General features: G+C 46.4%; 1 protein-coding gene across 1 annotated transcript; it reads right to left on the bottom strand.

The window, feature by feature from the left end:
• Window positions 1–28,926: 28,926 nt before the first annotated feature.
• Window positions 28,927–48,536, bottom strand: LOC136541791 (uncharacterized). Its single transcript, XM_066533891.1, has 6 exons — window positions 48,120–48,536; window positions 47,014–47,100; window positions 33,016–33,192; window positions 32,782–32,868; window positions 32,638–32,709; window positions 28,927–31,076 (listed from the first exon to the last, which is right to left on the bottom strand). Exons 1-6 carry the CDS (start codon window positions 48,303–48,305, stop codon window positions 29,208–29,210), a joined length of 2,478 nt encoding a protein of 825 aa, XP_066389988.1. The 5' UTR covers window positions 48,306–48,536; the 3' UTR covers window positions 28,927–29,207.
• Between the last annotated feature and the right edge of the window lie 23,553 nt (window positions 48,537–72,089).

Below are 72,089 nucleotides of genomic sequence, written 5' to 3'. Positions count from 1 at the left end.
ACCATAAATGAATCTATAAACAATCTGAATCTAATCTAATGTCATCAACAGTGAGGTTCGACCAGATCGATGCAGCTATGATAATGATAACAAACTAAAGTCAAAGAATCTATAAAACCATCTATATGTCAATAGATTCATGAAAACATGCTATATGTGTGAGCATATGCAATCGGCTAAAATAGCCGATGCGGGCATAGCAAACAAATAGAGTCCATATCTCGTTCATGAATAAAACCACTAATCAATAATTTCTAATCTAAAGTCTTACCAGTGAGGTTCGACCGGATCGATACAGCTATGATAGTGTAATTAGATTAGATCTCATTAACTAGTGAGTTTATTCAAGATTGAAACATGTCTTTGGATGCATACTGTGTTTGATTGGAATAGAGATAAAACAACCGATCAAATGAAATTAAGTCATCAATTATGAGATTTAAAGCGTGACCAGATCAAAGGATGATCAATTAAGATGATATGATGCCAATCTATCTCTATCTCAATCAGGTGATTTATTATAATTAATAAAACATTAATTATTACAAGATCGATAACCGGTGAATCAACCAAAAACAGCAAGGAAAATCTTACTAATCTTAGCAGATTCGATAACTGGTGATATTGTATTAAACAACAAGTTATTTAACACAAGATCGATAACTTTGATCTATATTATGATTCGTAAGAGATCAATCGGCTGATGTAGCCTTACAAACTATGATACAGATCGATAACTAACTTATATTATGGCTCATAAAAGATCAATCAGCTGATGCAGCTTTACCAGCACAATACAAGTCATGACGGTACTCACAAGTAAGCTGGAGGTCGATCAATCGATGCAGCCCTATTTGCTGAAGAACTCGCCGAAAAGCTATATTACTCCTACTCCTAAGGGTTGGCATGAAGCCGAAAAAGTAAAGACTGATTTTGATTGATGTGTATATATATTACAATTGGCCGCAACCCTTTATATTTATAGGGGTGCCTGGTCTATGGCAAGGTCGGCAACTATATAAGAGTCCTATACATGTACGTGCTAAATTAATTCTCTCGTACATGAAGCCTAATAAAATATTAATAGATTCGGCCAACAACTCTGTAACCTTCCGTGATTTTCTCCTTGGTTGCCTTCTCCCAAAATATATTAAATAATATCTCCTAGCCGGTGAAGAGCTTCCTGGACGTCAAGCATTTGTCCCAAAATATATAGAATATTTCCTTTCCTCGCTTGCACGTAGATGATACACCTTGTGTAGCCTGGCCAATTAAAATATATTTTCTTTCTCGTCTCCTTCTTTGACCATTGATCAACATCGTGCTTTGCTTGGACTCTCGCTGGATTCATACTCCTTAGCTTGATGCTATACAACTTTCTATTTTGGCCTCCGCAGAATATATAAAGGACACCGCCTGGTGGTTCTCCTGTTTGTTTCGGCAGCTGTCCAAAATACCATGTATGCATGCTATCGGCCAATTCCTTCCTTTCTAGGGTAAGCTTGCCAATTTTTGGTGTAAACAGACGTGGGTCGCACCACCTCCGCGACCAGGATGACAAGAGGGCGGTGTCGACGACGTAGCGAAGCTAGGAATAGGAAGAGGTACCCAAATTCCTTTTAGGCCTTGTTTGGATGCATGTGTATCCACTTCAATCCACATGTGTTGGAGTGGATTGGATTGAAACTTAGTTTAATTCCACTCCAATTCACTTCAACACATGTAGATCAAGATGAATACATGCGCATCCAAACAAGGACTTATGATGCATGCTATATTCTAGTGGTTGGACTTGGGACATGTAGATATATAGTGATGGGGTTACATGTTTCTTAGTTGGTTGTAGTTCACATGTGCTTTATTTGAGTAATAGCTTTCGTATAAGCTGTAGTTCACATGTGCTTTATTCAAGTAATGGCTTCCGTATAAGTTGTAGTTTAGGCACCTAATTTGCACGCTCCTGCTCTATTTTGTTGACATTCGGTACAAGGTTAACTCAATAGATGCCTTTGTAAACTACATGTTGACATCCGGAATATCTCCCAGAAGCAGGGGAGCGTGTTCAGGAATATGGTGATACAGATACAGATTTAGAAGAGCCAGTACCCCTTGCAATTGAGGTGCTTGTTCTATCTTGTCATGTTGGGATGGGAGGGGGTTGGTTTAGGTAGCAGTTCAATTCAATTCTTTGTTGTGTGGATAGCAATGCAATTTTTACATGCTTGCCGCTTAAGTTTGTTTCTTTGATTTCAGGCTGTGGGTTGAACAAGCCGTAGAGAAGTCCCTGCCAGCAAGGCAAAAGGCAGCACTGATATGGGTCCTAGGGGATGGCAATCCAAGAGAGTGAAGCCAACTAATCCAGCAAAGTTGCAGCACCTTGTACTTCCAACTAGGTCTAAAAGTCAGCACGCACAAGGCGAACAAAGCCCTATGAGGGACTGGTCATGTGAAGATGACCTTAGCCATGCCAAAGAGGAGACTCCACCTCCCCACTAGCAGAATGACCAAACTTGCGAAGGTTGGTACTACCTTAGACATGTCTATAAATCAAGTCACGCTATTTGATATCCATGTTACTTTTCTAACAATCTGAATGTATGAAAACTGTGTAGTACCATTGCAGAGAAGAGCGAGGAAGTCGAGGCAAGCAACTAAGGGTGTTGGGCTTCACAAAACCACCCAATCAATGGGAACAAGGATGCCCATCTTGGTTGTCAAGGGGAACAGAAGGCCACATGATCCATTGCAAGTTGCCAAGTTTGCCTCAGAGGCAGGTGTAGTAGTCAGGTCTCAAGTACCAATTTTCTCGCACTGGAAACATTACAAGCAACGGATCGAACATCTCAATGGATTGTGACCAAGCTATCTGTAAGTATGTATATCCTCTGTTGACATTCAACTCTGCCTTGAGGAACTTAGTAATAGATTTAATTTGCATTCACACTTCTATAGTTGAGGCTGGCCATTGATGACAATGATGAAGCAACAAAAGAAGCATGCACGAGTATATTCCAGTCTGTTGTACGACAGACACGGTATAGGTTCAAGCGATCTTACTTCAACGGTGTCCCTACTGATGAAATCAGAAAGACCTCTCCTGTGTCTTGCATGAATGACGCACAGTGGTGTGCACTTGTCCACATGTGGTTAAGTTCCAAGAACATGGTGTGTGTGTGTGTGTGAACTCATTTATTTCTTGTCTAGTCTTTATGTGGTCAACTTGTGCTGCAGCCTAACATAATTGTGGTTATATGCAGCCTCAGAGCAGAACAAGCAAAACTGTGCAAAAGTCAAGTACGACCAGGTTATAGGATCTTGCTCCTATATTGCCCACCTGCAAGCATATGTAAGTGATGGTTGTGTTACTCTTTTTATATCAAATACGCAATGCCTTTTGTATCAACAAAAAGGCATGTGCAATTTTAACAGAAGGACAAAAATAGGAAGGACATAGGACATGATCAAGAAGTGCTCGTTGAAGAACATGATCGACCTCATGAAGATGTTGATGCGCTGGGAATATTCAACAACTTCCATACTAGTAGCAACACGGGACTGAGCGATGCTGCAAGAGAAGTAGTGGTAAGTACCTTCATTTACTTTCCTTGAAATCTACTGAAGCCATTGGCATAAAAGAAGGAAAAGTAGGAGCCTAAAGTGACACCATCAATTTGAAGTTGTAATATTACAACAGTTAATATGTTACCTATGCATTGTGCTTATGAATCTCTATCGGCAGTAGGCTGAGGAAGAGCTATGCATTACTTGTAATGAAATAATCTCTTAGTTCTGCAATTTAAGTCCTCTTCCTAATGTTTACTCCTTGGTTTTTGCAGGAAGGTATGGAAACTATATGAGCAGAACCTGTTGCTGATGTTGTTTCCAAGGTCCTCTCCCAGGCCAGTTGCAACACCTTTTCTTTGAAGAATGCGAGTATCAGGACAATCTGCTCTAGACTTCGGGAATGGCTTACTGCTCATCAGGAAAGTTCAGTTGTCCTCACAAACAAGTGGATCAACTGAAGAGGAAGGCAGAAAACACTAAAAGAGAGTTTGAGGAGTTCAAGAAACAGCAACAGGAGTACAATAAGCTCTGTGAGCATATCATGCTCTTAAGCGCTGGTAACTCTCAGTCTTGTTGATGCAGTGAACATGTGGTTTGTTTACTGGTTTGATATGAAATTTTGGTGGCTAGATATGTGAACTCTATCAGTGGTTTGCTGCTGAGCTGAACTGCTGTTATTTGATTCAGGTTCAATATAATTATGCATGTAGTTATTTTGTGCAGCAGTGTAGATCTAAAATCATTTTCTCTGATGTAATGATTGGTGTGCATGTGGTAGATCCAGCACAGGCACATTATTAAATAAGAATCTGACACATGGACAAACCAGTGAATGACATGTGTAAGAGCCACGACAGGGCACGTGGGCCAATAAAAACAAAATATGTGGTACAAATCCATCCTACCACGTGGTCGAATCAGAAAAAGACACGTGGATAGCTCAGGGCATGACACGTGGCCCAATAAAATACTGACATGCGGACATACAGTGTCACAGAACTGACCAATTTATAAGAACACAAGTACAAAAACGATCACCAAAACGATCAAATTCTCGCACTTGAGCACATATAAACCCGGTAGTCAACTGAAATCATGAGGGATTTCAAACCAACTTGCATACAACCAAGATCACAGTAATTCAACATAACACATCATACGTTACAACATTTCACAGACGGTTTGCAAATAGATTACAACACCTCATAGTCATCATTATTACAAAACAAGTCTTGTAAAGTAGCGGAAGCAAATAATTTAACTTACACACCCGAGTTCAAATACAAGTACCAGTTTGCTGATCACAACCCACAAAAGCATTTGGATAAGATAAACAGAGATCATACCCGTGATCTAGTCTTCGTCACCCACCGAGTGGAGACAATACTTACAGAAGCCCTGATAAAGAAGGTCATCTACAATAAGAGAGAATAAACCCTGAGTACGAGAATGTACTTAGCTAGACTTACCCATCGAAAACCAAAACAAAAGACACCAAGGATCATGCATAGCTTAATTTAGTGGATCTGGCTGACTCTTTCTTTTTGTGGAAAAGCATAAGTAATAATGATCAACTCTTAACCTGAACTAGCAGTGACTTTTAGCCATTAACCTATCATCTATATTAGCACCTGTACTAAGCAATCATTTGATTAAGATGCAAACATTAATAACCATAGCAGGTATAAATTGTGGCAACATTATCATCATTCTCCATTTAACCATATTGTTAAATTAATTGAATCTATGTTGCCGCTACTCAGTCAAGTTCTCACTATCCAGGAGAGACGGCGATTCGAATCGATTCCTATCTAGCTAGAGGGGTATTCCTAAACACAAACCATGCTTCCCCCGTTAGGGTCGCAATCAAGTCACCTTTGGCACAATTTAGGAGTCGCGAGTCCAAACAAATCGGCATTCTCAGAGAACCACTCTACCAAGGTTGCTCGAGACTCTAACCCGCCTTGGACTTATGCCAATGGCTCTCCGCACATCCTTACTACCTACAGAATGCGCGCCACTACTCGCGTTCCCGGCATGAGTCGAGCTACTAGGCTTCGTGGTCGAAACGAGTTATCCAGCCAGCTAAGTGTTAGGCTGCGTTCAACATGACATGAGGACGTATAGCGTATCGGTCCTTAAATGACATAGACGGAGTCACTATGTCCAAACCTACACAAGACTCCGCCCGGTCTTAATTCATTATTAACATGGTTCTTTTCCATGATAGCAAATATAGCCAACCATGATCCACCTCATCCTAAAGCTCATAGGTGATAGGAAATCACCTGACTTCTACCGCACTAAGCATGGCTAAGCATTTAACTCGTTCCTGAACTTAAATAGGATTCAAGTGTGATATCTGGACAAGGATAGATATATAATGCAACAATTGGTTCCAACCAATTCCTATACTTAATGCATCATCAACAATAAGAGATACTCAAGATATTTGTAAAAATATAGGAGACTTAATATGCTCTAGGGCTTGCCTTTTAGGAAAGAGGAAGGACGGTGGTCAGGGCACTTGGGTAATTCCTCCTCGGTGGCTGCTTCGTCGATTGCCTGCACCTCGGGCTCCTCCTGGCTCTCTCCCTCAAACTCCAGAAGCGTCACTCCCTCCGGCACACCTATTGCATGTATGTTCAAGATAAATATCATGGATGCACATGATCGAAGTTAGAAATACTCGGGGAATGCACATGCTTACTGCAGTCCGCAATTTCCGACTTAAGCTCTATTCAAATCACTTTAACTTACCAAGTTTATACAATCTAATGTACAATTGCTCATCTTCAGTTAAGGACCTAGCACCTACACCTAAGCATGTTCTCAAGTTAGGGTAGCACCTAAACAATCAACAAGAACATCGCAACTGAGCACACACAATCATTCGAAATTTAGCGAAATAGAAACTTATATAGAGGTATAGTAAACTAATCATAACCGTAGATCTACAAATCGAAATGATAGGCAACAAGACAATTTGGAAAGCTTATGAAATTACCTACAATTCATTTTCAAACCTCAAGGCATGATTCCAACCTTTACCAGGTTGAATTTATAGAACCACATAATCAGGTCCAACAAGACAAAGAGCAAGCAAAACAGTGATCTAACTTTGAATGACTGTAGCTCCTAAGCTACTAGGCCAAATGCCACCAAATTTTGACAGGAGCTAGATACGTAAGTTATCTACAACTTTTGTATTCACCACATTCCCAGCAAACCAAAATATCATGGGGAACTTTGTAAAGTCCCGAGAACTGTCCAGAAAGACATAATGCAAAGAAATATTTATTAACTCATGTTGTAAACATATAATTGGACAAAACCAACTTTACTCACTTATCACACATATCACAAGAACACCAGAAAGTAAAGTGTTCACTCCCAATTCATTTCTTTTAATGCCTTTCTTAATTTATTTAATTAATTAAGAGGAATGATAAACATATATGTAAACTGCACCATTTAATCTACAACAATTACAGTAGGTACTACATGCTCCAAGTAGACTACTGTAAAAATTTCACATCATTTGAGCAAGTATAACATCATACACAAAAATGACAAGGCATAAAGGCTTAAAATGACATAATTAGGAAACCCTAGTGAAAAGTGTCAAGCAACAGATTTTATATTTTTTCTAGCATCCTTAGGGTACTAGGACATCCTCCAATAAATTTCATGGTCATTGGATTCATAGATAAATTACTAAAACTCACATAAGGATCATTCAATGATAAAAGGAAAATCTATAACTCAAAAACCATACATGCAATGACTCTCAAATTTTTACCAGAGCTTCTACTCAGCAAGAAGAGCTCACCAACAAAATTTCATAATTTTGGAGCACAGGAACTCAAGATATAATTTAAACAAATTTGCATGCATTTAAAAACACATTTCAAGTTTCAATTTAATTCATCCAAAACTTCCAATACAAGTGTTCATGTTATATTTTTCCTAAATACTACACTTCACTATGATCCTAACAAAATTGGAACCACCCAATTTGGATTTATAAAACTAGAGATACAATTTTTACAAAATAGAAATCAAATCTGGAATAAATGAGCTAGCTTTCTCTAACATAGTGACTGACAGGCGGGGTCCACTTGTCAGCTGGGCCCGCATGGCAGTGAGACGAAAGCAGAGCACGACGGCTTTGCTCGACGGGGACCGGCAGAGCTCATCGACGGCTGCGTCTCCGGTGATGATGACGGCACCAGCGTGACCGCCTCGACCTCCCAAACCTATCAAGCTACATGGATGGACCTATTGCCGGCGATCAAGACGATGGCGGCGGCCATGGCGGTGCAGTGGTTTGGCTCAACAGCGTGATCCCAGAGCTGGCCACGATAGCTCAATCTACCGACACGTAGAGCTCCTACATGCTACTACGAAGCTAACGCACAAGCTTTCACGGTGAAAGGCGGACGGAGGTGACCTGGCCATGGAGCTCGGCGGCTCGGCCATGGTGCCCGGTGGCGTGCGGCCACGTTCTGGCCTGACTGGACCGACGGGGATGGTGACATCTTCACCCAAGCATCAGTGTGTGACAGAGAAGACAAGAAGAAAGCTAGGGAAGGAATAGAGGAGCGGTGCAGTGCTGGCCACGAAGAGCGCAACTCCGGTGAGGTCTAGACGGCGGCGGGAATCAAAATGTGGCCACTACCTCGGTTCACCGGCTCAATGGCGTGATGGACTAGCTAGAGGAGGCTACGGTGGAGCTATGGGTTAGCTAGAGGCAGTGATTTCGTGGTGGCGAGTGAGATAGGCGACGGTGCTTGCTCAGCGTCGATGGCGGAGGAGGTGCTATCGTGGCGGACGCTGTGCTAAGGCGAAGGAGGAGGCAGGGCATGTGCGGGTGAGTGGAGAGGCAGCAGGACATCCTCCACTTCACGCCGGCCAGCGTGCAGCGCGCTCAGGGAAAGCCGAGCACATGGCGGCCATGCGGCGGCCAGCCTCTGGCCTCGGTCGGCCATGACCGGCCTGATCAGCACTGCCATCAGGCCTGATGGAGCCGACTGATAGGCGATCTTTGACGATGCTTATCTCCTAATCGGTTTTGCCAAATGCTAATCTAGTTGAACTACATGATAGAGCTAGGTGAGTACTCCAATTAACTCAACATGAGCTTGAGCTAATTCACCATGGATTTCAATCTACAAGGCTCCAAAGTCCCCTTCATGAAACTGCAAAATAGCTCCAACACTTAGAAAATTTCTAAGTGTTGGAACAGCACTGATTTCTGGCTTGTGGGCCCTATTTGAGCATGTCCTGCACATTTTTCATGACTTGGCTCCTAAACAAAGTTTGTTACTTATAAAATTTGCTACAACTTTGCTTTAGGTTGCTCAGACATGCAAACAATCTAAGCTATACTTTTTAAATAGTCAAACCAAGGAGCTCTAGGGGTCCACAATAGTCAAACCATGACTTGGAAACTTATTTAGGCAAAATGATCAACATGAACATTGTTCCTAATGACATTCTAAGTATAACTAAGTTGCTTAAGAGGATAATTAGCCACACCACACATTGGTCACACCAAAATCAAGCATCACATGTATTGAAACAAGGAAAAACAAGTGACTTTGTTACTTCTGTTTCAAAACCATGTTTCATGTGTTTCATGAGTTTGTGGCATTGTACTAGCTCACCATGTTTCACTAAAGTGTGTTGCACATGTTGCACTTGAGTGTTACACACTATTTATTTTCCTAGAACACTCACACATAGCATATAACAATATGTTGTAATGTTTCAAAAGCATGTTTCATACAATTCTAAACTCATGAATGGATGAATGATGCTCATGTTTATGAAATACAAGTGCAAATATGGAAGCCAAACACCTAGGGTGTTATAGCCCTCCCCCCTTATAAAAATCCCGTCCCAAGATTTGACAAGCGTACCATTGTTGATAGAATTCCTTATAATCGTCCCTCAAATAATCTTCTCTTTCTCACGTTGCATCGCGTTCACAACCCTGATTACTCCACATGACCTTGTAAAACTTGACCACCTAACTCTGAGTCACTCGCTCCCGAGTGTCAATTACTCGGACCGGCTTTTCTTCAAAAGTCAAATCAGATTTTAACTCGATATCCCCTAGTGGAACTCTCTCCTTAGGGACGTGAAGACATTTCTTCAACTGGGATACATGAAAGACGTTGAAGATGGCACTCATCTTAGGAGGTAATTGGATCTTGTATGCTACCTTACCACTTTGTCCAATAATTTGAAATGGACCGACATATCTTGGCGTAAGCTTTCGCTTCACACCAAAGCGTTGGACACTCTTCATGGGTGAGACCTTCATATAAATGAAGTCTCCAACTTTGAACTCAATAGGTTTTCTACGACGATCAGCATAACTTTTCTACCTAGCTTGAGCTGTGGCCATATGGGTTTGGATAGTACGGACTTGTTCTTCAGCTTCTTGAACAAAATCAATTCCATAATATCTCCTTTCACTGGCTTCAACCCAATTCATCGAGGTTCTACACTTCCGACCGTACAAAGCTTCAAACGATGCCATCTTGATACTCTCTTGATAACTATTATTGTAAGAGAATTTAGCTAGAGGCAACCACTTTTCCCATGAACCCTTAGCCGAGATGACACATGCTCTCAACATATCTTCTAAGATTTGATTCACTCACTCAGTTTGCCCATTGGTTTGCGGATAATAGGTAGAGCTTCTTACTAACTTAGTTCCCAACAATCCGTGTAAGTGCTCCCAAAAGCGAGCAGTGAACTGTGGTCCTCTATCAGAGACAATAGTGCGAGGTATCCCATGAAGTCGGACTATCTGATTAAAGTACAACTCCGCATAGTCAGTTGGATGGAAATCTATGCGGACAGGAATGAAGTGTGCAGACTTGGTTAGACGGTCTATAATCACCCAAATGGAGTTAAAATTCCTCTGAGTAGTAGGGAGTCCAATAATAAAATCCATACTTATCTCCTCCCATTTCCAACCTAGAATAGAGAGTGGCTAAAGCAATCCAGCCTTCATGTGTACAGCTTTAACTCGACAACAAGTGTCAAACCTAGCCACATAAGCGGCTATCTCTTTCTTCATCTTGGTCGAGTCTTCAAATCATGATACATTTTGCTACTACCCGGATGAATAGATAATTTCGAGGAATGTGCTTCGGATATGATTTGATTTCTAAGCTCTCTATCCTTTAGGACCACTAACCTATCCTTGAACCATAACACGTCATTTTCATCTACCTGAAAATGCTTGGTTTCTTGCTCTTTCATCTTGCGCTTGATGTGGAACACACCTGGATCTGTCTTCTATAGCTCAATAATTCGACTCTATAGAGTACAACTGATAGTGAAGTTGTGATGGACTGCAGGATGTAGGAGTTTTGACAAATAGAGGTCACTTTCAATCAAAGAGTGGCAATGAGATTTCCTGCTTAAAGCATCTGCAACGACGTTTGCCTTGCCAGGATGATAGTGCACTTGGAGTTTATAATCCTTGATCAACTCGAGCCATCTTCTCTGACGCATATTTAACTCAGGTTGAGTGAAGATGTACTTAAGACTTTTATGATCAGTGTAGATATTGCACACATTGCCAAGCAAATAATGTCTCCAGGCCTTCAAAGCACGAACAACTGCAGCGAGTTCTAAGTCATGCGTAGGATAGTTCACCTCATGCTTCTGAAGTTGGCAAGAGGTATAAGCAATGACTCTACCCTCCTGCATAAGAACACCTCCTAAACCTATGCCTGATGCATCGCAAAACACATCAAAAGGTTTCTCGATATCTGGTTATGCCAAAATCGGAGGCGAGGTTAGAAGGGTTCGTAGGGTGTGAAAAGCCACATCACACTCGGAAGTCTAGACAAACCTCATGTCCTTTTGCAGCAACCGAGTCATAGGCTTGGCTATTTTAGAGAAATCCAGGATGAAGCAACAATAATAGCCAGCCAATCCCAGAAAACTCCAAACCTCGTGCAATGAGATTGGAGCCTTCTAGTCCAACACTTCTTGCACCTTGGTGGGATCCACCATAATTCCACCATCGGACAACATGTGTTCGAGAAAAGGCACCTCACGAAGCCAAAAATCACACTTGCTGAACTTTGCATAAAGCTTGTGTTCCCGCAATCTAGTGAGAACCACTCACAAATGTTGAACATGATCTTCTTCATTCTCAGAATAGACCAAGATATCATCTATAAATACCACCACAAATTTGTCTAACTCGGGCATAAACACCGAATTCATTAGATACATAAAATGTGCGAGGGCATTGGTCAATCCAAAAGACATAACAAGATACTCATACATACTGTATCTTGTAGAGAATGCAGTTTTTAGAACATTCTCAGGCTGAATTTTGATTTGATAATAACCAGATCTCAAATCAATCTTGGAAAAGACTTTTGCTTTAGACAACTGATCAAATAAGATATCTATGCGTGGCAGAGGATACTTATTCTTGATCGTGACTGCATTCAAAGGCCTATAATCTACGCACATGCGTAGGGATTGATCCTTCTTCTTCACAAAGATAGCTAGGCACCCCCATAGAGACGAACTAGGACGGATAAGGCCTTTCTTTAGAAGTTCATTCAACTAGATCTTAAGTTCAGCTAGTTCATTGGGAGGCATTCTATAAGGCCTTCTAGAGATGGGTGCTGTACCAGGTAGCAACTCTATCTTGAACTCCACATCCCGATCTGGGGGCAATCCAGGCAAATCATCGGGAAAAACATCCAGAAAATCACACATGACGGGGATGTCTGCCATAACCTTTGCTTGCACTACATTAGCCGCACAAGAAAGATTGATGTCCTTGGGTAGCTATACTAGAAAACCTTCCTGATTACAAGGCTCTCTGAGCATGACTACTCTAGTCGATGTATCAATAAGCACTCCATGATTGCTCATCTAGTTCATTCCCAATATCACATCGATACCCAGCCCCAGTAAAACTACCAGATCAACCTAATAACTTTGCCCCTCTATCTCAAGTTGCACGTCCCCGACTACAAGCTTGGTTGGGATAGTACCACTGGCAGCCCTAATACAATAACCCTCACCCTCAACATTGTATGTTTTCTGCATAAACTTGGATACAAATGCGGGACTAATAAAAGAATGCGAAGCACCCAAATCAAATAGTATAACTGCAGGGTGTTGATCAACCAGAAACTTACCAGTAGTTACCACCTCTCTAACCGGAATATCAGCAATATTAGTGTGGTTCACCTGCCCCTGACGGCCACCTTGGTAGTTATTCTTCTTAGGGTAAGGGCACTCCCTTGCCCAGTGACCTTCCTGGATTCTTCTTCTGCGGTGGATGGAACTTAGCAGCTGATGTCGGAGGATGGAATGGAGCCCTTTGTGTGACTGGAGCCTTGGATTGTGAGGCACCCGCCACATAGGCCCTCTTACGATTCTTCGAAGCAGCATATACAGCATTGTTGTTCTCTTGAGATAAAGCATCACTCACAAACTCATTAAAATGAGCATACTTGCAATTTCCCATGGTCTTCATCAATTTGGGACTAAGTCCCCGCTTGAAACTAGCAATCTTCTTGGCATCAGTGTCAACAAACTTAGTAGCATACCTTGCAAGGTTATTGAAAGCCTGCAAGTATTCATTCAAGCTCTTGTTCCCCTAGGTCAGCTTCATGAACTATGTATGCTTGATTGCCATGAGACTAGGAGGAATATAATTTCCCCTGAAAGTAGACTTGAACTGATCCCAAGTGATTTGGGCATTAGCGAGCATAGTGGACCGATGATGACTCCACCAAATACCAGCTGGCCCATGCAGTTGGTGAGATGCATACTTAGTCTTCAGCACCTCAGTCAAGCGAAGCAGATGGAATTTCTGCTTGAGAGTGTTCAACCACTCTCAGCTTGGAGGGGCTCTTCAGCCTCCTTGAAGATCAGTGGTTTAGTGTTAAGGAAATCTTTGAAGTCGCTATACTAATTTGGTTCTGGTCCTTGGCATGCACCACGACCATCACGATTTGCAATCGTGCGGAGAACCTTAGCCATAGTGCGCTGTCCTTCTACAAGAATTGCCATCAATTCTGTTGGTGTGGGCGGTGGTGGCGGTGGAAGATCATCATCATCACCAGCCGCACCAGTGGAACGAGTGTGAGGCATCTGCAACAATGCGCAACCAGCAATTATTGGTGATGTTAACACATTGGGGAGGAACAATGTAATTATGCCAAACTAGATTTACTAGAGAGAATGTAAAATTCATACAATAAACAGAGCCAATAATCCATTCTCCAATCACCACATCATCAATTAGATTACTCGCGCCATACGCAGTGCATTCCAACATGACAAGTTTTAAACTTAACCAACAAGATACGCATCCTAAAGGGAGCGGATTAAGGTACATTACATGCCAAGTTTAAATTAAAAGGTAGATCCAACATCAGTCATAGTACTAAGTCCATTACACCAATGACTGCAAAAGCTTAAACTAGTGAGACTTGCTTACTAACTACTCATCGAAGTGATCGTTGTCCACATCGGAGATGCCTTGGACTTCTTTAGGATCTTCCTCTTCTTCATTTGCAGGTTCAGCTGCATTGACATCCATCTGCACGTCCTCTTCTTCTTCATCGACCTCAATCACTTGAGGTCCACCCATATTAGGATACCTTGAAATGGGGTGAGGAATAGGAAATAGACGGTTGTTCAGTTGATGGTGCTCAACCTAAAGCTCTTCAAGCTGCTCTTGGAGCTCATGCTCCTTTGAAAAGCATTGTGGTTAGCCATGATCTAGTCCTGACGCCTTTCTTCTACCAACTCTAAGGCTGCATCTCTATGACGGGTCACACGGTCCAACTCGTGTACTACCTCATCTCTCTCTATGGTGAGGTTCATAAGCTGGTTATGAAGCTCATCTCTCTCACGTGCTATTTGCCCCCACTGCTACAGGCGATAATTTCCAATGCCTCGAATCTCATCTACTTCTAGCTAAGCTCGCCCACATGCCTCTGCCCTACGGCGATACTTGTGGGCACGCAACCTGAATTTGTGCTGGGCTGCCATTGCCTTGCTAGCTTCTTCCAACACACTAGAGAGGGTGTCCTGCCTAACTCGACAAAGCTTCAAGACGGTCATCATAGCACTCATTCCCACATTGTCGCTCTGAACACGTTCACCCTGGCCTCGAACCAAGGCCTGGCCAACTTCTTGAGTCCACTCAGCCTCTGTAGGAGCCACTCGGGGAATGGATGCAGCGGGTCCACCCACTAATTCATCTCTGAAACTCTATGCTATGTCCATAAGCACATCAAGGGCAGCAACTTGAGCGGCCTCCCATGGGCTTTGCCCATCAGTCTCGATGCTCCACCCATGCCACAACAGTCTCGTGGGGTTCTGCGGCACTATCAAGGTCACAATGTACCATGGTACATCTCCCAATGGCACCGTCTGCCTCCACATGTAGCGGGGTGCCTCTAGGTACCCAACTGAGCTTAGCACCCTCCAGAGCAAGGTAGGCATACCGAACTGGTCCAAAAAGGATCTGTATCAAAAAGGGATGCAACTCTCGTGAGAGGATTATTTTGTTGAGAGATGGAACTTAATAATTGGGATAAGAAATTATAAGGGAGGGAGTAATGCAATATGAATGACATGAGTGAATATGATGCATGCTCGTTCCGTACGTCCTCACAAACCTAAGAAAATTTAAGTTCTAGCGGAATATACGGTGGAATACATACGTTCTCTCAATTAGCGGTAACTAGTTGATCTACACGGTGCGTTGTTAGCGTACCTACAGAAAATTTCATTGCAGCCCAACCCAACAAGATATAATGCTAACAATGAAAGCAGTAAACTAAGATACTCTCCATATATACATCCCCAGATATATATACTTTGGTATCCAAACTACCCGACAGATATACCCACAATTAAGTACCTTCATATGTACATGTATGCAACATGTAATTATTCTAGTAACCACAACTAACTCTCCCCTAGACCGACGGTTGGATGGTCATGCTCTCACAACTCACACTTACCTTGGCGTAGAGGTAATTGATCCATACATTACCATTCAAGCGAATGGCACCCATGCAATAGCACGCCGCATGGACGATAAAATAGAAACAATCACTTTCCCCCAATTAGTACTTATATAAGCCACCTAAAAGTCCTTAAGTGGGCTACAAGGGATGTGATCACCAGCACACTATAAAATTTCAGATTTTTAAACACTTATATATAACTATAAGTTGGAAAACTGTTTTCACAACAAAAGCTTTTGTTTTTAAATATCCGTATAACATGTTTAGTGTTGAATCTAGCTCTGATGCCAGCTGTCATAGAACCGACCAATTTATAAGAACACAAGTACAAAAACGATCGCTGAGACGATCAAATTCTCGCACTTGAGCCCATATAAACCTGGTAGTTAACTGAAATCACGAGGGATTTCAAACCAACTTGCATACAACCAAGATCACAGTAATCCAACATAACACATCATACGTTATAACATTTCACAGTCGGTTTGCAAATAGATTACAACACCTCATAGTCATCATTATTACAAAACAAGTCTTGTAAAGTAGTGGAAGCAAATAGTTTAACTTACACACCTGAGTTCAAATACAAGTACCAGTTTGCTGATCACAACCCGCAAAAGCATTCGGATAAGATAAACAGAGATCATGCCCATGATCTAGTCTTCATCACTCGCTGGGTGGAGACAATACTTACAGAAGCCCTGATAAAGAAGGTCATCTGCAACAAGAGGGAATAAACCCTGAGTACGAGAATGTACTCAGCTAGACTTACCCATCGAAAACCAAAACAAAAGACACCAAGGATTATGCATAGCTTAATTTAGTGGATCTGGCTGACTCTTTCTTTTTGTGGAAAAGCATAAGTAATAATGATCAACTCTTAACCTGAACTAGCAGTGACTTTTAGCCATTAACCTGTCATCTATATTAGCATATGTACTAAGCAATCATTTGATTAAGATGCAAACATTAATAACCATAGCAGGTATAAATTGTGGCAACATTATCATCATTCTCCATTTAACCATATCATTAAATTAATTGAATCTATGTTGTCGCTACTTAGTAAAGTTCTCACTATCCGGGAGAGACGACGATTCGAATCGATTCCTATCCAGCTGGAGGGGTATTCCTAAACACAAACCCTGCTTCCCCTGTCAGGGTCGCAATCAAGTCACCTTTGGCACAATTTAGGAGTCACGAGTCCGAATAGATCGGCATTCTTAGAGAACCACTCTGCCAAGGTTGCTCGGGACTCTAACCCACCTTGGACTTATGCCAATGGCTCTCCGCACATCCTTACTACCTCTAGAATGCGCGCCACTACTCGCGTTCCTGGCCTGAGTCGAGCTACTAGGCTTCGTGGTCGGAATGAGTTATCCGGCTAGCTAAGTGTTAGGCTGCGTTCAACATGACATGAGGACGTACAGCGTATCGGTCCTTAAACGACATAGACGGGGTCACTATGCCTAAACCTACACAAGACTCTGCCAGGTCTTAATTCATTATTAACATGGTTCTTTTCCACAATAGCAAATATAGCCAACCGTGATCCACCTCATCCTAAAGCTCACAGGTGACAGGAAATCACCTGACTTCTACCGCACTAAGTATGGCTAAGCATTTAACTCGTTCCTAAACTTAAATAGGATTCAAGTGCGATATCTGGACAAGGATAGATATATAATGCAACAATTGGTTCCAACCAATTCCTATACTTAATGCATCATCAATAATAAGAGATACTCAAGATATTTGTAAAAACATGGGAGACTTAATATGCTTCGGGGCTTGCCTTTCAGGAAAGAGGAAGGATGGTGGTCAGGGCACTCAGGCAATTCCTCCTCGGTGACTGCTTCATCGATTGCCTGCACCTCGGGCTCCTCATCCTGGCTCGCTCCCTCGAACTCTAGAAGCATCACTCCCTCCAACACACCTATTGCATGTATGTGCAAGATAAATATCATGGATGCACATGAACGAAGTTAGAAATGCTCGGGGAATGCACATGCTTACTGCAGTCCGCAATTTCTGACTTAAGCTCTATTCAAATCACTTTAACTTACCAAGTTTATACAATCTAATGTACAATTGCTCATCTTCAATTAAGGACCTAGCACCTGCACCTAAGCATATTCTCAAGTTAGGCTAGAACCTAAACAATCAACAAGAACATCGCAACTGAGCACACACACAATCATTCGAAATTCAGTGAAATAGGAACTTATATAGCGGTATAGTAAACTAATCATAACCGGAGATCTACAAATTGAAATGATAGGCAACAAGACAATTTGGAAAGCTTATGAAATTGCCTACAATTCATTTGCAAACCTCAAGGCATGATTCCAACCTTTACCGGGTCGAATTTACAGAACCACATAATTAGGTCCAACAAGACAGAGACCAAGCAAAACTGTGATCTAACTTTGAACGACTGTAGCTCCTAAGCTATTAGGCCAAATGCCACCAAATTTTGACAGGATCTAGATACGTAAGTTATCTACAACTTTTGTATTCACCACATTCCCAGCAAACCAAAATATCATGAGGAACTTTGTAAAGTCCCGAGAACTGTCCAGAAAGACATATTGCAAGAAAATATTTATTAACTCATGTTGTAAACATATAATTGGACAAAACCAACTTTACTCACTTATCACACATATCACAACAACACCAGAAAGTAAAGTGTTCACTCTCAAATCATTTCTTTTAATGCCTTTCTTAATTTAATTAATTAATTAATTAAGAGGAATGATAAACATATATGAAAACTACACTATTTAATCTACAAAACTTACAGTTGGTACTACATGCTCCAAGTAGACTACTGTAAAAATTTCACATCATTTGAGCAAGTATAACATCATACACAAAAATGACAAGGCATAAAGGGTTAAAATGACATAATTAGGAAACCCTATTTAAAAGTGTCAACCAATGGATTTTATATTTTTTCTCTAGCATCCTTAGGGTACTAGGACATCCTCCAATAAATTTCATGGTCATTGGATTCATAGATAAATTACTAAAATTCACACAAGGATCATTCAATGATAAAAGGAAAATCTATAACTCAAAAAACATACATGCAATGACTCTCAATTTTTACCAGAGCTTCTACTCAGCAAGAAGAGCTCAACAACAAAATTTCATAATTTTTGGAGCAAAGGAACTCAAGATATAATTTAAACAAGTTTGCATGTATTTAAAATCACATTTCAAGTTTCAATTTAATTCATCCAAAACTTTCAATACAAGTGTTCATGTTATATTTTTCCTTAAATACTACACTTCACTATGATCCTAACAAAATTGGAACCACCCAATTTGGATTTATAAAACTAGAGATACAATTTTTACAAAACAGCAATCAAATCTAGAATAAATGAGCTAGCTTTCTCTAACATAGTGACTGGCAGGCGGGGTCCACTTGTCAGCTGGGCCCGCATGGAAGTGAGACGAAAGCAGAGCATGGTGGCTTTGCTCGACGGGGACCGGCGGAGCTCGCCGACGGCGACGTCTCCAGCGACGATGACGGCACCAGCGTGACCGCCTCGACCTCCCGAACCTATCAAGCTACATGCATGGACCTATTGCCGGCGATCAAGACGACGGCGGCGGCCATGGCGATGCGGTGGTTTAGCTCGACAGCGTGATGCCGGAGCTGGCCATGATAGCTCAATCTACCGATGCGTAGAGCTCCTACATGCTACTGCGAAGCTAACGCACAAGCTTTCACGGTGAAAGGCGGACGGAGGTGACCTGGCCACGGAGCTCGGCAGCTCGGCCATGGTGCCCGGTGGCGCGCGGCCACGTTCCAGCCTGACTGGACCGACGGGGATGGTGACATCTTCACCCAAGCATCAGTGTGTGACGGAGAAGACAAGAAGAAAGCTAGGGAAGGAAGAGAGGAGTGGTGCAGTGCTGGCCACGGACAGCGCAGCTCCGGCGAGGTCTAGACGGCGGCGGGAATCAAAATGTGGCCACTACCTCGGTTCACCGGCTCAACGACGTGATAGACGAGCTAGAGGAGGCTACGGCAGAGCTGTGGGTTAGCTGGAGGCGGCAATTTTGCGGTGGCGAGTGAGATAGGCGACAGCGCTTGCTCGGCGTCGATGGCGGAGGCAGTGCTGTCGCGGCGGATGCAGTGCTGTCGCGGCGGACGCTGTGCTGAGGCGAAGGAAGAGGCAGGGTGTGTGCAGGTGAGTGGAGAGGCAGCAGGACATCGTCCACTTCACGCCGGCCAGTGTGCAGCGTGGTTAGGGCAAGCCGGGCACGTGGCGGCCACCCTCTGGCCTCGGTCGGCCATGACTAGCCTGATCAGCACTGCCATCAGGCCTGATGGAGCCGACTGACAAGCGATCTTCGATGTTGCTTATCTCCTAATCGGCTTGGCCAAATGCTAATCCAGTTGAACTAAGTGATAGAGCTCGGTGAGTACTCAAATTAACTCAACATGAGCTTAAGCTAATTCGCCATGGATTTCAATCTACAAGGCTCCAAAGTCCCCTTCATGAAACTGCAAAACAGCTCCAACACTTAGTAAATTTCTAAGTGTTGGAACAGCACTGATTTCTGGCTTGTGGGCCCTATTTGAGCATGTCCTGCACATTTTCATGACTTGGCTCCTAAACAAAGTTTGTTACTTATAAAATTTGCTACAACTTTGCTTTAGGTTGCTCAGACATGCAAACACTCTAAGCTATACTTTTTAAACAGTCAAACCAAAGAGCTCTAGGGGTCCACAATAGTCAAACCATGACTTGGAAACTTAATTAGGCAAAATGATCAACATGAACATTGTTCCTAATGACATTCTAAGTATAACTAAGTTGCTTAAGAGGATAATTAGCCACACCACACATTGGTCACACCAAAATCAAGCATCACATGTATTGAAACAAGGAAAAACAAGTGACTTTGTTACTTCTGTTTCAAAACCATGTTTCATGTGTTTCATGAGTTTGTGGCATTGTACTAGCTCACCATGTTTCACTAAAGTGTGTTGCACATGTTGCACTTGAGTATTACACACTATTTATTTCCCTAGAACACTCACACATAGCATATAACAATATGTTGCAATATTTCAAAAGCATGTTTCATACAATTCTAAACTCATGAATGGATGAATGATGATCATGTTTATGAAATGCAAGTGCAAATGTGAAAGCGAAACACCTGAGGTGTTACATATAGCATCAAGACATGTGGTTGAGTAAAAGAAAGACACGCTGGGGTATTGTGGTCACACCACGTGGACCAATAAAAATATGACACATGGTCCAATAAAGAAGTGACACGTGACCCAACCATAACACGACACGTGTGCCAATAGAAAACTGACATGTGGAACAACAGGGTCCTGACACTGTGGTCCAGTAAGAACCTAAAATGTGTAAGAACCAGAGATGGCCACGTTGTGTAATAAGAAGGTGACACATACCCGAAACCATCTCCACTACAACCGGCTATAGCATGTACACATGGAAAGCATCTCCAACGGAAGCACCCGCCAGCGTGGCTGCCCCCTGCCATGTATGCCAAAGTAGTTCTATGACTGGTCAGTTTTCGTCATAGATCTATCCACTTCTATGACAATTTTCTAGAATCATCATAGAATTTTAATAATGACGCGACTTCTATGACTGAACTGTTTTTCGTCATAAATTCATCACAAAAGTAAAATTATGACGAATTTGGCTCCTTCAATGATGAAAGTTGTTTGTCATAGAAGTGGATATTTCTAGTAGTGATAATGGGTACTTAGATGTCCGCCTAAAAAGAAAAAAAGAGATGAATAAGATAGCCCCTGTTCTCTCAGAAAAATATTTCCAAGTTTCAAGAGAGATATGTTTTCAAGGAGCAAAAGTATAATTAGGTTAGCCACCATATATATATCCACCACATATATCCACACACATGCACATCTTGATTTGATCGTATCACTCATTTCTCTTTGGATCCAAGGTTTGACTTTACAATATATGCATTGCAAGTATGCTCTAGCTTTCTCCCTACCTATGAACTCCACATAAGCTTTAGTTGAAGGAAAGAAAAAGCCATAACATCATTATTGTCTTGGTGAGGATCCATAAATACCAGCATATATTGAGAGACTTGAGAGTGCCATACAATGGAATCTCTGAGTTTTATTTTGAAAACTTATAAAAACTCTAGAACAATGGTGGAACAAAGAACTTGAGAAATAGTGCTTGACTCGATCGTTCTATCTTTCAATTGCTCAAGACCCAAGTGAAGGCTAAGAAGCCCCATGGTTGAAGGTAATATGGGTAAGTTTAAAAGTCAGATCAATTTATTTTAATCCGGAGGAGATTTTTTAATTGAACGCATGCGTACTTTTGAGGAGTGAAAACATTGTAGCAACTCCTGATCCATTGCTGAGTTTAGCATTGCTCAAGGACGAGCAAATGTCTAAGTGTGGGGGAGCTTATTGATGATCGTTAACATCAATCATAAATCGTCAACATATCATACATTATACCTAATTCCATCACCAAACATAGGTATAGGGGTTTAAACTAATAAATTTTACAAGTTTTGGTGAATCTATGTTTGTAGGGGAATCTATCTAGAAAACAAGCAAGGTGGACCTAATCGTCAGATTAAATCATGTTTATCCATGACAAAACCGACTTAGGAAGACTCCATAACACTCCAGAAGGCAAACCACCGCGACATAGCCCGAGGGGCTACCAAGTGGGGCCAGCCAGACCCACCTATAGGCCGGCTGGCCTATGGGTCCCACATGTCGGTCTCTCCTTCGTACGTTGGTTCCCCACCGCCTTTGAGAGTCCATCTCCGCTGTTGCTCAACGTCGGTTCAAATAGAGGGACGAGATGGAGCCATGCCATATGAGATATAGTGCAAAGTTTAGTACCACATCGACTACTAAGAGGGGAAGGGTGCCAGGCACCCCTCATATAAGGCCCCTCATACCCCCCCCCTCCTGAGGCATCTCTCCAATCTCTAGAGAAATCCATCAAAGATCAAGATATACCAAGAGGAATAGATCTAGAGCTCTCCAATGTAGTAGATTAGTAGCTCAGGAGTGAGAGTTGAGTTGGGCTAATGCTCAGGTTCTAGATCCAGTCTCGGAGGCTCGGTAAAGACATTGTATCTTCACTTATTTATCTTATGAGACATTGTTATCATTATATCATTCTTATCTACATGGTTATACTTACTTTGAATACATATCTTGCTTAGTTAAGGTTATCTTTACTTTTGTGTGCGGGTTACATAGAGCGCTTAGCCTACTAGTTTATTGATTGGGCTAAGTAGCCGAGATTCATGTAAGCATGGTGCTTATACGATGCTCTGCCTGTGAGTGCACCCTGTTCCCTAGGTCGCGTGGTAGCAGTGGGAGGTGACAGCCCCATCTATCCTCTATAGTCCACCCCATGTTGAGCAGGTTCTTAAATTGTAGGACTATAGTCAGGTCAGTAGAGTTATCTTTTGCAGTGCTCTACCGTCCAGCGGTGTCCCGAAGTGCACAAGAGTAAAGCGAGTCTTAGCTATAGTCGGGTATATATATATATATAATTTGATCCTATAATAAGAATATCATAGGAATCTACCTCACTCATTGTTGTCCTGAGTTAACTAGTTTATATTATCTTAGTGATCTATCCTCTGAGTGTCATTATGCTTTATTCTTATCATTACATTCACCCCTGTTCTAGTCGTGCTGGTATGTTGACTAAAATTATTCCTTTATGATTCAATAAGTCTTTACTCCATTGTTTCCCTATGGTAAAATATAAATAACGATACCTAGAATACCCCCGGTAAAATACTACAATGGTATTCTATACGCTTGCGGAAATCTTATATTTTAGTTTGAACTCATAAATACCAACAGTTCGTAGCTCAGTCTGAACCAAACTCTCTCCAAACCGATGTTTGAGATTACAGTTTGAACTTGTTTACTGTTGAGATAAGACCACCTCCTCTATATATTAGAGGATCATGGCCGATTGAAGGATCCAACACTCCATCGTCTTTCTACACCTATTACCCTATTTTTCCCCTTTTCAACCCTTTCGTTGTTCGTTGCATCTCTCCGCGATATTCATCGGCTGTTCTATATAGCCTTGCTGATCCTAGAACAAACCTAGGCATGCTCCTCCCCGATGGGTCCTCTTAGGAGGCATTCCCATGCTTTTACAGCGAAGGACGAGCTCTAGATTGGCCTAACGACCCGTTTAGTCGTTCTTGGAGTTGCTTGCTACGTGTGATAGGTTGACTGCAACCTAGGACATGCCAGTGCTTACTGATGTGTGAGTGATTTGGATCTCATCCAACGTCAACTCATGGTGTATCAAATTACCTAGCTTCATGTGATTAAGGACAAAATGATTGCTCGCTTAACTATGGTTAGTTATTTGTTTGTTAAAAAAAATAGGTCAGTTAGTATTTCATTGCGCGGCGGAGCCTGAGAAATCACGATTCCTAGCTCCTCCTTCCTAGTGCAAAAGGGCTATGGCTCCTCCATCAGCTCCTGCGGTGAATCTGTTTCTATCCGTGGCGTTTGCTATGCTCCTCCTGTAAGAATCACAGTGGACCTCTAGACCATAGATCGGGGTAGAGCTTCGACTAGATGGGGAAAACAATTGGTGTACCTTAGTCTAGGTCACCGCTCTGTCCATGGCGCCGCAGCGGCTTGGATGCCTAGTGTAGAGGCAGCTCAGCTCAGTGGAGTCCGTAGTGGTACGGTGGTGACCCTGTAGGGGTGACGGCGGAGTCAGGTGGGCTTCCCATCGCTGGCAGCACTCCTTTAGATCGGATTAGGTTTCTCTATGGTAGGATTGTGGTGGCTCTGATCAACTTCGTTAGTCGAGCCCAGTTCCCCACTCTTCTATTTATAGTGCTGTGCAACAGGGGTCCACCAACCATATTAGGGTTGGGCGCTCCCGATCAGGACACAGATCCAAGGGCCCAATAGGCCGTTGGGCCTATTGGCGAAGATCAACTAACATTCTCCCCCTTGATCTCATTACTATCTTTCAATTTCATATCATTTACTTTTGTTCATTCCATTACAGATTAGCGCATAGAGCATGTCTCATCGTCATGGTTAATTGCTGATAGATTTAACAGCTACAACACACTACTCTATTCTAAAATAGATACTTATCTTTGGGCCTTCTTTTGTCTAGGAATTTTAGGCTTTCCCTTAAACCCATGCTAGCTACATGTTCTCTGAACACCATGTTCTCTGAACATGTTAGGTGGTAAGCCTTTTATAAGCGGATCCGCGAGCATCTTTTCTGTACTTATATGCTCAAGACTTATGACTTGATCCCAGACTTTATCTTTCACAACATAATACTCTATGTCAATGTGTTTGGCAGCACCACTTGACTTATGTTGTGAGCATATTGTACTGCCGGATTATTATCGCAGTATAACTTAAGTGGTCTATAGATGTCATCAACCACCTTCAAACCGAGTATGAACTTCTTTAGCCAGTTCACCTGCCCTGTTGCCTCATAACACGCTACAAACTGTCATACATTGTGGATGATGTAATGATGGTTTGCTTTGAGCTTTTCCATAAAATAGCTCCCCTTTGCGAGAGTGAATACATATCTCGACGTGGATTTTCTATCATCTCTCGCATACTCAGAATCTGAATATCCCACTATATGGAGTGAATCAGATCTTCTATATGTCATCATGAGGCCTTTCATTCCTTACAAATAATGCAAGACTTTCTTTACCAATTTACAGTGTTCTGTTCTAGGATTGCTCTGGAATCTGCCAAGTAACCCGATAACAAATGCCAAGTAAGGGCGTGTACATACTTGAGCATATTGCAAGCTTTCGACAGCTGAAGCATATGGAACCACTTTCATTTGATCGATCTCATATTGGTTCCTGGGGCATTTAAAATCCCCATATCTCTTGCCCTTGACTATAAGAGCAGGTGAGGGACTATATTTGTGCATACAGAATTTTTTAACATCTTTTCTATGTATGTCTTTTGTGAAAGTCCTAATACCCCTTTACTTCTATCTCGGTGAATCTCGATCCCTAGAACGAACGAAGCTTCACCAAGATCTTTCATATCAAATTTTGAGGACAAAAACTTCTTTGTCTCCAGTAGTAGACTGACATCACTACTAGCAAGTAAGATATCATCCACATATAGGACAAGGAAGATAAACTTCCCATTCTTAAACTTTGTATAGGCACAATTGTGCCCTATATTCTCTTTAAATCCAAAATTCCTTATTGTCTTATCAAACTTCAAGTACCACTGTCTTAAAGCTTGTTTTAATCCATAAATTGATTTCTTTAGGCGGCACCCCATTCGTTCTTTTCCTTCCATGACAAAACCTTTCGGTTGTGCCATATAAATATTTTCCTCCAAGTCCCTATTGAGAAATGTCGTCTTTACATCCATCTGATGTAATTCTAAATCGTAATGTGCCACTAATGCCATTATGATTCTGAAGGAATTCATACATAAGACTGGAGAAAAGGTCTCATTGTAATCAATCCCTTCTCTTTGCGTAAAGTCTTTTGCCACAAGTCTCGCTTTATATCTCTCTATGTTCCCTTGAGAGTCAAGTTTTATTTTGTAGACCCATTTACAGCCTACTGCTTTGGCTCCTTTAGGAATTATTTCCAAGTCCCAAACTTTATTGATATTCATTGATTTCATTTCATCTTCCATGGTCTCAAGCCACTTTGATGGATGATCACTTCTCATGGCTTCTTCAAATAAGGTGGGATCATCCTCCATTTAAAATTCCTTAGTGTTGCACACTTCATAATCAGCAGGAATAGCTGATTTTCTAACTTTCTGAGACCTTCTAGGGGCCTTCACATTTGGCACATCTTCTGTTTGAGGCTGTTGTTGCTCCCCCTCATGTGTGGCAATAGGTTCTATAGGATCCTGAAGAACAGGTTCCTCATGGTCATTCATTATTGCCACAAGTGGAATAACAGCAGGTGCTAACACCACAGTATCTTACACTACCGGTGCAGCGACAGCAGGTAGTGAGAAAATTGGCTCAAGAATCATTGGAGTGGACGCATACACCCGTTTCTCTTCAAGGTCAATTTCTCAAGCTACCATGCTCCCCCTCATCAATTCATCCTCTAGGAAGACAACGTGTCTCGTTTCCACAAACTTTGTATGTCTCTCTTGACAGTAGAAACGAAAACATTTTGACTTTTCTGGGTAGCCAATGAAATGACAACTTATTGTTTTGGGATCTAGCTTCCCAATGTCTGGGTTAAAAACTTTAGCCTCAGCAGGGCTCCTCCACACACGCAAGTGGTTTAGTGAGGATACTCTTTCTGACCACAACTCATACGGTATTTTAGGGCACCGACTTACTTGGTACTTTATTGATATGAATGGCGGTTTTTAGCGCCTTCATCCATAGGCTCAACTATAAGGTGAAGTAACTTATCATACTGCGCACCATATCCATCAGGGTACGATTGCTTTTTTCAGCTACTCCATTCTGCTGAGGTTCGTCCGGTATAGGATACTGGGCTACTATGTTATTCTCCTATAAGAACCTTGCAAAATGTCCAGAAACTTGGCCATATGGGGTATGCCGACCGTAGTACTCCCCCACGGTCAGACCTGACTATCTTAATCTTTAAATTGTGTTGGCTTTCAACTTTTGCCTTAAACATCGTAAATTTATCCAATGATTCTTTTCTTTCTTTGATTGGATAAATTTAGACATAACGGGAGTAATCATCTGTGAATGTTATGAATGAATCATTACCATCCACATTCTTTACAGGAAACTGACAACAGATATCTGTATGAATAATCTGTAAAATTCATACGCTTCGTTTGGCATCTTTCTTAATTTTCTTTACACACTTTTCTTTTATACATTCTCTGTATTGTTCTAAATCTGAGAGCTCTAATGGAGGAAGAATATTATTCTTAACTAGTCTTTTATTCTCCTCCTCAAAATATGGCCTAAACGATAGTGCCATAATTTCGACGACGCATCGTGAGCTCTCTTATACCATAATTTCCAGATTAACTTTTTGTCACCAACTGCTTTATCAGCTGGGTAGCATATGTCTTTGAAGAGTCAGTGAACTGACTCTTTATTCTATCGATGTACTCGGTGACCATGTCACACTCTGAGATTAAGCCCACAATTGCAGGCTCAATCGTGTTCTTTATCACAGCCAAAAATTTCTTGTTGGCAGTGACACTCTTCCTATGCTTAAGGTCATAGGACATCTTTTGGGATTCAAAATCCCTCTCTTTAGTTGCCCAAACGGCATCATCCTCATTTGTCTCCCTCACCGGTGCCACAGACTCTGTGGAACACAGCGAGATGACTACCCAGTCCACCTTAGACAAGATGAACACCAGGTCAAACATTTTTTTAACATAAAAATAACACCATTTGCATGCCTTGATTCCAACATTGGTCAAAATCAAAACATACAACTATTCGTATACACTAATTCTACATCACCATTGGGCAAAAATAGAATGAATGTATAAAACCATTAAAATTCACAACTGTTCTTACACACTAATTCTACATCATCGTTGGGCAAAAATAGAATTAATGCATAAATCATTAAAATTTACAACCGTTCTTACACACTAATTCTACATCACCGTTGGGCAGAAATAGAATTAATGCATAAAATCTTTAAAATTACGATATTGTTATTAACAACGTTGATCAGAAAATAACACCTCCTTCCTAATGCAAAAGGGCTCCAGCTCCTCCATCAGCTCCTGCGGTGAATCTGTTTCTATCCGTGATGTTTGGTATGACTCTTTCAGGAGTCGGAGCTGGAGCAGGAGCACCTCTGGTAGCCATACCTTTTGCATTTTGCTGATTTTCTAGGAAACCCGGCTCAGTTCCCATAGCGGTCCGTCTGTTTTTCTTTTCCGAGCCAAGAGATGACGTCGCGGGCGAAATGGTAAGCCAAAACGATCCTGGACTCAGGATAGTGGCACGAACGGCGGACGCCGTAACAGTGACCATTTCGATTTTTTTTCTTTACCAAACAAAAAAAAATCATATTTGCTATTAGTCAAATAACTTATGTTGCAAATGCGACGCCCGTGGTAAAAGACAATATCCGCCCCTTTTAGTCGATATAATAACACTTTGTAAAATTCCATGAAAAAGGTAACAACCCTGCCGTGAAAAAGAAACGGACAACTTCCCATAGAGTAACATAAACATACACAGATACAGCAGTACTTATTTGCTTCAGAGTTCAGACGAGAACAGCTGCAGCCTCCGGGCAACGGGGCAAGCGACCATTCATCTTAACACGAGGCCGGGGAAACTATTTTGATCACTTGGCCTCTCTTCAGTGTTCAGTCCAAAGAGAGGCAAATTAAAACGATACAGTTCCAAGTTCCAACACATTCCAACCCTGAATCTGGGGGGGGGGGGGGGTGCTAAAAGGAGAGCTACAGTTCATTTCTTATGTATGGTACACAGGAGCATTACCATCTTTGATCATCCACATTGGGGTCAGGGTCCAAAAAGATTATAATGGTAATTGTAAACTACAGAAATCATGAAAAGGGAGGCTTTTCTAAGCTCAGCTGCTGGCAGCTATGCTACCGGGTCTAAATCTCACATTCCTACACTGTCTCAACTTCCCAACAGCCTCCTGGGACTTCCCTTGCAAAAGGTCTATGTAAACTGATGCTAGCACTGCCCGGGGGTTGTTGGGCAACATCGCCAGGCCACGGCTCACCATGTAGTTGGCCTGCTCAACTTCTCCCTGCATTGCAGCAGTCATGCCAAGGTCAATATACAGAACACCACGGGCCTCCTCGGGCCTGAGGCTCTCTGAGTGCTCAGATTCTTCTGTGGCTAGTTTTGTCACTGAAGGAGCAACCGAGTCTTCACCATCACTGTCTCTCTCAACTAAGGCCTTTTCAGAGTTCTCCACATTATACGGCAACTCGATATCATTGCCATCTCTTATATAAACTGATAGCTTCTCAGCAGCATCCTTTGGTCTGTTCAAAGTACACAGAGCTTCAGCTGCGTATACATGGCTGAGGAATACATACATCCTGGAACAGTCTGTCAGCTGCAGTACTGACTTTGCATAAGACAAAGCTTTCAAGGGATTCTCAAGACACAATTCAACAAACGCCAAGTTCCCCAGGATGGCCTGTCTGATTTTGAGGTTCTCTTTTCTACATATCTCATCATGCAAAGCAAGAGAACTCTGCCAGGTAGCATTCAAGCTCGTTCCCTTTTGTTCTCCATTTACATTAGCTAGAGTTGGGCCAGAAGGTGATTTAGAATCTGTACTTGCAGTGCTCTTCTGACCTGAGCTTTTATATCCTTGTACTGCTCCTTGGTTGCAATCCTCTGTGTTAGATGCGATTACCGAATTTTCCAGCTCAGTAGCATCCAATAATAGCAGCGCATTGAGTAGACACTGTCTAGCAAATCCAAGTGAAACCAAATTTTTATGTTCGCCTGAAGTCACACCTGCAGAATCAAAATTATTTCTCAAGTTCACAGGGTTGACAATCAACTGCCGCCATTGTCTTGACCCCACAACATTGATTTCAATCTCATCGTTGCATGAAGAAGCACCATTTGCACACAGGATACCCTTTTCTAGAGCTAGCAGACTACACTCGGAAAAACGGAGCCAGAAAAGGGGTCGCTTGTAGAAGAGCGGCATGGCCTCACGAAAACAAGAAGCTGCTAACAAAGGCTTCCCACACATCAAATGTTGGATACCACAGTTGTATGAAATAAGGCAAGACTTGTCTTGTGATAATGCAGACAGCTTCATTGGTTTCTCTGAACGAAGTGATAAGCTGTATTTTAGTGCTTTGCTAAAGCACCATATAGAGGTGTGATACGATCTCTGCTGGTGGAGTATACATCCCAGGTTGTTGTAGAAAATGGCTAGCATTGCTGGTTCAGTCCGATTATTCGGTGTGCTCAATAGCTTCACAGCCTTCCTATAATTCCCCCGGGCATACTCCAGCTGAGATTTCAAGAGAAGCTCTGTAGATGAATCCCTACCACGTGCCATGTTCATTAGTACTTTGAGTTCTCGCTTCGCAACCTTAAGGTTCCTAGTGAGCAGTAGAAGCCGGACCTTGTAAATCTGAAGTCTAACTTTCAAATCAGCAGCAGTAGCAGCGAGATCAGCAGATGCCCTTGAGAAATCATTCAAGATACGCCTGCCCAAATTCTGATGTCCATCAAAAGTAGAGTACAGAGATTCAAATTCTATTTGATCATCTGGGAAAATTCCCGCTGAAAGGTTCTCGTATCCACCAGCATAAGCATTTGAATCAGAATCTGGAGGCATGTTAATTCTGGAAGGAGGCTTCGGTTGAGCTAATTGCTGCTGAGGTATGCTTACATTTTCATTCGGGTTCATTGTGTTAGCTACTCCAAATGACCTTTCCAAGTATTGTATTATGTCCTGTAAACCAATAAATAATCATAAAGTTCAAGAAGATTAACAAAGCTTCCTCTACGTGAAGTCAATACTCTAGGTCCAAAAAAGAAACAAGACCAAATGAACACTATGACAGACCCTACTAAATATGACTGTACTAACACAAAGAGTTCAAGGTTCCAACACAGAACAATATGTAGGAACCGCAAGATCAACACACCCCAGATCTCTCGTTAAGAATCATCACATGGCAAGGAATTGCAGTGATAGCATAAAAATGTCATAAAAGGATATGAAACCAGGAAACATATGGAAACAAAGTGCATAAGATCCGAAATACTCCCTCCAGTCAGATAAATGATGTTTTAGGTTGCGTGCAGTTCACCATTTCAATCTTTGACTAGAAATACTTTCCAAGTTGAATTTGGATGCTTGAAAATTGTGGAAGTAGATTTGTCCTGAAAAGTTTCATAGGACTATACTTTTGCTATATATCTATAGACATCATAACAAAAATTAGTAGCCAAAGTTGTCTCAAAGACCATGTCAATGTCCAAAACATCATTCATTTGTGACAGGAGTGAGTGTCAAATAAAATAGCAAACACAACCGAAGGAAAAAGTCAATGAAGTAAATCCAATCTAAAAAGGAAGAAAGAGCAAACAAGGGCCAAGATCCCAGTTAAATCTGACTGTTAACCTCAAGAGTTCAAAGTTCAGCGAACGGACCTCTAGCTGAGTTGGTTAGGTGGCTCTAGTAGCACTCCTCAGGTTCGACTCCCCGTGGGAGCGAATTTCAGGCTGGAATAAAAAAATCCTGTCTATCCCACGACAAAGCATAGGCCTAAGGTCCGGCCTAGGTCGCGGTCGTTCTCATATGACCTACGGTGCCGTTGTGTATGGGTGGGCAGGAGTTCAGGGGTTTTCTTGACCTGCATCAGATCTTAGCAAAATGCCCAGGGGCTGTCTTACCCCCCGCAGGTCGAGTTTTTTTAGAGTGCAAAGTTCTAACACAGGCCAAACTGTAGGATCCTAATAATCACCCTAACAAACTAAATCTAACAGACAATATATAGATAATAGCACAATCAATACACGTACATAATCGATCACTATCATATTAAAAATCACTATAACAAGAGACTGACAGCAACACCACAAAAATGAAGTAGCAGAATATGGCACCAGGAAGCATATGTCAGCAAAATGATCCAACATGCCAAATACAAATAATCCCTCCGTTCCTTATAAGACGTTTTGGCTTTTCTAGATACATAGCTTTTACTATGCATCTAGACATAGTGTATATATAAGTGCATAGCAAAAACTATGAATCTAAAAAGCCAAAATGTCTTATCATTTGGAATAGAGGGAGTAGAATATAAACAATCAATAATAAGACCAACATAAATGTTAAAATGCCATTTTTATGCCAAACGGTGAATGCCACTCATGGTGCGTTTTCAGGAGCCACCATTGACAATAATAATCAGAGACGCATAGAAACAATATAAGTACAAAAATGTTTATTATATCCGAGGGAGCAAATTTTAGATGGCAAACTGCAGACAAGGAGAGGAACTTACCACAGCCTTTGTTGCATCTTGCAAAGCTAATGTAATATCCAATAATAGAAAGCATACATGAAGAGCAGTTGTCTGTAAGAGTAAAAAAAAACAGTGTTGACACAATGTTCTCTTATGACAAAGCTACGGAATCGCTAATAATACCTCATCCATTGGTTCAATGTTTCGGTACAACGGGTCCAAAACAGATAGTGCAGATTCATAGTCATGAAGATGATATAGGATGACAGCCTGCAAAATCATAGAGGCCATGAGCAAATCAGCGAAATACAACATATTTAGTGCTTATATGGATAAAAGTGAAATCTATTTGATATAGATACTATAGAACAGAAAAACTTAATAATCAAGTAGTTACCGCTGCATAGCAAGACATACCGTGTTGAATGTAATTATGGTCGTGTCAAACTCATCCCCATAAGTTGATGCGTTATGTGTAGCAGAAAAAGGTAGTACAATACCACTCCCTCTTGATCCTGAAGGAGCATTGTTTCCTACCCCATTGGCAGAATCAGCTTGTTCTCTAGATGCACATGCAAGCTCTTCACTTCTTCTCTGAATAAAAATGTAAAGGAAGAACATTAGAATAAAACTATCAAGAAAATTAGTGTACACTGAACACGGTAATATAATACAATTGCTAAATTTGTCACCTTTGACCAAAGCACACAAAACAAAACAAAATATTTCAAATAAGCAGGGCCATAATTGTTGCAAGGTAAGACACTAGACAAGTGGAATTTGGACTGCCAGAGGGCAGCTTGGCCACAGCCGCTTGATTGCATTATATAGAAGTAGCAAACTTTGGGATACAAGAAGTTCTCAACTACTACAGCATATTCTACTGCATAAAGTAGATGCTAGCTTGGATGCTAAGGCACCTGAAAACTGCTAGACAGTGAATAGTAACTAGCCTAGACAGTGAATGGTAAATAGCTAAGTAGGTAACTAGATACATTGGGGTAAGCACAAGGCTAAACCCTCATTTCTCCCCTTAGCCTTGTGCTCAGCTTTGGAGGTGATCTGCTTCAGGCCAATCCTCTCCCTCATCTCCTCAAACTTGGCCTTGCCTAGAGACTTAGTGAGAATGTCTGCAAGCTAATCAGTAGTTGGCATGTGTTCGGCCTTGATGCTTCCATCTTCCAGACAGCTGCAGATGAAGTGGTACTTAATCCTAATGTGCTTGCTTCTCTCATGGAAGACTGGATTCTTGGCCAGAGCGAGGGCTGACTTGCTGTCCACCTTCAGCTCCACCACCTCGACATGTCTGCCGAGGAGCTCTGCTAGCAGCCTTGAGAGCCACAGAGCCTGGGTTGCAGCAGTAGAGGTGGCAATCGGCTTCACAGCTGGATAATGCCACCACCTTCTACTTGATAGATTGCCAGCTGACCAAGCAATTGCCGAGGAAGAACAGCATTCCGCTTGTGCTCGATGTCGCCGGCGAGGTAGTTGTCGCAGTAGCCGACGAAGCATGCGGTGTCGGGCGCTTGGTGAAGTGCAGACCGAAGTCGAGCGTGCCAGCGACATAGCGGAGGATGCGCTTGACAGCTTGTTGATGCTCCACCGGAGGCCGCTCCATGAACCGGCTGACGAGCGACGGCGAACGCCAGATCAGGGCGAGTGTGCACCAGGTAGCGCAGACTGCCGATGAGACGCCGATAGTGCGTGGGGTCGACCTCCTCCGTCGTGCTTTGTCTGCTAAGCCTCAGCCGCTCCGCCATTGGAGTATGGGCAGGGTTGCAGCCAGCCATTCCGCCGAGCTCTAGGATTCGCTTGGTGTAGTGCGTCTGACGGAGGGTGATGCCGCAGGCATCTTGGCGCACCTCGACGCCGAGGTAGAAGCTGAGGAGGCCGAGGTCACTCATGTCAAAGATCTTCTTCATTTGTGCCTTGAACGCCTCCACTTCATGTTCCTCCGCGTCGGTGATGATGAGGTCGTCGACGTAGACGCCGACGAGCAGGACGGAGCGTCAACTGCCCCGCCGGTACATCGCCGCCTCGTGAGCGCTTTGTTGGAAGCCCATGTCCTTGAGTGCGGCATCCAGCTTAACATTCCAGGCGCGCGGAGCCTGCCGCAGACCGTAGAGGGCCTTCCGGAGGCGGTAAACCTTTCCTTCTTCTCCGGCGACGGCGAAGCCGGGCGGCTGCTACACGTACACCTCCTCCTTGAGGTCACCATTGAGGAAGGCGGATTTGACATCCATGTGGTGGACGTGCCAGCCTTCTTGAGCCGCCAGCGCGAGGACCCTAACTAATTCCATGCGCGCCACCGGAGCGAACGCGTCGTCGTAGTCCACTCCTTCCTGTTGGACGAAGCCGCACACCACGAGTCTTGCTTTGTGCTTGATCACTGCGCCCAACTCATCTTTTTTGAGCTTGAACACCCATTTCAGGGTGATGGGGCGGTGGCCGGTCGGCGGCAGCACCAGCTCCCAAGTGCGGTTCTACTCCACGGCCTTGATCTCCTGCCCCATTGCTGCCCGCCATGCCGGATCGTCCTTGGCCTCGGCGAAGTTGGCGGGCTCGCCGGTGTGCGTCAGGTGCAGCTTGGCGAAGAGACGTTGAGGCGGCGGAGGTGGAGGATGGTCGCCGATGATGTTAGTCATCGTGCGGTACCGTAGCGGCTCATCGTAGTAGTAGGCGTCGAGTCTGTCTTCATCATCCTCGAGTGGAGTGGCGAACTCCACTTGATCACCGGCCATAGCTGCTACCACCGGTGAAGTGGTAGGGGCAGCAGGGGACGCTGGTGGTGGCGTTGGCGAAGCCGACTGGGGCGCTGGAGGAGTGGCCGCAGCTGCCGATGTCCCTCCGGGCTCCCCGGACTTGGTGACGGCAAGCGCGGCGCAGAGTGGTGGTGCCAGTGATGTAGGTCCAGCCGCCACTAGGGAGGCACCTTGTGCTCCCCCCGCTCCTCCAGGCACCCAATAGTCGACGGTGAAGTCGCTTGTCGCCGAGGCTGAGCTGCCGGCGTGGACCAGTCCCAGCCGCGCCCCTCGTCGAAGATGACGTTGCGGCTGATCTTCACGCGCTGCGTCACTGGATCCAAGATACGGTTCGCCTTGGCTCCCTCCACATACCCGATGAAGACGCCGGGCTTGCCGCGGTCATCAAGCTTGCGGAGCTGACCCAAGTCCTTGGTGTAGGCGACGCAGCCGAACGTCTTCAGATGGCTCACCGCCAGCGTCCGCCCGTGCCAAACCTCGTAGGGGGTCTTGCCCTACAAGCCCCGCGTCGACGAGCAATTGAGCAGATGGACTGCCGTCATCACCGCCTCCCCCCAATACTTGGTCGGCATCCTCCTCTGCTTCAGCAGCGACCGGGCCATGGCGACCACGGTCTGAATCCGGTGTTCCACCACGCCTTTCTACTGTGGCGAGTGAGGCGCCGAAAAGTGGCGCTAGATGCCCTCTCCTGCGCAGTAGTCGGCGAACTCCGCGACGGTGAACTTACCGCCATTGTCGGTGCGTAGCACCCGGAGCTTGCAGCTGCTCTCCTCCGCCGCAGCCTGGACATGCTTGATGGCGTCCGCGGCAGCATCCTTGGACGGCAGCAGGACGGCCCACATGAAGCGGGACGCGTCGTCCACCAGCAGGAGGAAGTAGCGCCGCCCTCCCGGAGTTGTCGGCGTCACAGACGAGCTCCTACTGCTCCTGCCCGCGGTACTTGGCTTGTTGAGGATGATGGATAAGTCTGGCTGTTGTGGTCTTTGTGGGGCTGTGCTGGTCACATGGTCTTTGTGGCTGCATGGTCTATTAGGATAGCATAGGACAGCATCTTAGACTAGTGGACAGCATCTTAGACTAGCATCTAGAGGACAGCATCTTAGCATCTAGGACATCTTAGACTAGCATCTTGGCATATGCTTGGCTGGCTAGCAACCTACAAATATGTATCCCCGACCCCTCGGGTTGGTATGGCATTGAGAAATAAACCAGAAAATTGTCCCAACTCCTAGTGTCATCCTCTCTCGATGAGAGTAAGAATTCTGCTACCACCAAGAGTGAGAATTCAACGACTAACAACTGGTATCAGAACCGTATTATCCTGTAGCCTGAGCATCTCCTGCTCATCTCCTCTCCCAGCCACACAACAGCCCCAGCTGCGAGCAGCGGCTCCGGCCGCTCCTGCTCACTCCTCCCCCGCGTAGCTCGTCTGAAGCAGCCCTCTCCCCACACAGCAGCCCCCCGGTAGCGCGTCATGTCCGCAGGGCAGTCTCAACGCTCGGTCGCCTCGAGCACGCGGCGTCGGCAGGAGGCCGAACTTACCGCGGCAGAGGAACGCGAGCGAGCGGCGGCAGAGACCGCTGCGGCGGCGGCAAGAGCGTCGAGGCTGGCAGCGGCAGAGCTGGCAGCAGCCAGAGCGGAGGCGGAAGCAGCGACGGCGGCGGCGGAGGTCGAGGCTCTGCGCGGCAGCATCGGCAGCTCCATTTCCGTTGACGACACCGCCGACGCGAACCTCGAGCTGCTAGAAAGGGAGGCAGCGCGAGCGCGGGCGGCACAGTGGGCAGCCGCGCACGCCCACGAGCGTGGCGGCAGCCCAGACACGCGCGGACGCGCTGGCGGCGCTCCTGGAGGAGGCGCGCACAGCGGTGGCGCTCCTGGGGCAGCCGCGCACGCCCACGAGAGCGGCGGCAGCCCAGACAGGCGCGGACGCGCCGGCGGCGCTCCTGGAGGAGGCGCGCACGGCAACGGTGGCGGACAGGTCGATGGAGAGCGCGGCCTTCACAGGCAGCGTGGCTCTCTCCCCGGATCGGTACCGACGGGTCGATGGAGGGCTCCAGGCTGTTGTCAGGGACGTCGGTCCTGGCGGTGGGTGGCCTACCCTCACCAAGACCAACTACGTCGAGTGGGCTGCGGTGATGAGGGTGAAGCTCCAGGTGCGGCACATGTGGGAGGCAGTCCGATACGGCGACGTCGACTACGACCTAGATCGACGGGCGCTGGATGCCCTCATCACTGCAGTCCCACCCGAGATGCAGTTCTCGCTTACCAACAAGCGGACTGCCAAGGAGGCTTGGGACGCCATCGCTGCGGCACACATCGGCAGCGACCGCGCCCGCAAGTCCACACTGCAGGCACTTCGCAAGGAGTGGGAGAACCTGGCCTTCAAGCCAGGTGAGGACGTTGATGACTTTGCTCTCCGTCTCAACACTCTGTTGCAGAAGATGGTGCAGTTCGCCGATGACACCTATGGCGAGGAGAGAGCTGTCGAAAAGGTCTTCCGCTGCGTCCCCGAGAAGTACAAGCAGATGGCTCGCTCGATCGAGTCTCTGCTAAATCTCTCCACGATGTCGATCGAGGAGGCAATAGGTCGCCTCAAGGTCGTCGACAGCGATGAGCCACAGTCTCTCTCGGGGCCCATCACCACTGGCGGGAAGCTCCTTCTCACTCGGGAGCAGTGGCTTGCCAGCCAAGGTGACCGGAAGAAGGGGGAGCCTTCTTCCGCGACAGGCGGCCGTAAGCGTGCCAAGCCACGCAAGGCGCGCAGAGACGCCCAGGCCGGGGCGCGAGGACGTGCCGAGGGTGATGCCCGCGGAGGCGCCCAGGGCGGCGCCGCCGACAGGCACAAGCCGGCACGAGACGACGCCTGCCGCAACTGCGGCCAGCTTGGCCATTGGGCCAAGGACTGCCGACAGCCACGACGCGGCCAGGCCCACGTTGCACAGGCGGAGGAGGAGCCGGCTCTGTTCATGGCACATGCAAGCATTGAGCTACCTCCAGCGGCACTGGCCGCAGCAGCTCTCCTCCACCTCGACGAGCCAAAAGCACACGCCCTCCTCGGCGACAGCTCCGGCAATGACAAGACTGACAGGTGGTGCCTCGACACCGGCGCCACCCATCACATGACCGGTCGACGGGAGTTCTTCACCGAGCTTGACTCTAGCATCCGAGGGTCCGTCAAGTTTGGGGATGCCTCTGGCGTGGAGATCAAGGGCGTCGGCTCCGTCATCTTCACCACCATGTCTGATGAGCACAGGCTGCTCACCGGAGTCTACTACATCCCCGCGTTGAGGAACTCCATCATCAGCTTGGGATAGCTGGATGAGAACGGTTCGCGCGTGGTGGTTGAGGACGTTGTCATGAGGATTTGGGATCGTCGTCGTCGCCTTCTTGCCAAGGTATCCAGAAGCGCAAATCGACTCTACGTCCTTAACGTGCAGGTGGCACAACCCCTCTGTCTCGCTGCTCGTCGGGACGACGAGGCGTGGCAGTGGCACAAGCGTTTCGGGCACCTTCACTTTGAGGCCCTGAAGCGGCTCAGTGCCACGGAGATGGTGCGAGGCCTGCCGTGCCTCGACCATGTGGGGCAGCTCTGCGACGTCTGCGTGTTGACAAAGCAGAGGCGACTCCCCTTTCCACAGCGGGCTAGCTTTCGAGCCAAGGAGAGGCTCGAGCTTGTGCACGGGGACTTGTGTGGCCCGGTGACACCGGCCACACCGGGAGGACGACGCTACTTCCTGCTGCTCGTCGACGACCTCTCCCGCTACGTGTGGGTGATGGTCCTCAGCAGCAAGGGAGAGGTTGCGGACGCCATTAGGCGCGCGCAGGCTGCTGCGGAGGCGAAGTGTGGCCGCAAGCTGCGCGTGCTGCGCACCGACAACGGCAGCGAATTCACGGCGGTTGAATGCGCGTCGTACTGCGCTGACGAGGGCATTCAGCGCCACTACTCCGCGCCGTACAGCCCGCAGCAGAACGGCGTCGTCGAGCGGCGCAACCAGATGGTTGTGGGGATGGCTCGGGCCCTCCTCAAGCAGAGGGGGATGCCGGCTGTCTTCTGGGGAGAGGCGGTGGTGACGGCCGTCTACATCCTCAACCGCTCGCCTACCAAGGCGCTCGACGGCAGGACGCCGTACGAGGCTTGGCATGGGCGCAAGCCGACGGTCTCCCACTTGCGGGTCTTCGGCTGCCTCGCGTTCGCCAAGGAGCTTGGCCACATCAGCAAGCTCGACGACCGGAGCACTCCGGGAGTGTTCATCGGCTACGCGGAGGGCTCGAAGGCCTACCGCATCCTCGACCCGAAGACACAGCGTGTGCGCACGGCGCGCGACGTTGTGTTCGACGAAGGGCGAGGATGGGCGTGGGACAAGGCGGTGGACGACGGCTCGGCTCCGACGTACGACGACTTCACTGTCGAGTACGTCCACTTCGAGGGAGCTAGGGGAGTAGGCGGCTCTTCTTCGGCGAGCGCGTCTACCCCAGTCCCCGAGCCTCCACCAACCCCGGCGCCTGCTACTCCGACAGCACCACGCTCCCTCGGCTGCGATGAGTTCTTCACCGGCTCCACCACAGCCGGCAACGCCACGCACTCCAGCACCGACAGGCACCACTCCGGGCACGTCTACACCACCAGCTCATGTCGAGCACGGCCCGGTTGAGCTCGCTACTCCGCTCTCTCACGACGAGGAGCGCGTCGACGAGTACCACGACGGCGAGCCGTTGCGGTACCGTACGATGGAGAACCTTCTCGGCGACCAGCCGGTGCCGAGACCGGTACCTCACGACCTGGAGGCGCAGTTGCACCTTGCGTGTGACGACGACGAGCCTCGGTCGTTTGCAGAGGCCGAGAGACACGCGGCATGGCACGCCGCGATGCAGTTGGAGATGGATGTAGTTGAGAAGAACCGCACCTGGGAGCTTGCTGACCTTCCTCGTGGTCACCGCGCGATCACCCTTAAGTGGGTGTACAAGCTGAAGAGGGATGAAGCCGGTGCCATCGTCAAGCACAAGGCTCGCTTGGTGGCACGAGGTTTCGTGCAGCAGGAGGGGGTCGACTTCAACGACGCCTTTGCTCCCGTGGCACGGATGGAGTCCATGCGACTCCTCCTTGCGCTAGCTGCCCAGGAGGGCCGGCGTGTTCATCACATGGACGTCAAGTCGGCGTTCCTTAACGGCGACTTGAAGGAGGAGGTCTACGTGCACCAGCCGCCGGGATTTGCGATCCCCGGCAAGGAGGGCAAGGTGCTCCGCCTGCGCAAGGCCCTCTATGGCTTGCGGTAGGCACCGAGGGCGTGGAATGCCAAGTTGGATTCCACGCTAAAGGGGATGGGCTTCGAGCAAAGCCCGCACGAGGCGGCCATCTACCGACGGGGCAGTGGAGGTAATGCTCTGCTGGTGGGTGTCTACATCGACGACTTGGTGATCACCGACACCAAGGATGCGGAGGTGGCGGCATTCAAGGAAGAGATGAAGGCCACCTTCCAGATGAGTGACCTGGGGCCTCTCCTTCTACCTGGGAATCGAGGTGCACCAGGATGACTCCGGGATCACGCTTCGACAGACTGCCTACGCCAAGCGCGTCATTGAGCTAGCTGGGCTCACCGACTGCAACCCAGCTCTCACTCCGATGGAGGAGAGGCTGAAGCTGAGCCGCGACAGCACGACGAAGGAGGTGGACGCTACGCAGTACCGGCGTCTTGTGGGGAGCCTTCGCTACCTCGCCCACACACGGCCGGACTTGGCATTCTCCGTCGGCTACGTTAGTCGGTTCATGCAGCAACCGACGACGGAGCACCAGCAGGCTGTGAAGAGGATCATCCGCTACGTTGCGGGGACTCTCGACCACGGCCTCTACTACCCTAGGTGCCCTGGGGCGGCACACTTCGTCGGGTACAGCGACAGCGACCACACCGGCGACATCGACACCAGCAAGAGCACGAGCGAGATCCTCTTCTTCCTCGGCAAGTGCCTCGTTAGCTGGCAGTCGGTCAAGCAGCAGGTGGTGGCCCTGTCCAGCTGCGAGGCCGAGTACATAGCGGCCTCCACCGCTTCGACTCAGGTGCTCTGGCTCGCTCGACTGCTTGGTGCCTCGGCAGAGACACTAGAGCGGTGGAGCTCAGGGTGGACAGCAAGTCCGCTCTGGCCCTGGCAAAAAAAAGGGGGGCCAGCACTGCTTCGTCTTGACGCAGGTGTCACAGACTTGCTCGACGTGCTTGATCACCGGCATGTCACGCACCATGGCTTGCTTGTCGAGCTGGTGCAGCGCCTCGAAGTGGAGATGGCCGAACCGTTCGTGCCAGCGCCAAGCGTCATCGTCCTTCCTCGCGGTGAGGCAGAGTGGCTGCACGGCCTCAAGATGGAGGACGTAGAGGCGGCTGGGCCCGCGGATCACCTTGACGAGGAGGCGCCCGTGGCGATCCCAAATGCGAAGCACGCCCTTGTCAATCTCCACCTTGGACCCGCCTTCATTGAGCTAGCCGAGGCTCATGATGGAGTTGCGCAGCGCCGGGATGAAGTAGACGCCGTGGAGAACTCGGTGCTCGCCGATCTTGGCTTGGAACACGATCGAGCCGACGCCTTGGATCTCCACCCTTGATGCGTCGTCGAACCGCACTGAGCCAAGGACAAAAGTGTCGAGGTCGGAGAAGAGCTCGCGACGACCGGTCATGTGGTGGGTGGCAACGTTGTCGAGGTACCAGCCATCCAGCTTGTCCTCGCCGAAGCCGGTGTTGAGGAACGCACGGGCTCTGGGCTCGTCGATGTCGAGGGTGGCGTCGGCCTTAGAGCAAAGGACGTCCTCCTCTGTTTCCAGCCCTAGGAAGCTGTGGTCGAGGAACAAAGCCGCCTCCTCGTCATCCGCCTCCGCGAGATGCGCTGCGCCGTCACGCTCTCGTTGAGGCTAGGGACAATCCTTCGCCTAGTGGCCGGCGCGGTGGCAGTTGAGGCAAGTGTCGTCGCGGTTCGCCTTGCGTTCGCCACCGGCGCCACCAGCCTTCTCTGCTTGCCCGCCGCCGCCACGCTCGCCCTTGGGCTTCTGCTTCCTGCCGCCGCGGGGACGTCGGCAGTGTTCCTTCGACGCGTTGGACGGGCCGGAGCCATCTCCTCCCTTCTTCTTCTGCCGAGTGATCCATTGCTCCTCGGTGTACATGAGCTTCCCGCCAATGAAAATCGGCTCGGTCGGAGGTTCCTCCTTGAGATCGTCCACCGTCTTCAGCTTTCCGGTGACCTCAATCGCGATCTTCAACTGGGCGTACTTCGGCACGGCTCGAAGTAGCTTCTCCACCGCCCGCTCCTCCGTGAGGTCCTTGTCGCCGTGCATCTGCTGCTTCACCTACTCATTGGGACGGAAGGCAAGGTTCTCCCACTCCTTGCGCAGTCGTTGCAGCGTGGCGCGGCGAACGCGGTCGACGCCGATGCGCACCGCGGCGATGGAGTCCCACGCCTCCTTGGCCGACTCCTTGTCTGCGAGCGGCGCGCCCATCTTCGGCAGTACTCCGGCGATGATGGCCACGAGCGCGCGCCGGTCGTCGTGGTACAGGAGGTCGCCGTACTCGATGGTGTCCCAGAGCTGGCACGCCTGCATCTTCACCTTCATGAGCAGGCTCCACTCATGGTAGTTGGTCTTGGTCAGCATCGGCCACGGCGTGCCCATGCCGGAGTCCTTGTACACCGTCTGGACGGCCGTAGGTGAACCGTGACGGCCTCCGCGTCCTTGACGGCGCTCAGGCGACGGCGAAGGGATCCGACGCCGCACCGGGCTCAGCGATGGCTCCCTGGGCTACCGCTCCAACTCCGCGCGCAGCGCGGCGGCTGTGTTTGCCGCTGCCTGCCTGGCAGCCTCGATCGCCTGCACGGCTGCGGCCTCCGCCGCGGCCAGACGCTGAGCGCGATCGGTGCCTGGGTTGATCACCACCCCTCCGCCGACGTTGGCGGCTGCGGCGGCTGCACGCAGGGCGCGCTCGCTGGAGGTGGACATGGCCTCTGCTCTCACCTAACCAGGCTCTAGATACCAATTGTTGCAAGGTAAGACACTAGGCAAGTGGAATTTGGACTGCCAGAGGACAGCTTGGCCATAGCCGCTTGGGGGCAGACCCAGCGCCAGAGGCTCCCACATGAGTGGGGTCTGGGAGAAGGGAAAAACCAAGGCAAGCCTTTCCCCCGCAAAATCTGCGGAGAGGCTGCTTCGAACCCACGACCTGGTGACTCAGTGAGACAACTCTCACCACTACACCAGGCCTTAGCCGCTTGATTGCATTATATAGAAGTAGCAAACTTGGGATACAAGAAGTTCTCAACTACTACAGCATATTCTACTGCATAAAGTAGATGATAGCTTGGATGCTAAGGCACCTGAAAACTGCTAGACAGTGAATAGTAACTAGCCTAGACAGTGAATGGTAAATAGCTAAGTAGGTAACTAGATACATTGGGGTAAGCACTAGGCTAAACCCTCAATAATAACCTCTACTATGTTGGCCAGCTTTTTCACTCAGGTGTGTATCACCACACCCCACACACACATGCTGGAGGTTGAAGAAGAGGATATCAGAGCACGCACAAACCATGAACGCACGAGAATGGTGCTGCTGAACTGAACTGGCTGCAGCTAGCCACCACCTTCATATAGAAGCAAAGTCAAACAAAGGGCCATACTGCCCACTACTTGCTACTATGGCCATGATACTGCATGTCACTAGAGCAATAATCCCCAACTGCTGCTGTCCCACAGACAGGGGGATGGAGCTGTCACTATTCCTATGGTCCTATGACAAAAGAAAGATGAGAGCGCAGCAGATTACCCAACATACGAAGACCACATAAAGAAAGTATGGCAAATAATCATGGGTACAGGTGGCAGGAGTATTGGTAGACATGGCAGGATCATTTGATGGAAAAGTTCACTGAGACAATGGGGCATTGAAAAATAATTGCAAATGATAAATGATAAAATGGCGTTATTGGTAGACATGGCAGGAGAGGAGTCGCGCTTGAGCGCCGTCGCTCTGGAGAGTGGAGTGAGGAGAGGAGAGAGGGTGGAGTCTCTAGGGTTTCTGATTTCGTTTATATATTGATGATGGTAGTGGGCTGGTGTGGGCTGGGCCTGATTTACCGAGACGATTGAGTTAGCATGTATGGGACGACTTTTGAGAGATGAGAGATTTGGAAGTTTGAGAGATGAGAGAGTTCTATGTCTTTTGTGCTATATTTACATTGCTATTTTGATTTGCTAATATTGTAGACTATACCTTTTAAGCTACATTTGCATTACCATTTGTCAATATAATTTTCTAATATCCTAGACTATAATGTATGTATTCGCCACGCCGATGTGTGTATGGCGTCGCCACGCCGCGCGCCATAGACGCTGTAAAGGTGTGAAGGTGGTGGGTCGCCACGCCTCGCCACGCCGCCGTAAAAACTATGAGTACAGTACAAAATTTAGATAAAAAATAGATGGCACAATGACATGACTCGTTATTAATATTGATATGTTTTGATATACATTATACAATGTTTCAAACTCTATACCAGTGTTATCAGGTCGAACGGCTAATCATGATCGCGTTTAGTCATCCTTATCGTAAACTGTGACTCGATAAGGATCTCGATTTGATCAGACTGACTAAAAAACTAGTCGTCCGACTAACTATTCATGATTAGTCATCCGATAAGTAGTCTGGACGACTAGTTGGGCCAGCCCAAGGAAATGTTTTGTAAGGAATTGGCCCACTTTAGCTGGCCTTTAGGTTTTGGTACATATACCATATATGTTGTAGAAAGGAGGGGGGAGGAGCAGCCGCCGGTGCTTTATGAGAGCACGCTCGTTCCCTTCTCCCGCCTCCGCATGCTGCTCCCACAGCCACTCGCACGCTCCTCCAGCCTCCACCCTCCGCACGCTCCGAGAGCCACCACCCTCCGCACGCTCCCCACCTCTCCTCCACTGGCGGGTCCTTCTCTCCCTTGCCAGTGCTTCCCGCCTCTTCCAACCAGCTCCTCCCGCCTTCGCCCGTCCCCACCAGCGCCTGTAGCCTGGACCTGGAGTCAAGCAGCAGTGCAACAGCAAGCCAGCGACTGTCCCCTTGAAGCTGCAGCATTTCATGGTGAGCAAGGAGGGGATAGAGGTGGTGTAAAGCAGTTCATGGTGAAGCTGAAGGTGCTGCTGCTGCTGCTGAACCAAGTTCTGGGACAAAGGCATAGGCTGCTGCTGCTGCTGCTGTGCTTGGCTGCTTGCCTCTTCCATTTACCAATTTATGGCCATGTTTACACATTTTTACATCATATATATGGTGTACATACATGGTCAATCAGATCATCTGGGCACATGGACGACTAAATGTTCGACTAGCCGACTAGACTGACTAATCAACCCTGATCGACGACTAATCGCGATTAGTCGTCTGATCAGTGGTCATACGACTAGCCTCGATCATACGATCTGATAACATTGCTCTATACTGCAACCAGTTTAGGACATGATGAAATAAGTTCGCCTACTAGGCTACTACGAATTTGAAACTTCAAAAAAAGCTGAAGACAACTAAAAAATCATTGAAATATTTGGGAGCTACTAGGTCAGTCAGTTCGGTGTTTGAAAGAAGTCCCATATTAACTGCTATTTGTACATATCTTACTGCAACACACCGTAATTTCACCGCAGCCAGTTGCTGTCAAGGTCATAGCAGCTACAATAGAGCATTAGGTTACGCTAGACACCATAAAGAAACTAAGCCAACTGTAGCTTGAAACTCAGAATCGCGACAATACGACATGCTAAAAAAAATCAAGTGTCCATTTGACAAATAGAAGCACCTTCAGTGTTGCTAAAGCAAAACATTAAAGCATAAAGGACAAACTGCTAAGAATAAGAATACGCCTGTTTGGTGCAGCAAAAGCAGAATATCCTTGAATATAACTCACTTATTACACCAAAACAACAGTGAAGATGTCCATAGGATTACATTGCTTCACATGCAGTTCTAACAATATGCACAATGAAGCCAAAATATGATCTTAATGCTTTTTTTTGACCGAAGTCAGCAGGGGAAACCCCAACCTATTTTTTTATAATTTTTTTTATTCCAGACCTTTTTAATTTGCTCCCATGGGGAGTCGAACCCAGGCCTGCTGGATGCTACTCAGGTGCTCTAATCACTAGGCTAGAGGCCCTTTCGCATATGATCTTAATGCTTAGGCATACAACTTTTGAACAAATTGCTTATATGTCTTAATATCTAAATATTTTCACAATTTGAACTTTTAAGCGCCTTTACATAATGTCCTCAGTTTCACACAAATCAGCAGGAAAGGTAATAAGATAAATAATTATCACAATTGTCGACGTGTGGGTGTATCCTTTGGTCCTACGAGCACACCTGTTCTGTCTACACATGCACATCACAAACTTTTGAGTATCGCAAAAAAAAATCTATTTTGTGCAATCCTACCTATACATTTTTTTTTTTGCGACTAATCCTATCTATACATGATACAAGAATAAACAACAGAATCCACTATCTATACATGAAAGAATTTTGTAACTAGCCAAACACAAATAGAGAATCCAGGCATTTACTTATAAAAGCAAGCCATTTCTGTTACTTTACTGCAAATCAACATGACAATAAAATGATAGCACAATGAGCATTGCAGATTCACTAACCTTAACATCACCAAGAATTTTAAGCAGCCTGTTTGAATCAGGACAACTATCCAAGAAGGATTCGGTGATGGCCATGTTATGGTGGACCTGAATTTCAAAATTGTGACATCAGATGCAAGGAAAACAATTCTGATAGAAGAACCATTTCTTCCCAAAGCAAAAGAAGAAACCATATTGATTTAATCTAACAATTGTCCTATACAAAGACAATGGAAAACCATACCATCCACCATTCTAAAGCAACTGTTTACCTTGCTGTTTTCAGATAGGTTATGTTTTGAATTTATAGCATAAGGCACCCAGATTAAACAGTTTCAACGAACAAGTGACCTCACCAGTGTCATGACATACATGGAGGAAAATATGGACCCAATGGCACAAAAACTGGCATTGGCATGCACCGAGGCACAATTTGATGAGAAGACAGAACTGTACAGACTAACATGGGTGTTGAGTCAAACCGGTGGTAAAAGTGGGTGGTGGCATTCTACAGAACAGCTCTAGAAACAGCTGCACGAGAACCAGACACATGGTGAAGCTGAATCCATACAACCACATACATAAGCAAACTTTAACCCCCTCACCTAACAAACACCAGCAAGTACCACCAAGCTCACAACCTCTCAGTTGGAACTCAAACAGCATACGAGACCCATTTCCGGCCATTTCCAACACAATTCCACGAGGACCGATCATCTCATTTCCCACACAGTCCCATGAGGACCAAGTGACCAACCATCAGTCAGAGAGCAATTGAATCATTTCCCACACAATCCCATGAGGACCAACCATCAGTCAGAGAGCAATTGAAACGTGCACATAGATTTGCTATACCCTTTCCCACACAGAACAACCATCAGTCAGAGAGCAATTGAAACATGCCTAACACATAGCTTTTCTATTCACGAAGAAATAGCAATTGAAACGTGCCCAACACATAGATTTGCTATTCCCGAAGAAACAACATAGATTTGCTATATTCCGAGCTAGATTCCCAAACCGCACCGCACGAGCTCGTAACTCTTACTTACGAGAAGAGCTAGATACAAAGAGGAGCTAGATACAAAGAGTAGTTACAATAACACAAAGAGTAGTTACAATAGCACCTTGGGATCGCCCTCTTTCTTGTCCAGCAACTTCGTGAGCAACACCGCACAGTCGGCGTAGCGGCGGCCCTGGAACGCTAAAGCGGCTTCCTTCGCCATGGCCGCCGTCGCAGAGAGCATCGCGTCCTCCTCCGCCGCGGGCGGCAGCGGCGGCGGCGGTGCCTCCTTCGCCGCCGGGGGCTCCATCCGCTGGATCTCGCCTGGATGGAGCGGTTGAAGCGCAGGTGCAGAGCGCAACGGGAGCGTCGGGATACCGCGCTGCCGCGGGGAATAGGACTGGCAGAGACAGGTCGGCCGGCGGGATAGGAGGCAGGCTAGGGTTTGGAGGAAGCGACGAACGAGGGACCGGAGGGAGATGGGGAAGGCGATGGATGTTGAGAGGGGTTGCTGCTTTCCTTTCCTGATTTCACGTTGTTTTACGAATTTGCCATTGCTTCCTCTCTTTACGATTTTCAATTTGTCATTTTCTCTTATCTTCTCAACTAATATAAACTTTAAGACCCTATCAAAAAAAATATAAACTTTAAGACTCTCTGTATCCTTCTCAACTGTCAGAAATAAAAATTTTAATAAAAAAGTATCCTCCAACAGCTTATTTTGGTTATCCAAATATAATCATCTTCTATCCTCGGATTTCTCGTTTGCCAAATAAAGAAAACGAAAATGGCTTAGTGAAAAGATATAAAAATGATTTTTATGCAAATGACTCGCTAAATAATGATTTAGAGAGTGGGCTTCACAAAGACTCTTGTAAATCCTCTAAGAACAAGCCCTAAAACAGGTCCCCCACTTTTGATTTGAGAGCTAGTCTCCTCTTTTACGTCTACTCTAGCAGAAGCCCTCAAATTTATCATAGTAGAGATAGACATGCAAGACCCATTTGTCATTCTCTTTCTTCATCTTCTTTCTCGTTGACTAACTTGATCATGCCTCGACGGTCATAAGCTCGAGGTCACACCGGCGGGGATCGCCCTATCACAGTAAGGGAGCTCACAAGGGAAAGGAAGAGATGCGTTCACGGGGTTCGACCTCCCACGGCTCAACGGGAAGGGTGGACGTGGGCACAGTGGCTCACCGGGGAAGGGCACCACATTCGTCCACGCAAGCTCGATAGGGAAGGGCGGTGTGGCAGAATCGTCCGAAAAAATGCACTTACGGAGGCGCTTGTCTACCACTAGACACTAAGCACCCCGAGAGCGAGCTATATCGGACAGGATTCCGTCGAGCACACCCCAAGGGAGAGCCCGAATAATCCACATTCTTCCCGCAGGATCCAATAATAAGAACGAGTTTACATTACTTAGTCCATTTCATACATCCAGAGTTCTTAGAAATGCATTATTACAGTACCAAATTCAGAGTACGGAAATTTAACAGCGGAATGAAAAGAAACATCTATCGATAATATACAAGGATCCGTCTGTGCCCACCAGAAGAATACTTCACACAACGGCTACTCCTCAAGCAGTACCTACAATAGGGGTAAATAAACCATGAGTACATAATGTACTCGCAAGACTTATCCGACTAGTGGGAATAAATTCCCGACTCAAGGGATATAATAAGCTTTATGGTTTGTTGGGTTTTCTTTTTACGAAAAGCAATACTAATAATGAATCCTTATTTATGTTATTATTAGTAATTCATGCTTAATTCATTATCTAGCCATTCTATGTAAGCACATGTTCTACTTTCAAGCAAGAGTTAAGTAAACAGCTTTATTTCATCACCTTTCATCTTTCAGTTCTTACTACGGTGCTAGACTGTAGACAAGCCGTACCAGAACGCCGGATGATTCATGAATCAATGTGCCCTAGTTGGGTACTCCGAAACACACGCCCCACTTGTATCACAGGCACAAGCAGGACCAGCCCATCACTCTTCTATCATAGGGGTCAGGTCTCTGTCCAAACTTGGACTCCTAAGTCCCCGCTCCTAAGTCTCGAACTCAGTATGGTGTTTAGACCTCCACCATCCCTACCTCCAATCAGTTAGGTCCGGAAAAGAGCTAGAACCCACGATAAAAGAGCAACAAGCCTTTTCTACGCCCATACCCAAGTATGTGCTCGGGATAATAAGTCTGTGACTTACCTAGAACCTAATGCAACAACCCGGTCCTTAACCGACATAGATAAGGAAAAGGTATAACCAAGCTATGCCCCATTGGCCGTAGGATACAACCTCTTACACCCACCAATACTCATACCATATCCCTAGCCCGGTCTCTATTATTCCTTTCCACCATTTTATCATGAGTGATCATAATAATTCACCTATTATGAGTAACGGTAGGTTACTCATGCTATCGATATCCTGAGCATAGTAGCTACTCGACCTATACTAGTAGGACTCGTAGGTAAGTATATTTATGCATATAGTTTTCATAAAATACCTGTAACGTAAATGCACATCATATATATATATATATGTATATATATATGTATATATATATATGTATATATATATATGTATATATATATGTATATATATATGTATATATATATTCAATGATCATTCAAAAATATGGGTTATACACCGGGGCTTGCCTTGGGCAGGCGGGGTGTCAACAAAGTTAGCAACTAATGGCTCTAGGGCTCCCTCCTGTACGAGAATCTCCTCCTCGTACTCCTCGATGATCTCCTCGTACTCCTGTTCGTCCGTAGGCACGAACTTTACCAACTCGTTATCTACATGCATGAAATGATGATGCAACACTTAGTAATACGGTAACAACAACTCTTAAAATAATATACACGTATCATTACCACTAAACAGGTATGAAACGTTGCATGTATTTTCTTAGCAACTAAAGGCGTTCATATTCTTAATATCGATTTACTATATATACGATAAAACAAGAAGTACTAGCTACTCTATTTATCAACCTACTCTAGGGCTACAAAAATTATAGTGAGCACACAATAATCTAATGAACCTACTGTAAAAATTTCATGGCTAAAGCTATCACCAATTTACCATAAAAATTCCTATAAATATTAAGCTAAATAATACAAAGTGTCCCTAAACGAATTAATAATTCTATCATTATCACAGATAATTGTAAACTAACTACATGTCGACAAAATATCATCGGCAGTCCTTTAAGGGGTATCCCACGAAGGTAGATTGATCGGTAGAGATACGTGTAATCGAGAACAAGAAGGCAACAGAGACACAAGAGTTAGATAGGTTCGGGCCGTCAGCATGACATATTACTCTACTCCTGTGGTATGTTGGATTGTATTGGCTATCGTATGATATTCCATGTATTCTGAGGGGGTCCCTGCCCACCTTATATAGTCTGGGGGCAGGGTTACAAGTTGGTTAGATCTAGGAGATAACCGAAAAATAATAACAGATTATAAGAATCATGGGATCATACGTATCCTAACAGATCTCGTAACATCTTTAGGATATTTTCTCGGTGTCTTGCGGGACGCGCCGAGCAGCGTCGTGCTCTGCAAGGCTTCGTCTTATGGGCTAGGCCACCCCTGGAGGCGCAGCCCATGTGGACTATCGTAGGTAACTAGGGTCGTACCCCCCACAGCTAGTCCCCGAGCGCGTTGTATCTGTTGTACAACGCTGTCTTGAGCTTATCCGAGCAGGTGTGAACAAAGTCGGGCAGTCAGACTCATGGTTCGACCACCGTAATGAGTCATCGAGCAGTTGTGAACCATCGCCGAGCAGTTGTGAACCATCGCCGAACAGATCCCAAGTAAGGCTTGCCATAAGGATATAAGGAGCTCAAGTTCAAATTCAAAAATTTCCTCGTAGTGGACCAAGTGTGCCCACTTAGAGTCCGACCACGAGAAAGGTAGATAGTCTTTTTCAACTTCATTAGGCACGAAGTCTTCTAGATTAAAGCAAACACACTCACCGTAAGGTGAAGTGTGTCCACTTAGTCTCTGAGCCTGACAGTAGGTGATGCAGTCACGTGGTGCCAGGGACCAAAGTAGAAGAAAAGCAGAAGACCAGCCGAGCAGGCAGCAGTCCCCGGGCATAACCCCCAAATGAGAAAAGCACATTCACCATAAGGTGAAGTGTGCCACTTAGTCCTCGAGCCTGACAGTAGGTGACGTGGTCACATGGTGCCAGGGTTAGAAACAACAGTCAACAGAAGAAAGTCCCTAGTGTGGTGAGGAACCAAGTGGTATTGATGTTGCAATCCCCAAGCCACAAGTGGAAATCTTGGAGAAAACAAATCATGTATAAAAAACTAGAGTAATGGCTGTAAAGTAGGAGTTACTAAGCCTTAATGGATTGCGGAGAAGTCGGCGAATATTCGGTGAGCAGTAACAAATTACGGCAAAAAAATGGGCGATATGGGCTACAGTTGCGCGAAAGCCCAGGTAACGGCCCATTATACCACTTCAGAGAATTCAGAGAGGCACAAATCATAGAGCGGTTTCCCAAAAACCCTCAAATGCGAAAGGTGGGGGGAGTGCTTTATAACTGCGCCGCCGCACTCTGCGCTCCCACCTTTGCCACTTCACCACTTTGTCTTCCTCCTCAGCCCTCGCGCTTCCAGATTCATATTCACACGCGCTTCCGCTGCCAATCCCAAACCAGATCTGAGAGATGGCACCGAAGAGGGGAGTTGGAAACCGGAAGAAGGCAGCCGCCGGAGCCAGCCGTGATAATGAGTGGGTGTCATCGATCATGGGGGAGGTAGAGATCAATGGGAAGGTGGAGGCGAGCCTTCTTCCTGACTACATCACCACCGGATGGTGGCCGGCCTACGGTGAGCCCTACCCGATGCCGCATACCGATGAAAATGTAGTATTTGAAGATTACTTCTAGAGTGGGTTAGGATTTCCCATTCATCCTTTCTTGAGGGATCTGTTTGAGTTCTAGAGAGTTAGTCTGTGCAATCTCCACCCAAACACCATCTTGCACATCTTGATTTTTATCCATTTATGTAAGGCGTATCTCAGGATTCTTCCCCACTTTAACCTCTTCTGTCACCTGTTCTAGCTGAAGAAGAAGGGTGACGGTGGTTCCAGGGTGGTCGGCGGCATGTATCTGCAACTCCATGATGGGATGGCAGGCGAGTACATCACTGTACCATTGAACACCTCGCTGAAGGGGTGGAACGCCAGGTGGTTCTACATGAAGCAGAGCCATCCTGCCATCAGCTGCGATGTCGACCACATCCCAAAAAACTAGAAGAGCTGGTCAGAGAAGCCGAGCAGTGGTGATATGGATCAAGTGAAGGAGCTCCTTGGCCTAATAAAGGGCGTGAAGATGAACGACGGACTAGTGGCGGCGAGCTTCATAGTGCGCCGTGTCTAGCCCTACAAGGAGAGGGATCACGTGGCCTTTGACTTCAAGGGGGACACTGACGGCACCTGGGAGAGGATGGAGAGGTTGTCGAGGGACGATGTGATATGCCGAGCAGCTGAACTATTTACTCCGAAACGCGTTGTTCAGCATGCAAGGGCAGACGAGAGCCTTCAACTGCACGAACCCCCCTCCTCAGGTAAAAGTCTCAATAGTTTGTTCCTGATGGTTTTTATCTTGCATCGTTGTTGTGCAGTGAACTGATTCATTTGTGGAAAGATCCATTCGTAGGAACGGGTGACATACTTCTCGGGCGTGCTAAGGAGCGATTGGCGGAAAGCAGTGGATGCCCGGCCAACAACTCAGCCTGAGGAAGGTGCCATCAGCGCGTCGTCGAAGTCTGGAGGCATAGACGCTGGTCGGACGGAGAGTCCCCCCGGTGTCAAAGAAAGTCTAGGGGAAACAGGCGGCAGCAGATGAGCCAGTCCACAAGAAGAGGAAGACATCGGGTGTGGCTCCTCGCAAGCCGGGCGGCATCTCGCTTGGTGGCGATCAGACCACTCAGATGCAGAGTACGGCGATGTTCGAGTGGTCGAATGATGACGGGGCTCTAGTAACTCCTCCTCCGAGCACCGAGGCGCCACCGCACAACTTGCGCATGGAGGTGCAGTCGAAAGGAAGGGAGGGAGTCCCTGAGCAGCAAGTGAAGGGAGTCCCCAAGCGACAGACGGAGGAGAGGCCGATGGTGGGGGCCACGAGACCTCTAGCCCAGGGCACGAGGGTTGACCCTAGAGCCACGCCTGGGGCCTTGGGTAGGCAGTGCCAGTTCAGATGCGTGTACCGGGAGGCCGACGTGTAAGTTTCCTTACCTTAGATTCAGTTTGTTGTCGGATCCTTATAGTTGCGGTGATTGACAAGCTAATCTGATGCAGAGCCAAGCGTCCAGATGATTTGAATCCATCCGTCTAGACTGGCGAACAGCCGAGGGCTGGTCCCGACGCGGAGGCAATGCCGGCAAACCCTGTCCTAGAGTCCTCGGGCGCTCGACGGCCTATGGAGGAGTCGACCACCATTACTGATGGTCTTGGTGGCAGAGAATGGATGGCGCCAATGGTGGACGAGTCAGCGGTAATGCCTGGGGCAACAACGGGAGCCGCTGGAACTTCGGAGGCCGATGCTAGAGTTGCTAACGCCACGCCGGAGTCTGTGGCAGAGAAGCTGGTGGTGCTAGAGGAGCAGGTGGCATTCCCGGAGACTTTAGAGGGCGTGGTCGGACACGCTATGCGGCCACCAAGCCCCTAGGTGGCACCACTAGCTACGGAGGTAGAGGACGAGGTGGAAGAGATTGAGCATGAAGAAGCATGACCTCAAGCCGTCCGGATCCTCTGCAAGCGGGGCAATAAAGTGGTGGTCATAGAAGAGGAGGACACCACCAGGGAGGCCAGGAGGCTGGAGTCCACCCTTTCCATGGTGATGAACCAGATTAAGGTTAGTATTGCATCATCAATGTTCATCTTTGACATTGGAGATTAGAGTTCTTCATAATCTTGGTGATTTTGTAGGGCATAGCACGAACTGCTGAAGAACGGCGGCAACTGATCAAGAGGATGGAGCCCCTCACCGAGGAGAACACAAAGCTGAGGGAGGTGGTGAAGCTTATGGAGAAAACATCTAGAGGGCCCAACGCGAGCGGGATCTTGCCGAATCTAATGTGCGGGATCTGGAATACCAAATTGAGGCTTTATCCAAGCAGCTGGCGACCGTGTTCGAGCAGTTGCGGGGCAGCTTCAAGCAGCTAGAGCGCAGCTCTGAGCAGCTGAGAAGCCTCTTCGAGTAGAAAAAAGGCACTGCGGATCGGTGAACTTTTTCTGTACTGCCAAACTGCTTTAATGTTGCTGACGATCGTCACTTTTGTAAAGCAAGATGCGGAGCTTGGCCAGTTGCATCAGATTGTCGGTCGGCTCTAGGAGGAGAAGGAGAAGGCGTCTGGGCGAGCAGAAAAACTGGTCGAGGGCTAAAAGGTGAGTACTTTGTGGTTGAAGTTATTGTTGAAGTGACTTCTTCGTTTGACGGATCCTTTTGGTGCCTGTAGAATATCGTCGAAGGACCAAGGCCTAGTTCGACGTGCTAGAGCTAGAGGTGCAAACCTAAAGGCAAAAGCTCAATGCCGTGGTGGCCGGAGTTAGGCCGGTGCTTGACTACATCGACATGGAGGTAGCTCCTCAACCAAACGACAGATTGTCTTGTCCGAACACCATCATCAACAGGTGCAAGGCGGCGTGGGAGAACTTCAAAAGCTTCAACCATGGTGCCACTATCTCCGCTGTGACCCATGCCCTGGCAGTAGTCCGGTCTCATTACCCTACCATCGATCTACGAGCGATAGGGGCCGGGTTCACCAAAGGGACTGGTGCGACAAAGTAGTAGGAGCTGGAAGATGAGGTGGAGGACGCGGCAAAGGGGCTGGCAGGAGACGTCGACCTATTCGGCGAGGTGGATAGAGAGGGCCAAACATAATGACCTGCTCAAAGAGTAATCTGTAACAGCTAGAGAGGATAGTTAAAATGCGCGAGGGCACAGATAAACATTTATGTATGTGTATAAATGTTGTAAAGTGATATGTGCATGTTTATGCAGTTTGCCAGTATTTCGGTGAAAAATCATTGTAGTGTTAACCCTAACGCGATTATATGGTATAAGTAGCGTCAGAGCAGTTAGTTCGTTACTGAGCTCTTGGCCTTGGCTAGCCCATATTCCATAACGTCGAGCGCGAAGCCCGTGCACATGTAGGAGGAATAGGTGTGACTGAGGAACCGCAGCCGACCACCCATAACGTAGAGCATGGAGCCCATAGCACGTGTAGGGAGAGATCGAAGACTGGGTCTTCTCCAAAGAACACAGAGCAGAATGTATGCTGCTCGGCGGTTGGTGAAATATCTTGGAGATATGGAGAAACATGGTGGAGTGTTTATGGAGATCACGTATTGGAGTTTGTTAAGGAGTAGCTTAGAGCTATCGATCGCAAATGGAGATTAAACCTTAATGGAGAAATAATGGAGACAAATTATGGCGACAAAAACTTCATTCATTATGGAGTGGAGAATACATATCTTGAGTGTTTCAAGGATAGAAACGTATAAGATGCTCGATGTGCCATGAATTGGGGATATCAATTCCGTCCAAGTCACATAGCCGGTAAGACCCTGGTTGGGTAACCTCTTTGACCACGTAAGGCCCTTCCTAGGGGGAGGAGAGCTTGTGCATCCCTTTGATTTTCTGTTTTCTATGGAGAACGAGGTCACCGACAGCAAATAAACGACCTTTGATATTGCAGTTGTAGTATCTTCACAAGCCTTCTAGGTACTTGGCTGTGCAGATGCAAGTGATCAGGCATTCTTCTTTAGCCCTATCGACGTCCTCTATCTGATCAGCTGTGGCTTGCTCTTCATTATAATGTTCTACCCTAGGTGCTCAGAAGGCAATGTCCACTAGAAGTATGGCTTCTGAGCCATAGACCAAGAAATATGGAGACACACCGATGCTGCAACTAGCTTGAGTGCGCAGTCCCTAGACCACAGCTAGGAGCACTTTGAGCCATCTACCCGAATGCTTTTCCTCTTTCTGATATAGCCTCTTTTTGAGGGCATCAAGGATCATGCCATTCGCCTGTTCGACCTGGCCGTTGGCTCAAGGATGGGCAACAGAGACATATTTGATGAAGATGCATCAGTCTTCGTAGAAGTCCCAAAAATGATGCCCAGTGAATGTAGTTTCGAGGTCGGTGATAATGCTTGTTCAGGGGACCAAATCTATGGATGATATCTTCGAAGAGCTCGACTGCTTTCTTTGTAGTAGCTAAAACAAGCGGTTTTTATTCGATCCACTTGGAAAACTTGTCGATGGCGATGTACACGTACCAGAAACCGCCTGGCACTGGCTTGAAAGGCCCGATCATATCTAGTCCCTAGCATGTGAAAGGCCAAAAAGCTAGGATGGTCTGCAATTCCTGCACTGGCACGTGTATCTGCTTGGCAAAAAATTGACATCCTTCACAACATCGGACGAGGTCTTCTGCATCGGCGATGGCCGTGGGCCTAATAAAAATCAGCTCGAAAAGCTTTGCCGACTAGGTTTCTTGAGGCCGCATGATTACCACAGGAACCAGAGTGAATTTCGAGAAGTAGTTTCACTCCCTCTTCTTGGGTGATGCATTTCTAGCAGTATCCCTTCGTTGGCACTTTTCCTCATCAAGTTCCCATCTACCAGCATGTAATGCTTGCTGCGATGGATTATACATTCAGATTTTAGTCTTGTCGGTGGGTTTGTCGGCACTGGTGAGGTGCTTGGTGAACTGTTTCCTCCAGTCGGCGGTCGGCGAAGGTACTGTAAGTATCCAACTGCTCAGGGGGGATTTCTTGAACTTCCTTCTCTTCCTTAATAGATGACGTAAAGAGGTCTTGAATGAAGACCCCAGGCGAAATCACGGCGCGAGAAGAGCCTACCTTAGATAGGTGGTTGGTGAGCTAATTTTGATCTTGTACCACATGGTGGTACTCGATACCATAGAACTTCCCTTCGAGTTTCCTAATTTTGGTGCAGTATGCGTCCTATCTTCTCACTGAAACAGGGCCAATCTTTATTGAGTTGGTTGATGACCAGTGCGAAGTCTCCATATACCATGAGACGTTTGACACCGAGCTCGACGGCTATATGGAGTCTGTGGAGACATGCTTTATATTCGACGGCGTTGTTGGAGGCTGGAAAATGAATTTAGAGAACGTATCGGAGCTTGTCTTTGGTTGGTGTAGTGAATAAAATGCCAGTACTAGCACCATAGATGTTGAGGGCGCCATGGAAGTACATCATCCAGTGCTCAGGGCAAGTAGCAGGGATGGGCTCTTAGATCTCAGTCCACTCAGCAACGAAGTCAACAAGCGCCTTTGACTTGATGGTAGACCTACTTCTGAATTCAATGGAGTAAGTGCCGAGCTCAACAACCCACTTGATGATGCGGTCGTTGGCCTCTTTGTTGCGGAGGATGTCCCCTAGAGGGAACTCGGTGACCACGATGATCTTGTAATACTTGAAGTAATGGTGGAGCTTGCACGAAGTGACCAGAATAGCGTATAGCAGTTTCTAACTTGAGGATAACGAGTTTTGGACTCATTAAGGACCTCGCTGATGAAGTAGACTGGACATTGTACCTTATAGGCATGTTCGGCTTCCTCGTGTTCGACGATGATAGCTGTGCTAACAACGCGAGAAGTGGCGGCGATGTAGATCAATAGGGTTTCATCTGGTCGAGGCGCTGTCATGATTGGAGGCTTTGTTAGAAACAACTTGAGCTGCTCGAAAGTTGTATCTGCCTCCTTTGACCAGTAGAAGCGCTCGGAGGCCTTGAGGAGTTTGAAGAACAGTAGTCCCTTTTCACCGAGGCACGATTTGGAGGAATACTGGAGGAATTTATGAGAGAAAAACACTGTTTCGGATAAAAAAAGAAGCAGATTAAGTCAGGGTTTAAGGGCACGCGAACAGGGGCCATAAAGCGGCTAAGAGTAGCCATGCAGCCTATAAGCTTCTGTATGTCCTTTACGCAGGTTGGCCGTTTCATGTTTGTGATGGCGGATACCTTGTCAGGGTTAGGCTCGATGCCACGAGTGCTGATGATGTAGCCTAGGAGTATGTCGGATGGAACTCCAAAGATGCACTTTGAAAGGGTTCAACTTCCATCTGTATCGTTTTAGGTTGGCGAACGTTTCTTGGAGCTTAGTGATGAGGTTGTTAGCGGTCTTGGACTTATCGACCACATCGTCGATGTAAGCTTCGATGTTGCGGCCTATCTGTTGATCAAGGCACATCTAGATGGCCCTTTGGTAGGTCGCCCTGGCGTTCTTGAGTCCAAAGGACATGGTGGTATAGCAATATGCACCAAAAGGCATGATGAACGACGTTTTGATCTGGTCGTCCTCTTTTAGGGATATTTGATGATAGCTGGGGTAATAGTCGAGGAAGGAGAGCAGTTCACAGCCAGCAGTGGAGTCTACAACCTCGTCTATCCGAGGTAGACCGAAGGGGTCTTTAGGGCAGTGTTTGTTGAGATCGGCGTAATCAACGCACATTCTCCATTCTTTATTCTTTTTTGAACAAGAACAGGGTTTGCTAACCACACAGGATGATACACTTCTTTAATAAATCCTGGTAGCTAGGAGCCGTTTTATTTCTACCCTAATAGCCTCCTTCTTGTCTAGCGCTGAATCGTCGGAGTTTCTGCTTTATCGGTTTGGTGGTCAGCGAGACATTCAAGGAGTGCTCGATCTTCTCCCGCGGTACCCCCGGCATGTCTGCAGGTTTCCAAGCACACATGTCAGCGTTAGCACATAGGAAGGAGACGAGCGCGCTTTCCTATTTGGGGTCGAGGTGAGCTCCAATCTTCATAGCCTTGGTGGGTTCGTCGAGGCCTAAGACCGACCTCCTTGGTTTCCTTGGACTTGGCGGAGGTGCGCGGAGGCTCTAGCACTAGGATCTCCAGGTCATCGACAGGCATCGTCTTGGCATCGATGACCACGCTAGCCATCTAGATGGAGAGGTCAGTGGCATCGACGAGGGCAAGACTCTCTATCTCGCAAGCGTAGGTGATGGAGAGGTTGGCCCATAGGGCCAGGACTCCTGTAGGCAAAGGCATCTTCCGCACCAGATAGGCATAGTGCAGTATGGCTATGAACTTGGCCAGAGCTGGCCGACCAAGTATCCCGTGGTAGGCGGTGTTGAAGTCAGCAATGTAGAAGTTGATGTGCTCGACGCAGGTAGTTCCTAACCGTGCTGAACTATACTGGGAGGGTGATCTCTCCAAGTGATTTGGAAGCCATGCTAGGTACCACACCCTAGAAGGAGGAGTCGGAGGGTGCGAGGCCTCCTATCCTGAGGCCCAGCTCCTTTAGGGCTCCGGCAAAGAGGAGGTTTAGGGCACTTCTACCATTGACGAGTAATTTCCTGACGGTTGCATCAAGAACGAGGGGGAAACGCCCTGTGTAAGGGATGTTTGCCCACTGGTCGGCCCTACTGAAGGTGATGGGGACCTTGGACCAGGGGCGATAACTAGGGTTGGCGACGGCGTCTTCCACGTTGATGGTGAGCACCCGGTGGACGGTGAGCTTTCAATCTCTTCTGCTCTCAGGCAGCGGCGAGGCCCTCGAAGATGGTGGCAACCACCTTTTCATGATCCTAGAAGGCATTGTTGTTGTCCCTAGGTGGTCGGCAGCCTCTAGCTCCATCATTGTTGTCGTCATCTAGCTTTTTAGCCTAGAACTCCTTAGCCAAGCTGAGGCAGTCCTTCATCTTGTGCTTGCTGTTCTTGTGGAGAGGGCATGGGTCTTTGAGGATCTTCTTGTACTACTCATCGTAGTTGCGCTTGGCGTGAGGTTCATCAATGGCAGTGATGATGTGGTCTGGTCGGCGACGGCGATATTAACCAGATTTAGACCCTTTTGGCCGATCACAGCCATTGTCCCGATGGTGATTGCGGTCGTCATAGCAGCAGTCACTGTGGCGTCGCTCGTTGGGTCTCTCATCGCTGCGGCGAGTTGGGCGATGAGTGCCCGCATCCTCGTTGAAGCGTACTTCGGCCTCTTTGGTGTTGGCAGTACTGATCAGCGGTCGTAATCATCTCGCCAATCCCCTAGGCATCTTGCGATTGAACTTAGAGCAGAGGTCACGGTGATGGAGTCCTCAGACGAAGGTGGTGATGACCTCTACTTTCATGATGTTGGGAATAGAATTCCTCATCTCAGAAAAACATCTGATGTAGCTACATAGGAGCTCAGATAGTTTCTGGTAGATGCGATTTAGATCATGTTTGGTGCCTGGCCGAGTACACGTAGCCATGTAGTTGTTGGAGAAGACCTTCTTCAGCTCTTCCTAGGATCCGATGGAGTCCAGGGCAAGGCTTGTGAACTAGTTCATCATAGTTGGCAGTGAACATGACAGGAAGATAGCTTGCCATGATGCTCATATCTCCTCCAGCAGCGCTCACAGCAGTGGCATAGGCTTGTATCTACTATGTGGGGTTCATCCATCCCTCGTAGGGCTCGACCCTAGTGATTTTGAAACCACGAGGCTATCGGTGCGGGACCCACGGGATACCCCGCAAGGAAGGGAGAAGAACTAGCCTAACTAGGATTCTTCCGCTGTAATCTTAGTAGTAGTATTATTCTAAAATTCTACTAGGAAATCTCATCGTAAACCGACTAGGACTCTGACCTCCTGACTATATAAAGGAGGGCAGGGCTCCTTGGATCGAAGGTAAAGATAATAATTGTACGACACAACACTTGACAATCAATCCAACGCAAAGGCTAACGCCGACTGGACGTAGGGCTATTACTCGATCATTGATCGAGGGTCCAAACTAGGATAAATTGACTATCTCTTACGTTAACCATCGAGTTCCGCATACGCTGAAGCCCAAACATACTGCCCCGGGGACCCCCGTGGCAGGCTATCGGTGGTCAAACATCGACAGCTGCCACGCCAGGTAGGGGCTTTCGGCGACTTTGCATCCGAGAGCTCGATGGACCTCGATAGTATGATCTTCTCGATGGGATCAACTTTCATCTTCGGCTCATGGATCTGTGAGGCGGACGACGATGGCAAGCTCCAAAGCCGTCTCCTCGAATATTCGAATCACCATAAAGGCTATTCTATTTTGACGACTACGACGGATCAAATCACCGGAAGATTCGCGCAGCTCATGATGTCCAATTCGACTCGGGTTTTGCGGCTTTGCGCATCCGACTCGAACTCAGGCTCCGCATCCGATATAGAGTCTTATCCAAGTTCTTTCGGGAAGCCGAGTTCTTTTCTGATGGGGCTTAAGAACGCTTCCCTGGCCTATCAAGAATACAACTCAGAGTACACATAGAATCTTTTCAAGGAGCCGGATCCTTTTCCGTTCGGACTCCACAACATGGCAACATCTTATCAGACACGACCCGAAGGATTCCTTGATCCGGTGCTTAGAATGCCACTGAAGGGAGCTCAGGAAGGTCTTGTACTAACTATAACATCTCAAGACTGCATCATCCACTGGCCGGGCTCTGTTCCTAAGGATAGTAGTACCCGACTGATCGACACGATGACAACGGCAATTCTACCCTACCAAGAAGGAGACTCGATCTGTGACCTTGAAACCTCTACTAAAGTTATTAACAGCTCTGATAGTACGGAAATCAACGACGATGACAGGACAACTCACGCTAGAGAAGTATTCATGATTCGCCATCCTCGATCACCATTAGTCCCCCTAGAAGTACTCGATGTCAAATCTTCAGATGAATCCAAATCCAACATATCACCATTTATCCAGGGGCACGATGGTGAGACTGAGAGTCAGAGGCAAGCCAGAGAGAGAAAGAACAAATTGAAACAAGGGCGTCAACACCGTGCTAAGCAGCGAAAGGACACTTGGATCAAATATGAATCAGACCTAGCCGAGTACAATAGAAGAAAATCAGAACGAGAGGTCGAAGAAGGACGAGCAGCGAATACACCCTACGACAAGATCCGAGAAGCATTAGAAGAACTCAGAGCAACTTCATATCCCAATGAAAAATAAGAACAACTCTGAGACTTCCTCCGATCAACAGTCCTAAGGACACACGACGGAAGGGCCCACTCAAGACTACCGGACAGGTCAGCGTCTCATGAACAGGAAGATCAAAATCAAAGGAAGTCTGCTTTCGAAAGACTTGGACCGAGTGGAAGTCACAATAGAAAAAGTAGAAGGAATCATAGTCAAGACAACCAGGTCAAACAAACAAGAAAGGCCAGAAGCAAAGCACCTACTCGGACTGCCACGCAAAGCTACTCTCACCAAGACAACAGTTGGCAAGAAGGGGGTGCTGAATCAGAATACACAGAAGCCAGAACGCATGATAGATTCTCCTGTTTTGCGAACAGACTTGCTTCAATACGACTACCCCACAAGTTCAAGCCGTCCAACCACTCCAAATATGATGGCAAGACTGAACCAAGGCAATGGCTCAGGATTTACTCGCAATCGATTGAATTGGCTGGAGGAGACGATGATATCAAAACCCTATTCTTTCCCATGGCCCTAGAAACCATGCCACTTCAATGGTTTGACAAATTAAATCTAGGATCAATCAGAAATTGGGAGGACTTGTAAAGAGCTTTCTGTGAAAATTTCGCGGGTATTATTACACACCCAATCACCCATGCAGAGTTAAAAGAACTCAAGCAGAAAGGAGGTGAAAGCCTCATAAATTACTATCGACGATTTGGCGAACTACGAGCTCAAGTACATGACATCACACAACAGGAAGTAATCGAAGCTTTTTCTCACAAAATCGTGGCTAGGTGGCAATTTCAAGACTTCTGCAAAGAAAACCCAAGAAACAATGAAGAATTTAGATGAACAGTGGAAAAGATGATTACCGCAGAGGAAAAGACATGAGAAAGATTCCCAGATAGAAACAACAGAGACAACCCGGACAGGCAAAATCCTTGAAACAACAGACATCAGGAGAGAAAGCGTGGTCCAGACAACACAGTAGCAATGGCTGACAAATCAAAGAAATTTACCAAGCCCAGAAGATACGACGACATTGAGAACATACGTTGCCCCTTGCACCCCAATGGAAAGCACACCATCGGAAATTGCTACACCTTCAACGAAAGATACACTAGAAAAGATAGCAAGGGAAACAATAAAGAAGACAGTTAGAAAAAGAAGGAGACAACCATGAAGACAAGGGATTCCAAAAATCCAGAGGGACAGTGGTAGTAATCTTTGCTAGGGTTCCAGATTCCAGAAGCAAACATCAAGAAAAACTAGCATTACGAACCATCATGGTAGCAGAACCTGCTACACCAAGATATCTCAATTGGTCAGAATATCCAATCCAATTTTCAAGAGAAGACCAATGGACCAGCATAGGAAACGCAAGCCATTACCCACTGGTTCTAGATCCAACCATTGCCGGTATGACTGTTACGAAGGTACTAATCGACGAGGGAGCTAGACTCAACATCATCTTTTCAGAAACGCTAAGGAAGATGGGACTATAACTCACCGGGATGATTACACCAACAAGTACACCTTTTATGGCATAGTACCCGGCAAGGCAGCCATGCCACTCGAACAAATTACTCTACCAGTTACTTTTGGAACTCCCTCGAACTACCGTACAGAGTTCATCAAGTTTGAGGTTGCGGACTTCGATTCATCATACCATGCAATCCTCGGGCGCCCAGCGCTAGCAAAATTCATGGCAATACCGCATTATCCATACCTACTCCTTAAGATGCCAGGGCCTAACGGTGTCCTTTCTCTTCGAAGTGATTTGAAGCGCGCTTTTGACTACGACGTTCAGGCAATCCAAATTGTAGCCAAAGTACAAGCCGACAATGGTAGAAAAGAAATAGCCACTATTGCCGTAGAAATAAGCCAAGAAGAACTAAAGATACCAGCTAAAAAGCCCAGCATCCTCGCACCGCCAAAAGAAGCCGACATCAAGCAAATCGACCTGGGCACCGGCGATCCCTCCAAAACAGCAACCATCAGCGCCCACCTCTTGGCAAAATAGGAACTCGCGCTCACCAACTTTCTTCGGGACAACAGAAATATCTTCGCTTGGAAGCCAACCGACATGCCAGGTGTCCCAAGAGAGTTGACTGAGCACAGAATTGATATCAATGAAGGCTCCAAGCCTGTAAAGCAACGGCTACAATGATTCTCACCTGACAAGAAGACAGCGATTAAAAAAGAAATCACAAAGCTAATGGCAGCCTGATTCATCAGAGAGATCTTTCATCCAGATTGGCTAGCAAACCCAGTTCTAGTACAGAAAAAGAATACGGACGAGTAGCATATGTGTGTCGACTACACATATCTCAACAAACATTGCCCAAAAGATCCGTTCGGGCTACCACGCATTGATTAGATAGTTGATTCAACAGCAGGATCTGCCCTATTATCCTTTCTTGATTGCTATTCCGGATATCACCAGATCGCATTAAAAGAACAGGACCAAAGCAAGACATCTTTCATCACTCCGTTCGGCGCCTACTGCTACAAGACCATGTCGTTTGGACTCAAGAATGCTGGAGCCACTTACCAATGAGCTATCCAAACATGCCTTGGTGATCAGATTGGCGAAAACATAGAAGCATACGTGGATGACGTGGTTGTAAAAACAAAGAACCCGGATGCACTAATTGTAGACTTAAAACAAACCTTCGAGAATCTGAAAAGATGGAGGTGGAAATTGAACCCAAACAAGTGTGTATTCGGAGTTCCTTCAGGACAACTACTCAGATTCTTGGTCAGTCATCACGGAATCAAAGCAAGCGCCAAGCAAATTCGAGCCATAATAGAGATGGGCCCTCCTTGAAGTGTCAAAGATGTACAAAAACTAATAGGCTACATGGCAGCACTCAATCGTTTCATTTCAAGACTCGGCGAAAAAGAGTTACCTTTCTTTAAACTATTAAAGAAGACAAACAAGTTCGAGTGGACGGAAGAAGCCAATGAAGCTTTCAAGAAACTTAAGGCATACCTCACCTCCTCACTAGTCCTCACACCTCCAAAGAAAGACGAAGACATGATGCTATACATTGCGGCAACTTCTACTATAGTCAGCACGGCGATAGTAGTAGAAAGAGAAGAAGAAGGGTGCGTGTATAAAGTACAACGCCCAGTATACTACATCAGTGAAGTACTGTTAGAATAAAAAAATCTGGTACCCGCATGTGCAAAAACTACTCTATGCACTACTGATCACTTCACGCAAGCTTCATCACTATTTTGAAAGCCACAAGATTGCCGTGGTGACAGATTTCCCACTCGGAGACATCTTATACAATAGAGACGCAACAGGATGCATATCTAAGTGGGTGGTTGAACTCGGTGCTCTCAACATTGATTTCACCCCACGGAAAGCAATTAAATCTCAAGCCCTTGCTAATTTTGTTACCGAGTAGACAGAGATTCAACAACCTATGTCAAATACAATCCTTGACCACTAGAAGATGTACTTTGATGGGTCACTCAAGCTAGGCGGAGCCGGTGCGGGCGTTCTCCTAATCTCTTCGGACGGAAAACAACTCAAGTATGTCCTTCAGATATTATGGCAAGCTACCAACAATGAAGCAGAATACGAAACTCTCATCCACGGGCTATGAGTGGCAATTACCCTCGGAATCAAGCGATTACTCGTATACGGCGATTCGGCAGTAGTCATCAACCAAGTCAACAAAGATTGGGATTGTACCAAAGAAACACATGGGTGCTTACTACGCTAAAATCCGAAAACTCAAAAAACATTTCCAAGGATTAGAAATTCTACATGTCCTGCGCGATTCCAACATTGCAATAGATGTCCTCGCCAACTCAGATCAGATAGGGCAAAGGTCCCATCCGGCGTATTCATAGAGGAGTTATCAGCTACTTCTATCAAACAACCCGGTGAGACAACCCCAGAACTCACAGCCAAAGGCAACCAGATTCTAGTAATCAACACTTCATAGACACAGGCTTTTATTGATTATATCAAAGAAAATAAGTTGCCAGCAGATAAAGAGGAAGCTACCCGAGTAGTTCGCAGAAGCAAAAAATACATCCTAGTGGGGGACAAGCTCTATAGAAGAGCCGCATCGTTAGGAGTACTCCTAAAATGCGTCTCATTTGTAGAAGGCAAAGAAATCCTAGGCGAAATATACTCAGGTTGCTGTGGAAATCATGCTGCTTCAAGAACACTAGTAGGCAAGGCATTTCGCACTGGATTCTACTGGCCAACCGCTTTGAAAGACGCAGAAGAACTTGTCAGAAAATGCAAAGGTTGTCAAATGATCGCAAGACAAGCTCATGTGCTAGCTCACAATCTCATCTGCATCCCACCCGCTTGGCCTTTCTCCTACTGGGGGCTAGATCAAGTAGGACCTCTCAAGAAAGTAAAGGGCGGTTTTGAGTACATCTTTGTAGCAATTGACAAGTTCACCAAGTGGATCGAATACAAACCACTCGCAAAATACAGCGTAGCCAAAGCAGTCGAGTTCATCCAAGACATTATGCACCGCTTCAGCATGCCCAATCGGATCATCATAGATTTGGGTTCTCCCTTCATAGCTACAGAATTCAAAAGTTGGGCACAGGATTGTGGCTTCAGCATAGATTACGCATCAGTCGCACATCTAGAAGCTAACGAACAGGTAGAAAGGGCTAATAGACTCATACTAGCCGGATTGAAACCAAGACTGTACGAAGAGCTAGCAGACTATGGATCAAAATGGATTGAAGAATTACCCAAAGTAGTATGGGGGCTACGAACTCAAATAAGCAGAGCCACCGGATACTCGTTGTTCTTCCTAGTTTACGGATCAGAAGCCGTACTAACTTCCAACTTGATTTGGACATCACCAAGGATAGAACAGTATGACGAAGGAGAAGCAGAACACACCAGAAGATTAAAACTCGATAGTATAGAAGAAGTCAGAGTAAATGCTACCCTTCAATCAGCAAGGTACCTCCAAGGATTAAGATGCCACTACAATAAGAATACCCAGTCTCGATCATTACAAGTCAGAGACCTAGTACTAAGAAGAATACAAAAAATCAACGGACGCCATAAACTACTCAGTCCATGGGAAGGGCCTTTTATCATCACAAAGGTCATCGGACCAGGCACATACAAGTTGATAAACGAAGACGGAAAAGAAGTCAACAATACATGGCACATCAGTCAGCTACGAAGATTCTACGCATAAAACAACTCAAGGGAAAACATGTATACAAGACACAATAGATCAACATTCATGGTCAACAAAGATAGTGCTCATCAACAACATATGTACTATTGTGACCTATCAATATTCATGATCAATAAAGATGGTTTCTCGATAACACATGTCTAGCTTTCCCCGAGTTGTTTCTTTAAAGCAAAATGGCTGAAAATACGCCTAAGCATCCCGGCTGAGAGCAAAATAGCTAAAAAGACGCTTGAGCCCGCCGATGAGGGTAGCTAACAAGCTAACACCTGAACCAAAAAAGCAAAATGACTGAAAATACGCCTGAGCATCCCGGCCAAGAGCAAAATAGTTGAAAAGACGCTTGAGCCCGCTGATGAGGGTAGCTAACAAGCTAACACCCGAACCAAAAAGCAAAATGGCTAAAAATACGCCTGAGCATCCCAGCCGAGAGCAAAATAGCTGAAAAGATGCTTGAGCCCGCCGATGAGGGTAGCTAACAAGCTAACACCCAAACCAAAAAGCAAAATGGCTGAAAATACGCATGAGCATCCTGGCCGAGAGCAAAATAGCTGAAAAGACGCTTGAGCCCGCCGATGAGGGTAGCTAACAAGCTAACACCCGAACCAAAAAGCAAAATGGCTAAAAATACGTCTGAGCATCCCAGTCAAGAACAAAATAGCTGAAAAGATGCTTGAGCCCGTCGATGAGGGTAGCTAACAAGCTAACACCCGAACCAAAAAGCAAAATGGCTGAAAATACGCCTGAGCATCCCGACCGAGAGCAAAATAGCTGAAAAGACGCTTGAGCCCGCCGATGAGGGTAGTTAACAAGCTAACACAAGAACCAAAAAGCAAAATGGCTAAAAATACGCCTGAGCATCCTGGCCGAGAGCAAAATAGCTGAAAAGACGCTTGAGCCCGCCGATGAGGGTAGTTAACAAGCTAACACAAGAACCAAAAAGCAAAGCGACTGAAACTAAGCCTAAAGCATAAATCAGAGCAATTTTAAGACAAGACTCTCCAGCTCCTTGTGCCAAGAAGCAAGAGGCTCAGGGGCCTACCGATCCTAAGAAGTTTTTGCAACTAAGGAAAGAGATAGATGCTGAACATAGTTCGAGTTAAGCAAAAAAGCTGAAAAGGAGAAGCTGAAGATGTTTGAGATCTTCGGTCCTAAGTCTTTTTAGTACTAACAAGAACCCAGAGTTTGTCAAGACAATGTTCTATACCGAGTTGTTTACATGATGCAGACGAAAGCCAGACAAGCACTCGATAGATAAAGAAAGGTTGTCAACACAAAGACCTACATATAATGAGTTGTTTACATGGCACAGAAGAAGGACAGAAAAGTACTCGACAAATCAAGAAAGTTTGTCAAGATAACACACAGAATTGTTTACATGGCAAAAACAAAAGCAAGACAAAGTACTCGGCAAGTCAAGTAACCCTGATCACTTGGACAACTCATCCAAAGAATAAACAAGGCATCTAGGCAAAGAAGACATCAACAAAAAATCTTCATTCAAAAAGAAGTATAATGCCATATTACAAGGCGCAAGCATAAAGGTCAATTACATCAAATGTCATCATCAGGAGAAGAGATAACAATGTTAAGATTATCTACAATTCTACTGGCTAAGTCTTTGACCTCAGGCTCCATCCTGTCAACGGCATCAATGTATTCTTGACTATCGGCTTCCTCTGCTATCTTGGACAAAGGCGCCTCTAGAGCAAGAATCCAGACCTGGGCCAGGACATTTTTGGTACATAGTTGGGCGCACCTCTTCACGAACTCTTGGAAACGAGTTAGAACTCGAGGAATTAACTGAGCCCAAGATTGCCCATCATCTGTTGGAGTTCAGAGAACATCGGGTACTAAACAAAAGGATTTCCACAAAGCTTTCCAGTTTTCAGTAGCCATCGCCAACTTGCCAGACAAGTCTATAATAGTTTTTTGGGCCTGCACAAGATCTCTATCAGCTCCACGCCTAATCAACTTAGCAAGCGCAAGTTCTTCCTCAGCATGAGTAATTACCTCCTCAGCCTTATTATGACTAGAACAAACAAGAGACTTCATTTCATCAATGCCCTCTGAGAGCTTCTGCTTTTCAACTCGGAGAGCTGAACAAGACACCAAACAACGAGTCAGCAGAAAGGAAAGTTTAAATACAGAAGGAAACAAAAAGAACCCGCAATACCATTGCACTCTTTCTTCATGGCCTCCAAGTTCTTCATGGCCTCCGAATTCTTTAAAGCCTCCTAGATAGCAGCATCCCTCTGCTTCTCGGCCTCAACAACCCAGCCATGAAGAGCTTGTTCCTCCTTCTGATGCATTCGACGCTCAGCCTCCATCTTGGCCTGGCAGAGATCTAGCTCTGTCTTTAGGGCACTCAACTCAGAAGACAACTTCTTCTTGGTTTCCGATGAGAAAAAGAAGCCAGTATGATCCTGAGAGAAGGACTGAACAAAAAGAAAGAGAGAAAAAAGGCATAAGAACAGGAGAAAGACGAACATCCAAAGAAAGAACTTCAGAAAACTTACTTGGAGTTTTTCTCCAAAAGAAGTCACAAAGGTTGCGAAGTCTCCCCAAGAAGCGGTCAACTCTGACAACCGATGAGTGGCATCAAATTGATGAACCACATCTTCAGTAGAAAGAGGAGCGGAGGGAGAAGACGACCGATGCGGAGAAGGCAAGATCAAGGACACATCATGGGAAGTCCTGGCTACCTCCCTAGATGAATCCACCGCAATGGACACAGTCACCTCCGGGGAACCAAGTCAGCAGCAGCATCGTCACTAGAAAGCCTTGTCACCCCCACAACCACTTCACCGATAGTACGCTATGAGTCCTAAGGCTCAGTACTCGGTGGCACACCAGAGGGCTGGCAAGAAATCAACGGAGGGACAAGAGAAGACGAAGGCCTAAAAGTTGATAAAGAAACTCGCCAATGAGAACAAGAGAAAAGGAGAATAGAAGCAAAGAGACAAAACGAGAATCCACTCACCCAACTATCTTCTTCTTCGTAAAACAAAAAGAAGACCTCATAGGAGGAACCACGGCAGCAAAAACGTCCCCACCACTCGATGGCAGGAGCGATGTAGCCGGTACCGGAGCCCCGGAAGAACTCGGTACTAGAGCTATGGAAGAACTCAGCACTAGAGCTATAGAAGAACCCGGCGCAGGAGCCTCAGAAGAACTCATACCCGATGACCGCTTACTACAAAAAGATCAAGACCAAAGTCAAAACAAAGAGGAGGGATTCAGCAGCAGGAAAATAAGAAAACAACTCACCACCGCATGATAAGGGGTGCATCATCGTCCTCTTCTTCCTCAGTCTCGACCAAGGCCACCATAGCACCAGCTGAAAAAAGAACAAAAGTACTTGGTTCAAGATAAAAACAAGAAGACAAAGGGACTGAGTGTATTAATATGCTCACCTAAGAGCATGCGAGCTACAACTAGAGTACCTGGACGAGTACTTGGCTGGCGAGACTTCTTGGAAGCAGGTAAACCAGATGAAGAACCATCCGTTCGCCCCCTCATCGAGACACTACGAGGACCTCGAGGGACTGGACGAGGAACATATTCTTCATATACATCAACAACTCCAGAAGAAACTCCAGGAAACACTGTGGTGATTGGGAACTTACTGGTTATAGAAGCCCCATCAAGGTTCTTCCCAGTATTCACCATGGCAGGGAGGACATCAAGGGGAATCAGGTCAACAAAGTTGCGCCCCAATTCCTATGAAACGAATAAAACAACAAGGCAAGGAAAATTAAGCAAAAATGGATACAACAAAAGAAATATAGAAAGAACCCGCACGAAGAGAAAACGACTTACAGCTAGAGGCGAGTTGTTGGCAGAGTACTCGGAGACAGTAAGCGGGACAATGCTTGCTCCTTTTAGCATCTTCTGGAGACGCTCGAG

This window comes from Miscanthus floridulus, chromosome 3, assembly GCF_019320115.1.
Source record: "Miscanthus floridulus cultivar M001 chromosome 3, ASM1932011v1, whole genome shotgun sequence".
In the NCBI taxonomy this organism is placed as follows: domain Eukaryota; kingdom Viridiplantae; phylum Streptophyta; class Magnoliopsida; order Poales; family Poaceae; genus Miscanthus; species Miscanthus floridulus.
This window is presented reverse-complemented; position numbering and strand designations above follow the sequence as displayed.

Coding starts and splice junctions, on each gene's coding strand:
- LOC136541791 (XM_066533891.1), bottom strand. CDS start 48,305: ATGGAGCCCCCGGCGGCGAAGGAGGCACCGCCGCCGCCGCTGCCGCCC. Junction 33,193..47,013: donor AAATTCTTGGTGATGTTAAG/GTTAGTGAATCT, acceptor ATTTTTATTCAG/AGAAGAAGTGAAGAGCTTGC. Junction 32,710..32,781: donor ACATTGAACCAATGGATGAG/GTATTATTAGCG, acceptor TTACTCTTACAG/ACAACTGCTCTTCATGTATG.